Source organism: Balaenoptera acutorostrata, chromosome 18 (assembly GCF_949987535.1).
Source record: "Balaenoptera acutorostrata chromosome 18, mBalAcu1.1, whole genome shotgun sequence".
Taxonomy (NCBI): domain Eukaryota; kingdom Metazoa; phylum Chordata; class Mammalia; order Artiodactyla; family Balaenopteridae; genus Balaenoptera; species Balaenoptera acutorostrata.
This window is the reverse complement of record NC_080081.1, coordinates 17576412-17648500: the sequence shown is the minus strand read 5'-3', so window position 1 is coordinate 17648500 and position 72089 is coordinate 17576412.

The following is a 72089-nucleotide window of genomic DNA, read 5'->3' as shown; positions in this document are numbered from 1 at the left end:
TGGACCTGAGGCTCCTTCTCATCTTTCAGTCTATGGTCAACTATCACCTTCTCTGAGAAATCACCTGACTTTATCTAAAGAGGTCAGCCACCCCTCATTAACATGACACCCTATTATTTTCCATTAGAGAACTGATCCCAATCCAAAGATGTCACATTGTGTGTTTGTTTATTATGTATTTGTATATCGTGTGTCTCTTATCACTCAAGTATTATCTCCATGAGGAATCTTACTGGTGCTGTATTCCACTATACTCCTGGCATCTAGAACTGACTCTACTAATAAGAGACATCCAAATAAAAATTTCTCCCATTGACAGGTTGACTTATGAGTCATTGATATGCTCCTTATTAATTAGTAACACTTCTTTACTGTTAAGGTAATGATTTCCCCACAGCATTCTGAGGTTCTAATTTATGACCTGTAGTTCAAAACTGTGTGTGATCTAATTAACTCTGATATTACTCTTGTTTCTATCATGAGTGATAGACTGATGTGAATGAATGAGTAAATCAGTAAAACAATTAATGAGACAATGAGTAAAGTCAGAATCTTAGGAAGATAATTGCTCCTTTTAAAACTGATATCAAGAAGGAAGACCATCACCTGCGTAGCCCTTTATACCAAAGACATAGATTCTATCCTGGCCTGATCAATTTTAATTTCTAATTCATGGTGGCCATTGGTATAATCTTTGCAGGTAAACTCCAGTTACAAAAGGATTCAAAGAAGCTCTTTCTGATAATCTGCAGTCACATCTCCATCTCAGAAATAGAGTAATGGTCACAGACTCAAAATGAGATGGAAAACAGTGAATCTGAACCAGGTCCTATCCCATTAATTCCATACTAAAATTGAGACACCGTAGAGGTGGCTGATTTATGGATGATAAGTAAATTTGGTAGGCTATATAAATTTATTTCATTTTTTAAGTGCTTAATATCCAGGGGGAACCAACAAATACTGACTGTCTTCTGTGATAAAATAACTTACTGTCAACTGTCATGTCAACATCTCATCAAAGGAAATTAAAGAGAGTTCAATACTGCTGCGTAATTCTAAAGCTAGGTAATAAAACCCTTCTAGAATTGGATTCTCATTGCCACATATGTGACTACCTCTGTAAAAAATAAATACATGACCATTACTGTAAGTCCCCTACATACGAATGAGTTCTGTTCCGAGAGTGCATTTTTAAGTCCAATTTGTTTATAGGTCCAACAAAGTTAGCCTAGGTACCCAACTAACAATCGGCTGTATAGTACTGTACTGTAATAGGTTTATAATATTTTTCACACAAATAATACATAAACAAACATAAAACATTTTAAATCTTACAGTACAGTACCTTGAAAAGTACAGTAGTACAGTACAACAGCTGGCATACAGGGGCTGGCATCGAGTGAAGAGGGAAGAAGAGTTACTGACTGGAGGAGGGAGAGGAGGTGGGAGATGGTAGAGCTGAAGGATCGTCAGCAATAGGAGACGGAGGGCAAGCTGCAATGTCACTCAAGCCTGACATTGATGGCACAGGTTCTGGTTCCTTGCTGGATTCAATTCTATCTACCCACTTGAAAAAACGATCCAGTGATGTCTGGGTAGTAGCTCTTTTTTTCTCATCATAGATGACACGGTAGCACTGGATTGCATTCTGAATGGCTGCTGCAACCTTCGTGTACCGTCCTACGTTCGGATCCTGTGCAACAAAGAAAATCCCCTTGCCATTTCCTGTGTCATGAATCTCTTTGGTTCTTCAGTTACTTCTTCCTTTTGTTGCTCCACTCTCTCCATTATTTTCACTTTTGTTTCCATCGTTATCGCTTGGTGCTTCTTAGCAGTACCAGCTACATCACTGCTGCTTTTACGCTTGCTTCTGGACATCCTGGGCTTCAAATAAAGATACTGTACTACTGTACTCTATACAGTACTGTACAGTGAAATACACAAAGGCTCAACCACTTGTAGAGGATGCATGCACCTGACAATGTATGCCAGACCCGTGAACTAACTTTCGTGATTGGACATGCAAATGCATGTCCGCGTCTTTGAAAGTTCCCAACTTGAAGGTTCATATGTAGGGGACTTAATGTATTGTCAGAGAACCAGAAACAGCATTTGAAAAGTGCATTGTTCTGTTTCTCTGCAGAGATCTGTGCATTTTGCTCCAGAAAACCAGCAGCTTCTAGCCTGTAGTTCACTCAACATAGAAGGTATATAAAATATTTGGAGATTTAATTCATTAATTCTAATATCACTGTCCCTTTAATTTGAAAGCAAAAGTAACATACTAAATTAATCAATAGATTTCTCATTCAACTCCAAAATACATATGTCTGCAGTGTCAGAAAATGGTTAATTCTCTGTATTTGAAATAAAATACAATAGTGAAAAATAGCTTCTTTTATAAAAATTTAAAGTTGGCTTCATAATTGTTTGAAATGAAATATTGTCTACTTTCAGTTAGAAGCCTATAATTTCAAAGGAGAACATTTATCATTATTATTTTTACAATTCCTATTTTTCGCTATTTTATAGGTCAATATTAAAAGCAGAAGAATATAACACTACTAAGGAAATAGTAGTATTGGATCTGTCCTGGAAGTCTCTATACACCCAAGAGATTTTTACTCATTTGTACTGAATGGGCGGATTACATCAGTCAAAGAACGACTGAAGTTTTATATGGAAATTCAGGCAGAAATTTTGATACATTCTGCAGCAATTTCAACATAGTTGGGTGTTTTTTAAGCCACAGAATTCCCTCTAGGCTAGTATATATAAATTTGTGTCTCAGGAATTCCTTTGAGAAAAATAGGTATAGGTAAAAGCCTGCATTTTTTTTTTTTTTTTTTACAAAACTTGAGAGCAAACAGAATTACTTGGATCTTGTCAGTACGTCAAGCTGTAAAACACCTGCTTTTGCCTAAGTCTCTGTTCGATGTATTCTCATGGAGAATATGAAGCACAGTTGTAATTATAATTTTGGCCAAATTTTATTTTGATTATACAATAACATAGCCAAAAAGAATGAATGGCTACATTTTTCAGTCTGCAGAGGGAAGACTTTGTTACTCTGAATCCATTCTATTTTTTTTCTTTTATATTTCACTTTTCTCAAGTGCCAAATAAAATTTTGCTCACATGTTTCCTTTTAAAACATGAGTTCAGAAGACAACTCAAGAAAAAAAAAAGCAACCTCAATTGAAGTTTTATTAGCTTCTATGAACCCTAAAATATTGTGCTCTTCCTTTCTGTGATTAAGTGACACTTGCTGTCACACAAAAGAATGGTAATTATATTAGCCTTAATCATAAACACGTGCTAATAAATAATTGTATTAATCAGAATTTTGGTTGTAAATGCACGAAATCCAACTCAAACCTACTTCAGCAAAAAGGGGGATTATTTGGCTCACATAAACTGTGAAAGACCCCCAATAAGAGGAACCAAAGAATTAAAATAGTGGGATTTTTCTCTCTACCTCTCTCTCTCTCTCTTTTTTTTTTTTTTTCTTGCTGTGTGCCAGCCATATTATCTCAGTCTGTGCTCCTACAAGGCTAAAATCATGATTTCTGACATTGAGTGCTTGTATCCTCATAGCTTTCCAAAGAGAAAGGAAAACAAAATTCTAATATTCAATTACATATTAAAAAACCCTGGGGGAAAGTTTCTAATTGGTCTGTATTGGGTCACATGCCCACAACTAGACTAATCATATCTTATCCCAGGAATGTGATACTGTATTTGGACTAGCCTTGGTCAGGTGGCATCATGAAATCAATAGCTGTAGCTATGGAGTTGGGAGTCATGTTAAAAAGATGCTGGTTCCTAGTCTGACCTCATGGTTAGAGCAAGAGAAGAAGTGTTTTCAAAGTGAAGGATACAGGACACATTTTCCCAGAGGAAATGAGAGGAGTACAGGGAGGGCAATATGCTCATGTGCACATGCACACGCTCACACACACACAAATAGACACACCACAAATACACACACACACGTAAGAGGTAAACCTCTCATCTCCTATTCGTTCATCTTCCCTCTCATCAAGCATGTACTGAACATCATGTATGAAATCTAGTGAAATCTAATGCTAATGAGTTGACAGGCTTTGGGTTATTCATGATCTTTATTCTTCAGAAATTTGAGATGCCATTATTTATGCCTTTTGCTGTCAAAGAGAAGACATTAATGTTATAGACTACGATGTAAAATTTAACAACAGAAAAGGATGAATCAGATGGTTGGGAGTGGTATTTTATCAGTTCTAAGTCACATTTCTGACACCTGATTAAATCTTATAATTGATGGAGTCTTAAGTTGCTACTGGCCAAGTGGCAGCCATGGAACATTGTCTCTTCAGCTGAATGATGTGCATGGTGGATACTACATGTATCAAGTTCAACTGTCATATGCAATATCTTCAAAAGAATTACACAATGATTCAGTATTAAAACACAAAAAAAATGTGTTTGCAGAAAGTCACTGAAACAGAGCAGTGATGCACGTATTTGTAAACATTTAGAATTAGAAGAAATAATTCAATTTCATGTTTTTCTTTTAGAGCAGAAACCAAGTACTTTAGGGAACCTAAGAAGGAGGATTCCCACAGATAGATGAAGCTATGCTTTGCTTTATTACCGATTCAAGTACAATGCAACTGTAGTTAGGAAAGATTGCTAGGTGCCTTGAAATAAATGAAAGGAATCTAAGAACATGAGTCTTGAATGATGAAATTATGTAGAATTGTAATTATGATATCATGTCAGATTTTATTTAGCAGGGAATTTTCCTTTACAGTACATAAAATAATAGTGCACCTTATAATTTATGGTGTATTTGATATCAATGAGATACTATAATAAAAGAAATTGATTTTACTTTATGGAAGTCATTTTGGCAACATTATGGAGTAGCAGGATTTTTATACTAGTAATCAGATTACCTATATTCTAATTTTCATTCGATCACCAACTAAGTTTTCTCTCTAGGAGATGTTAAATTAACACTTAGGACCTCATATAAACTATAGAGTAAAGATTTTGAACTAGATTATAGCAAACTTCAGTTTCAAACGTAATTCTAGATGGAATGAAAAATGTGAAAAGGAATTCCTTGTTTCTTTATCTTAATAATGATGGTTTGGAAATACTGTGACTCTGGCTTGGCAGATGTATAATTTGCAGAGGCCTGGGTGATATTTTTATTTTCAGTGCAGTAATAATTTATCTAAATCACATACATAATGTTCCCACTTGAAATGTGTCTAGCATTCATAACATGCCATGTTTCTTTCACTTTCATAGTGTTTTGTATTTTGCTTAGTGGTTATAGCTTCAGACAGATCAGTGAAGCACTAAGTAGTAGAAAATGCTAATGGACAGCTAATCAAGTAAGTGGGTATCAGATAGTCAATTACTACAGAGTTCAATTATATTTCAAAAATATGTGAAGCATTATCATTTTGCTGCAGTGTTTTTATACCAAATGTTCTAACAAGGACAGAAAAATGATTGCACACTAGCACACTTGGGAATATAGTCATTAAAAATCTAAGATTTTCTAATAAGGTGGTAATCTCCTTTCTTAGACGCCACAGGCAGTACTGCTGCTTGTATGTTGAAGATTTAGTGCAGCATTTGTAAAACTCAAGTAACTAACATTTTATTCTATTGGCTTCTTAGGGTCTGGGAATCGAAAATTGACTTGAGTTGTTACAGTTTTTTCCCCTCTTCAAGAGTGACAGAAACTAAATCATCTCAGTCAAATTATTTTTGCTGAAACTATTCCAGAAAAACAAATAGACAAAGGGATTCCATTGTCTCCCATGATAGCATTTTCTGAGGCATGTTTTTAAAAATTTATTGTTTTATGCCAACCTTTCAAAAGAGACCTTGTGCCTTTCACTTCTTAATTTATAGGAAAAAAAGTCCCAAAATGGTAGAACTAGCAACTGATATGATCCATTTTTTTTTAATTTTAGAAATGAAGAAAGTAAACTATAAACTGGCTAAATAAAGTGCTCAATCTCATAGGACTAGCTGTTGACAAATTAGATTTGGAACCCAGATCCTTTAATTTTAGTTGAATAATTTGTTTATATTTGAATTACTTTCCTTTTACTTTAAAACAAAAAATAAGCTCCAGCAATTGATTTTACATTTATTTTGTTATCTAGTCTTTTGATCCTTCAGTTCTGATGTCTCAGTATTGAATCCTGGAAAGACTGTTTCAAGACATCCACCGGTACAAAAGATTAATACTAATTTATTCATCAACAGTGAAGATTCTACCACCAGGTCTGTGTTTTCTGTTTATCTGTTCTATATATAATTTTGATCTCAGAAATAGACTCCATTATCTGAGTAATGTTTAGGTCAATCAAATGATAGGAATTGGACAGTCTCAAAGAAATGTTGTACACTGTATATGGGCTTTGGTTTTTGCAGTGGTTATTACTACTTTAATTTATTAAGTGGTTCTGAAAAAATGTACAGTCATCCCTCAGAAGCTGCAGAGGACTGGTTACAGGATCCCCACTGATACCAAAATCTGCCGATGCTCAAGTTCCTTATATAAAATAGCAGAGTACAGTTGGGCGCCCCTATTCAGGTTACACATGGTTGAATTCAATCTGTGTTTGGTTGAATCTGCAGATGTGGGATAATCCAGCCATACAGAAGGCCAACTGTATTGAATGTTGTTCAACTTGATTGGCTCAAAATAATTTGGTAATAGAATTTTTTTCCATATCAACTATTAACATATTGCAAAACTCTGGTGTACAGCATAATATATTTTAGGAAATACCATTTAGGTGTGTAAAAATCTGATAAACTACTCCATCTCAAATAACATAACAATTCATAACTGTTATGTTCCATAGTGTTCCTCTTTCCACCAAAAAGAAAATAATAGTTTATAGGTAATTTTTAAATATAACAGGATTTGGAATCACAGACACCTGGTTTTCAAATCTGTAGCTATATTTTAAGAGATGTGTTACTTTAATTTTTTCACCTGTAATATGAAATAATCAATACACCATAGACTTTCCCCTACAGATATAATGGAGTAGCTCACAGAAGACCCATACTTCTGCTGAAGAAGAACTCGAAATGTCAAATTAAAAGCAATCAAAAGACATTGGAGGATTGTCAAGCCCTTTGGGTTTAGAGATTACCTCCCAGGAATCAGGACCAAAGTCCAGATCTCTCTTTAGGCGAGGTCACATTCTTTACTGCCCAGGGCACACACACTTTTGGCCAAGGCTTTCTTAGAGTAAAACAATCATATTTGTCTGGGCTTCTACATTTGGTCAAGCATTTATGTGGCAAACACAGCAATAGTATTATATGAATATGCTTAACATTTGGATGAGACAGTGTGGGATAAGGTTAGGTTTAAAAAAAACATCTAATCTATCTTGTAATGCCATTACATACATTTTCATACTTTTCCCTTGGTTCACCTCTATTTGTACCTTATGATAAACTTGTGCAAAACTGTTTAGCATAGAAATTAGCTGATGATTAGTTAAATCCATTGTTTTCCTCAATTGAGTCATTTTCCATTGGTATTACATCCTAAGGAGGCTTTTACTCAATTTTTACCCAATATATTTGTCTATTAATATTAATATTATAACCTTACCCAAAATGCCCATTGCATTGGTTAAAGCAATCCAGAAAAACAGAACCCGTGGGATATATATGAAATTTAGTGCAGAATTGGCTCATGAGCTACAGAGGCCAAGAAGCCCCTGATCTGCTCTCTGCAAGCTGGAGAACCAAGAAAGCTGGTGGTGCAATTCAGTCTGAGTCTGAAGGCCTGAGAACCTGAGAATTGACGGTGTAAGTCTGAGTCCAAAGGCTTGAGAATCAGGGGTCTGATTATGTAAGTCCTGGTCTGAGCCTGAAGACCTGAGAACCATGAGCACTGATGTTTGAGGGCAGGAGAAGATGGACGTCCCTGGCTCAAGTAAAGGGAGCAAATTCACCCTTCCTCTGCCTTTTTGCTCTATTCAGGCTCTCAGTGAATTGGTTGATGCCCTCCTGCATTGGGAAAGGTTATTTTCTTTACTCAGTCTATGGATTCAAATGCTCATCTCTTCCTCCAGAAACACCCACCCAGACAGGCCTAGAAATAATGTTTTATCAGCTCTCCAGGCAGCCCTTAGCCCTGTCAAGCTGACACATTGCTACTTCCTATACCCAGAGTTGCAGCCCTGATTATGCAACCACTGGATTAGGTGAGAGAAAAGAAATTTGAGGGCATGTGGGGAAAAAAGAAAAAGAAAAAAATATAGTAGTACCACCATGGGAAGAATAACATAGTCATACCATCATTCTCCCCACCTCTGCTTCCTGAAATCTTCCATAAGAGTAAGGGCAGCTATCTAGTGGGAACAATCCTTTGGCTACCCTCATGCTGAGCGTGAACACACACTCATGAAGGCAGGAAAGGCACCCCTTACTGCTTTCATCTCCTTCCATTTTAGACAACCAAGGCTTCAATAGCCAAATCCAATTCCCTGTGAAACCATTACTCTGAGGCTGGTATCTCTCTGCTTATTGTTATACATTATGGGCTATAAAGTGTGTTCCTCTGAGGAATTGCACCTTGGCCATTCAAGTCGGTGGAATATCTTCTGTTCTGGTACTTTTATAGTACTCGGAACACTTGTGTCTACCACTGGGTATGCCCAGTCAAGAATAAGTGTCCATTCCTCTTAGGACCCAAGTGTAGCCTCCAGGGGCAATTGGCATCAGTCCGACTTGCCAGCTGTGTGCAGAGCTTCCTCCTGGGCAAATCGGCCCCGTAGCCATCTGCAATCCCTGCCTCTCTTGCTGGCAGACAGAACAGTGTTCTGGCATTTTATGCTTCAGAGGCTGCAAGAGGAATATGTCTAGATTTAGCCCATCTCTGCATTGCTGCAGCCCCCTAGCATCCACTCATTCATGGACCCAGGTGGCCGCCCCAAGTGAATGCACCAAGAGGTCCATTGCTGGTTTCATTCGCCTTCTGATTCTGGAAAGAGATACTTCTGATGGGCACTGACCTGTCCTACTTTCGCATGTCCCCTTAAGTTCCCAGAGTGATTTCTTTAGGGCTGTGTCCCATATGAGTATCCATTTAGAAGGCTAGTTTTCCTTGGCCCTTCTGCCTGACCATATGAGCAGGCCATTGGCCACTGCCCATGAGTGAGTAACAACCCAAATATAGGGGCAAACAACATACAATTCAGCCCACTGAGTTGATTTTTTACCTTCGTCAGAGTGGTGGTGGCCTTCCAAATACGGTGCAGGCCATTCGTCTAATTGCCATCTATAGACCAAATAGCTCTGTTCTCCAGAAACTCCCTAAATATACAGATATTATAGAGTTAAAAATGAAAAGGATAGAAAAAAGATAAAATATGCAAAAACTGAAGAAAACTCTATAACTCTACTAATATCAGATAAATGGACTTCAGAGCACTAAAAAATAGAGGGATATTTCATAAAGCTAAAAGGGTCTATCTAGCACAAATATATAACATTTTTGTGTTTGCAAAAATTGACACAACTGAAATAATACACAAATTCACAGTCCTAGTGGAAGATGTACACATAACTTTTTAATAAGTGAAAGAAAAAGCAGATAAAAGGCAGTAAGGATGCAGAAGACATTAACAATGTAATTTGCAGATCCACTCTAAATGACATAGAGAACACTGCCTCCAGTAATAGGACACTGAGCCCAACAATGACAGAGAGCACATTCTTTTCAAGTGCACATAGGATATATATCAAATTCATAATATGCTGAGCCATAAAAAATAACGCAGAGTATATTCTCTGACCACAGTGGAAAACAGCCACAAATTAACTAAAATCATATAATCGGAGACAGAGTAACGTTAACACCTCCAGGGCAACCCTGAAATCTAGGTTAATATACAAAGAAACTACCAATATATCTTTTATTATGAACCCATTCCTCTTACCTATTCCACATAAATTATATCACATGTCCCAATTAATCTAGATATAAGAAATGAAGAAATATGTTAGTTAAACTTTTTAATTATCAATTATTTCTGAATGCCTTGAATTTAAATAAATGTTTGGAACAGTCTTGGGCCACATCCACTCATAGTAAGATTTTAATTTCATGAATTGTTCTTTTACTAAAGAGAATGTTGAGAATGTTCACCATAAAATACCAAAATTTTAGAACTGGGAAGAATTTTCAGGCCAGATTATAAGTGGGAAGATAGTGTCACCTAGTTGAAAGAACAGTCATTTAAGCAATTAAGGTAAAGTTCAAGTTTTGCCTCTGCTCTGTGACGCTAGGTGTAAGGTTTAAATATGTTGAATTTCAGTTTTCTGTATAAAATGGTTATAATAGGTTTTTGCCTATGTACAAGAATATAAGAAATTGGAACTAACATCTGCTGGCCTCCTAATGACTGCTGGTAATAAGCTTGACCCCAAATCTGTGAGTGTTTAATAGCAGTTTATACTCCTAACAACCTTTTGACACAGTAGGTATATAGATAAAATGCATGTGAGAATTCTGCATTAACTGTAAAAATTAATGCCTGGCTATCTCATGTAAACAAAATTATGTATGCATTCTCCTCCACCATATGTGAGATGGTTAACAGATCAGTATTGCCACAATGAGAACCTATTTTTTTTTTTTTCTTTATGTACAATAGAGATTCAAAGTTTCAGTTTTGCATCATGGTAATTGTTAAGCTTTGTTTCTTTTTTCATAATGGATTCTGATTTCCTACTGAGTAATTCAAAATATTTAGGTGCCTCAATAGGCATTTTAAAAAGTGCTTTAGGAAAAGTTTGACAATCCTCCATTGAGATTTGGGGTTCAGTTCTCATTTGCTCCTTAGCATGGCTGAAAAGAGTTAACTCTTCCTACTGTGAGTAAAATCTGATTGAATAACTTTCTTACTAGACCGCCGTTTTATCGACAGCTATCTGTTATTTTCAGTCAAATTAATGGACCTCTCCAGTTTCTAATAATAGTAATAATAATTACTGATAACAGTGCTCCATAATCTTTTAAAATATACAGGTCATGATGTAGAGAGTTAATATATTACTTATACAAAATAAGATCTATTAGAACAATATATATGATATATAAAAGAGAGTGTTCTGATTGCAAGGTGGGTTCTTAGTCTCAAAAGTAAGGCAAACCTCTGGCAGGAGCAAAGGATCTGCATCACGTTAAAATAAGCTTGAATTATTTGTCCTAATATAGCAAGGTGCTGTCTCAAGTCAGAAATGAAAATGACCTAGAAGTAGGTGTCGAGATGGCATGGCTTTGAGAAGAGGCCCATGAAGTAAAGAAATCAGGCAGACTTCAACATTAATCCAGTCTTTCTTTCAGATTTCAGTGCATCCTAACTTGTATCATAGACTTTTGTATTTTACAGAGTCACCAAGTCATTGGCTTCATAAGCTGAGTTTTAAATGACCACTCCTTAAATATCAAGCTGTTTTATCTTCTACTGGTTATCCCAGAGTAGTGTTTAGAGCTTGGGGAAGCAGGTTCTCAAATGTATAATACATAGATGAATAAAATAAAAGTGGAAGAGCGTTGGAAGGCATCTGACTCTTGCCATATGCAAAGTAGAAGGTATTGGAAGAAAAAGAAATCCACTGAATTCAGGTAGTTAATTCTTGATCATGGGTAATCTGAGGAGGAAAAAAAATAACAATGGATATTTTGCATGTTTCTGAAAAGCCAGTTACGTTAAAAGAGTTATTTTGTTGTCAATTTCCTATCCAGAATCCATCCATTTTGCTCTTCCTTGTTCCTGACACTTTCCGTATTTAGGTGTCTCAATAGGCATTTAAAAAAGTGCTTTAGGAAATTTCTGATAATTCTCTATTGAGATTTGGTGTTCAGTTCTCATTGCTGAAAAGAGTTAATTGTGGGTCGGGGGAAGTTGATCCTGCCCTCAGCAATAAGGGTGGCTCCTGAAATTCAGGCTAACCTTGGCTCTCCCATCCCTTTTCCTAGTGATTGGTTCAAAAACCCAGGCTTTAGCCAAGCAGTTTGTGGCTTTTTTTCTGAAGACTGAGACTGGTTAAGACAGAGGTTCTCCAAGTACGGCCCAGCAGCACTGGCATCCCCTGGGGACTTGTTAGAAAGGAAAATTTTTAGGCTCCAGCTGAGACCTATTGGTTCAGAAACTTGATGGGAGGGACCAAACAATCTGTGTTTTAATAAGCCCTCCAGGTGATTCTGATACACACTCAAGTTTGAAAAGTAATGTGTAAAGATGAGCTCCTGAATCAGGTAGCCTCAATCTGATCCAAAGAAGCAGCTTTTGTTCCATGGATATGAGAGATTTTCTCTAACTCCCTTTGATTTAAATAGGACACTAAACTACCCCAACTGCTGCTGGCAGCCTTTTTGACAGCATGAGTGAATTCAGTTTGTTGGCAGAACAGTGAAGGGAAAGCTGAGTAAAACATTTAAAAACAGTGCTTCAACTTGGATAGTGCAGGATTCCCAGTCTGGCAAGAATGGCCCATTTCCTTTGTCTTTAAACCAGTTTAGTTCAACTTTTCTGAAATTACAGAACATCCTAAATGATTCAAAGAACCAGAACATATACAATATTAATGAAATGACTTGTTTATTCAACAGATAGATCTATAGAATCAACTCCTATGTGCCAACCATAGTTCTAGGCACTGGAGATATAAAACTAAATAGTGACTTAAAAAGAAAAAAGATCCTAATAGAATTTACATCCTAGTTGAGGGAAACAGTCAAAAAATAATTAAGAAAAATATAGTTAGGCATGTTTGGCATGTAGCAAGTGCTAGAGATGAGAGCATGTGTGGGTAACAATTTTTTTCAGAATATGGCCAGGAAATGCCTCCTGAGAAGATGCCATGCAATTATGTGGGAGGATCTGAGTCCAAAAGTGAGAACAGCTGGTGCAGGAGGCCTCAGTGTCCTTACTTGTGGCTACACAAAGCAATGCAAACAGAGGTGAAAGAGTTTGCCCAGGGCTGCAGAGCTGTTAGCTGATGGGACCATGATTTGACTGAGGGCTGTCTGCCTCTAATGTGTGAGCATTTCCCATTATGCTCTATTTCCCGCAGGGATATGTTACACCATTTCACAAACAATCTTCTATTGCTAGGCGTAATGAGTGAATACAGCAAAATCCATGCACAGCTTTACTGGATTTCACTGGGACACTTCCATTCTTTAAAACAGTCCTTTAAAGAAGCACAATATCTTTAAAAGGGAGAATTTTACATCTTCTTGTTACATTACAATGAAATTGCCTACTACATGGACCTACCATCTGGGTGGGGGACGGTGTTGGACCCAAAGAAATAATGAATTTTCTTTTGCTTATATTAGAGCTTATATTCAGCTTGTTTGGATGTTGTTTAGTTGTTAAAACTTTGGAACACTCCAGATCAGTAGGTGTCTCCTGCCTTAAGCTCTGCTAATGTCCTCTGGGGACGCAAGCAACCCTAGTGCCTCCTTTAGGACCTTATTCTGGTCCTGGACCTAAAAACTGTGCCTGGCATGGCAGGGGACCTCAGGACCCTGAGCTTTTGTCAGGGTTCATTCTAATTGGATAATACCTTCACTGGCCTAGTTGTTAAACATTCTGTACTTCGTCCCCGTACTGTATCACTCCTAGGCTCAACCACCAAAATCACTTGGCAAGGAATCCAGCCAATCAATGATGGATGGAAGGGGAGTGAAAGAGGTTTATCTCAGTTGTAGCCCAGCTACCACCGAGGGGAATAATCTTGACAAGAATCTGATTGTTACAGACCACAGTTCTGCTGTCCTCTGCAGCAGCCCAAAGGTGAGGGAGAGATTTCTCTCTGAGCTCAAAGCTCAGGCTTCTCAGACAAATGATGGAATAGTTATGTTGATGACTGCCTTGAATAATAGATGTGTCCCTTAGTTAACAGATGTTCCCTGCAGTTGCTAAATATAAATTGTACATTTTCAATGTGTTTTTCTTTGTATCAAACATATATACAACAAAATTCCCATCTTCCTGGAGCTTACAAATCAGTTTTTTTAATGGAAAACTCAGGAAGACAGATTTTATTTCATATAATAATTTTCAGTGAAAAGAAGGACAGTCTAGCTATAGGGGGGAAAAATGCCTTGGAACAGAAAAATTTTATGTTTGTTGTCTATGGAACACTTACCTGTGAGAATCTGTCAAAAAATGAGGTCTAATCTTGCTTGACAACAATCTTTGTCCAGTGAATAATTCCTTTTGAGGAACTTAAAACCCTGCCTTTGGCCCTGAAATGACTCTATAATCTGGCAGAGCCATTATGTAAACCAACATTTAGAAAGCAGAGGGTGTTATAACTCCTTCCATCAAAAAATTAATAATCTGTGGCATTCCAAAATCACAACAAAAATGTTATGTCAGTTCTCCCAATAACGATAATAAAGAGCCCCTTTATGGTCTTCAGAATAAAAAAGCCCAACTCTCAAATAGTTCAGGTCAGTTGAATTCCATTTGATAATCTTTTTCTGCTGTCCTGATTCCATTAGACAGATCTAAGTGTATCTCAAGGTAAAGCTGGAAGACTCAAGTGCTTTATAAAGGAAAATACTGTAGGATTCTCATGTAGACAGAGCTTTCTAATCCTCTATTGCGGTTGGAACTTTCCATGACAGACACAAAAACAATTTACTTTCATTATACATAACATTTTATTGATACAGCTTATTATAATCTGTTTATTCTCTTCTTTATAAAAGCCTAAAATGGGCTCCGTATTGCTATGATCACAGATAAAAAGATCATACATGATGAAAGGAGTGTAACTTTTTCTTGCTTGCAGTAGTTAGGAACGGTATTGAGTCTGCCCAGCTGCTTTGTATCTTGTGAAAATCAAGGGCTGCTCTAGCATTAACACTTTCTATCTTGCCTTGCTTTCTGTTTTTAGTGCTTATTCAGTATTTCTGGTTTATTCAATTTTGGTGGTTTGTTACAAATTACTTGAAAGTTTAAAAAGTACGTGGTACTCATCCATATTTTTGCATAGCACTGAAGATAATCAATAGCACTTTTGTTTTTTAACACAATTCACTGATCTTTATAAACATCACTGAAGTGTCCATTTAAGAGCCTTATCGTGTTAAAAATCCAGTTTCACCCTTCTGAACATTAGATTCTTGGCCCCTAAAACTCACCCTGATTTAGGTTGGTAGTTGGCTATTAACTCTTTCAAGCCTTCAGACGCTTCAATCTGCGTTGAGTATCATCACCTGAGAACGTCCCTTAGAATTCATGCAACTCTATGGGTCAAATTGGTTCTACTGGAGGCCAAACCTGGGAGGTTCTTATTCCTCTGTCACATTTCTTTCCTAACAACCCTATGGTAGGCAGATTAAAGGTGCTCCACAGATGTCTACCCCTTCATCCCTGGAACTGTGAATATGTTAGGATACACAGGGAAGGAGATTTAGGTTGGCAGGTGGAGTTAATATTGCTAATTAGCTGACCTTGTGATGGGGCCTGTAGCCCGGATTGTCCAGGTGGAGCCAATGTAATCACAGGGGTCTATATAGAGTGAAAGAGGAAGGCGGGGAGTGAGAGTGTGGCAGAAGCAGAGTGGTAGCGAGGTGGTCAAGACTAGGTCGGCTCTTGCTGGTTTTGAAGATGGAAGAGGAAAGTCAAGGAAATGGATTCTCCTCCAGAGCCTCCAGAGGGAAGAATGCCCTGTCTACACCTGATCTGCCTGGAAAAACAGTAAGACTCTTTGCAAATTTCTGACATTTAAAACTATAAAGTTCTAAATTCATATTGTTTTAATCTATTTTTTTAAAACCTAAAAGGGGGATTTGCTTAACTGAGTGATAAAGTGTTCTTTTTAGTAGAAGTGATTACATCCATGTGATAAACAGGGAAATGGGAGTCTACGAAGTTAAATTAAAAAGAAAAAGACTTGTGAAGGCACATTGTGATTTAAGTGTATCTAACAAATCGTTTTCTATCAAGGTTTGGAATATTTTTTCCATCTCTTTGTACAGCTTGAACAAGTTTACTTCCATTAAAAATCTTAAAATGCTTTTTTTTAACTTTTAATTTGAGAGAATGTAATTACTGTAACAATTCAATGGAATAATTAAGGCAATTTTAATACATCAATATTTGCTACTTGGCAAAGGAATCGGGGTGGGGGGGAAGGAAAATAACTCATGTGGTTTTTCTTTAATGGATTTGGGTTCCTTTTCAATCTGATATTCGAGAAGGGGTGATGAACTGGTGAAGTTCTATGTCTGTAGAGGGGGAGAGTGAGGTCGGGGGAAGGCCTGCTCCCACTCGCCCACCAAACAAAATGGTCGTAGTTGTTTGGGGAAGCGAGCATCTCAAGGTAATGGATTCTTTGAACCATTTGGAAGCTTCACTTAAAGGTGGCCTCAGCTGTTGCTGTTTCAGTGTTGTCCTGGGCCTCTTAGAGTATCTCCTAGGAGTTGGTTACAGCATAGTAGCTTTCCTTAAGAGTCATGTAAGGGATGGGTGGTGGCACTACCCATGGGATTTCGTGCTCGTTAGCGGTGCGCGTCTTCTCTCCCGCTGGACCCTGGTCGGAGAGGATGGCAGAGGACGCGGTTTGAGGGGACTTTGGTCACCCCTCCTCCATCTAGGCTTTGTTGTGAAGACTTACAGGACAGCGCACGGTAAGTGGGCTGGGTATGGGGTCACAGCGCTTGGAGCCTCTGGGAGGAACAGCATTGAAACAATTTACTACTAGGCTCAAGCCTCCTAAGCACAAGTTCTAAGAAGGTGTAGCCTCAAGAAATTTCAGAGGGGAACATTGTTATTGAGAAACAAGCAGTTCCTGCAGACCAGTGTCCTTTAGCCTAGCTCCTCACAATTATTTTCTACTCTAACTGGTGAAAACTTGTTTCTTCCTCACACTGTCTAGCATAAAAACATACTAAAGTGCAAAACAAGTGATCATACAATGATACTGAAAGGAACAACAAATGACAATGAAAACTAATACTTATAGAGCAGCTACTTTATGCCAGGCCCTGAGTACTATTACTGCTTTTTTTCTTTTTTCTCTTTTTTTTCCCCCACAAACAAGGAGACTGAAACTCAGGTTACTTGACTCGCCCTCAGTCACACAGCTGGTAAGTGGGAGGGGCTGGGATGCTGAACACAAACTACTTTCCCTAACCGTAGGGATGGTTTAGTGCTTCAGGTAATTAAGATCACCTTAAGTTTCCTCAGCTGGACTAAATTTCAAACAGGTTTCTTCCTGACTAGAGGTCTCCGGGCTCCTTTTTCTTACAGCATTTACTTTACAAAACTTGCAATTGTAAATGCTCTCTGGCCCTTTGAGATGTAAAATTTCTCCTGCCTCTTGAGAGGATTACAAACCAAGACTATGGGAGCCATCCCTTTGAAAGGCTTTCATCAAGAGAGAGAGAGGGTTCCCGTCTCCCAGAGTCTCTATGGGAGAGTAGGAGCCTAATTTAAGGCAAGTGCCAACTAGCTAACACTGACGGCCTGGTCAGTTGATTAACCTCTCTCTCCCCTATGTCCACCCTCCAGTTCTCTTCCTTTAGCTCACTCACTTCAATGCTTAGGAACTCTGTGACCTATTGTTCTAGTGTAGTTGAGTTCGATCTCTCTCCTATATTGCAATAGTCTTGATAAAGTCTTTCTTGCCTATTTAACTTCATCCAATGAAGCTTTTGACAGATTTTCCTCAATTGTTCCCTTTTTCAGCCATGAAGAGTGGGTTCTTGGTAACTTCAAATTCCGCATGCTAGGTGATGTCACTTAGATTCAAAGGAAGGCATACTTCCTGTTGTACACTCAGGAGCACAAGCTTTTATGCACTAGTTCCTTCAATGTAGGTTATGGACTAGCTTACATAGCATTCTGCATTCAGCAGCCAAATCCTTCTCCCACTAATCAAATAGGTTACATATATTCTAAAAACAATGCAACATATAAAACACAATGTCTTATTTTATCTTCCAACAATTCAACGACACCAGTAATACTTTTACCCTCATTTTTTTTGCACACACAAACTGAGGTGTCCGGAAATTAAGAAGTTCAAGTTTTGGAGTTAGGACTTAATTTATCTTTAAATGAATTAAGTGAGATGAATCCTAGTTCTACTTAAGATTGGTGTGCCTTTTGCCAACTTGTTTCTCCCTTTCTTTCTGGGTCTGGTCATAAGCTGGAGATGGTCACATGATGTTAGTGTAGGTAACATTTCCAGAGGTCTCAGTAACTCTGCAATTTTTTATGGTTTTTCCCTTTCATTCTGTGATGAGCTCTTTAAGGATGGAGATCCACAAATGTGCTCCAGAGAACTTTCACCCCATCATTTACCGACTTCCCACGCCAGCTTCATTGCTGATCTCCTTTTATCATCATCTTTCCCTTAGGCCAGTCCATACAATTCTGGTTAACTACAAAAGAAAAAAGAAAAATTGGTGCTATATTAGAATACTCAAGTTTCTCTAATAAAAACTAGCAAAATTTTGAAATCCAGCTTTCCTGAAATTGTAGCTCAAGCCCTGTTGTGTGTGATTCACAGACAACAGCTGAAACCACTTCATCTACAAGTTAATGGATAAAATTAGCATGTTAAAGAGTTGGAGGGCTTAATTAGAAAGGCAATCCTTGGGCAAAAAGCCTCTCAGGAACACTAAAGCAGTTTGTTGATTTTGTTTGTAAAAGGTTTGGGGACGGAACGTGGAAACAGGTTTGCAAAGTCAATTTCTAAGTCCATAATGAAACTATAACATCCTCAGGCTTGCTTTAAAGGAGGTATGTTCATAGTAAACATATGATCTTCTACCTTCCGTGACTGTTGATTTTCATCCTCCCAATGTTCCTGCAAGAAATGGTCTGTTTATTTCCCTGTGCTTTATCATGTCTTCTCACACAGTGTTGGGGATGGGTTTTGGCACCCCAGAGCAACCATCCTGAATGGAGAGGTGGCTCTATTTGGCTGGCAGCTGCTTCCCCTACCCCAGCCATGATACTCGCTGCACCAGAGGCAGTGTTTCTCACCCTTGAGAGGTTTTGTTTCTTCCGGCGTTCACCTCTGTACTTTTGACCAGTATGCCTTAAAATACCACTATTTCTGGATTCCAATTATATGCATTTTTGCATTGCCTTGCTGCTATAAAGACTTAGGTCTCTTACCTTACCATGTACATATGGCCTCTCTCCATATCACCCCCTATTACTGTATAACACTTAGGGTTAAATTAATATTTATATATTTATGACTAAATACTGTTTTAATGTAGTGTTCTGTGTAAATACTGGCTTTTCATTTTCGTTTTCCTCATTCATTCAACAAATATATACTGAGCATCCCACCCTCTTGTGTAGCCATTCCTCCAGGTACTAGAGATCTAACAGTTAGGTGGGTGTGTTTGGGGAAATAACTACCCTAAGGGAGCTAATGTTATAGAGGAAGCAGCAGAGCAAAGTGTTTAAGAGCAGAGACTCTGAAACCAGCCCACTTGTATTAAAATACTGTTTTGGATACTCAGCAACTCTGTGATCTGAGCATGTTACCTGGCGTCTCCATGAGTCCACTTCCTCATCCATAAGTTGGGAATAAAATCTACTTATAAGTGTGTAATGAAGATTAAATGATTTAATAAAACTTCGGGGGAGTGTATATATTTTTTTAGAAAGTGCAGGGTGCTATGGGGGGAGGGGTTGGAATCAAACCATGAAAGAAATAGGGAAGGCAAGTTTGGAGACTTTTTTTTAAATACGAGGTCAAAAATTGTTTTTCTATACCACAAATACCCTTGAAGCCTTCATAACCTACTAAGATACTAATTTGAGGGTGGTTTATTTCATTCTTTGAATCTTCGTTGTTTCCCATTAATTCCTTTTAAAAAATTTTTACTTTGTATGGATTTCTCTCTTAAATGACCTTTTGTTGATCTAAAACAGACTGTTTTCTCTCCAGCAAAAATGGGTTAATTCAGGATCAGCAAAGAATTGTAATTCAGGGTCTGCAACCATGGTAAGCCAAGGGCAAGTCCCCGGCAACAAGGAGAGAGGAAAGCTCTTGTAAAGAGAGAAAGGAAGTTGGGAGGGCTAGAGGAAACTGTCTACTGGAGGAATTGAGACTTCAAGGTATAGTGGCTTTTCATTGGCTGAGCTCTTGCCAGGAAAGAAGAGGAAGTCTTTCTTCCTGTTGGGCTCAGCTATCTCACAGGGCATGAGAGCTCCCTGTTCTGGCCTTCTGACTATTTTAACTGAGATTTCTAAACAGAATAATAAGTAATAAACATTAATTTTTTTATAACTTCCATGTCTAACACACTTATTCATATTTATAAATAGGACACTAAAAATTTGACTAGAATCTGTCTACCTGGGCACAATTCTTGATTGTCAAAACTATGATCCTCTTTGGAGGCTCCTTGTTACTTTTTGTAGGCCTTTTTAAGGGGCATGTCAGGGGCTTGTCAGAATTTCACTGGGGAGAAATACTCCCATTGCCTCTGGTTGGCAAGGGGTGTACCTCAGTTGGTAGCCTTCCTCCTTCAATCTGTGTATGTAGGAAAGGTCTAGCCTTCTACTCAAGCAGAAGAGGGGCCACATGGCTAATGGCTTGAGGGAGGAGACTGAGGGGCCTGTCTACACAATGGACCCACTGAAGGCACCAGTTTGAGATCCTATCTGCTTCTGTCCCTCATCCTCTTCAGAGTTCCTTGGTGAAGCCGATTTTGAACACTTGTAAGCTTCTGCAGTGCCTTTTATTTATCGATTTATGGATGTAGCAACTGAGGTTCATTTAAAAAAAAAAAAAAAATTGAAGTCCCATGACAAATAAGTGTTAACACTGGTACCACTTTCCAGGACTATCTCAGCATAAAAGCCATACTGTAACCATCCTCTACACTGCTTGGTAGTGTAACCTGCCTGCTCCAACTCCAGTAATAGTAATAGAAATGATAGCTAACAATACAGGTGGCACTTATGTTAAGTAGTATTGTACACACGTCATATGTTAATTCATTCTCAAGACAATCACAGGGCATTGATTCTAGTATTAGCATCAATTTATCAATGTGGAAACAAAGCAGCAAGAGTGCAAATAACTTAGTTAACAATTATCACTGGTAAGTGGCTGGTAATATTTGGCAAAGCAAGGATTTAAGCCTTGGTAGTCTGGCTTAGAAGATTTGCTATTTAATAAACTACTGTTCTACTACATCCATCATAGCTGAGAACTTTATTTTATGATTGCCCCAGGGTGTAATGCTATTTAATTTCTCAGGCCTAGTCTGTTTTGGCCAGTCAGACTGAGCTTTTTCTGAGATGCACTGTACTTTCATGCAACTCAACATTTTGTCCTATGTACAGTTAAGGTGTTCATTCTAAGAAGCATTGTTTTAAAGATGAATAAAACAAGGTCATTCCCTGATCAGCAATCATAGTATTAGGTCTCCCACTTTAGGCTCTGATAGATTCCCTGAGATAGACTCATGGAACTGTAGGGACGGAAGCAGAAACTTGATCCTATGTCTACCCACACCCTCCTGCACTGGGGCCACAATCCCCTCTCTGAGCTCTGCTAACTTCAATGTCATTACCACTGGGGTGGGCACTTGGCAGGAGTCCGGGGGCCAGTTCGGTACCAAAGTTACATCCACACATGATGCCTTAGAATGAAGCCTCTTCCGATCACTGCTATATCACAGTGTCTGTGCTTTCCTGCCATTGATTTTTTTCTTCCTATTATTGTCAACAATCTCTCTGTATTAGGTTCATCCTTTCTGTGCAGCAACTTTTCCTCCAGTGTTAACTGTCTCAGCTAGATTCCAGCACACAGGATCTATCTCTTGACACCACTCTGGAGCTCCTATACGCTTGCTAAAGAGCTGTATCATATTAAGCTCACTACAGAAAAATACACATTCACATTTCTGCACAATGAACTTTTTACTGTCTTACTAGCTTCATCCAGCTATAGCTTAAACAGCAGTTAAGCAGAAGCATTTTATGAATTGTGTGGTATTTGAGAGTTGCCAATAAAGGAGTTGGGTCGCTGACCTTTAGCTGGTCAGCACCAGCTAAAGGTGCTGGTGGGAACCTTTCTTACCTCCCTTTGTTTTCTAGAAGCTAATCTGTGCAGTGAAGTGGCACTTTGTATTGCGGCAAAGCGCACCTATCTTCCTGTAGTCTCTCCAATCAATAGTATAATCTCTCAGCACCACTGCCACTGTGTGAAAGGGTAAGAAAAGCCCTCATAAGGCCCAGGCTATCATCATCTCTGAGCTCACTGGGTTAGGAGGGAAAGATGGGACGCAGAAATAGCACCAAATAACTGGTTATAAACTATGCCTTAAAATATTTTTCACAATTGAATGATAGTACTATTTGATGCATTTGAAATTGTCTAAATAGATGTGCACATGAACTGAGACTTGATAGAAATAGAGAAGTTTAATTACAGTAAATTAAGAGAAGAAAACACTGAAACAGAAATAACAGATGGTCAAAGAAGAAAATGCTAATTCAAAGCTATTAGATTAAGGAAAACCTAAGAAATGAAGCTAGTTTTCAGGCACAAAACAATTTCATTCCTTTCACTGTTCTTTTGCTTTGACATCCTTAAAATTTGTTAAGAATGTTTTCTTGTCCTGTATTTTTCTAGATACTCCCATATTCTCTTACATAGTTTTATTTCATTTAGAGAATATGTCCCAATTTCAGAACGTTTCATGTTGAGTTTCCCAAATACAATTCTTAGTTTCAAATAGTAGTATTGATAGCTAGTTTAAAACTATTTCAAATATTAAAAACTTAGCATATTTATAGAAAAATAGCATTCAACAAAAACAGAATAATATTCTGCCCGACAGCATCAGTATGCAGCAGGCGTTGGGCTGCAGAATATATTTTCATACTTCATGCAAAATTGTTTTAGGCTTATTAAAATATTTTGAGGTAGTTTGCAGATTTATTGTGAGGACTGTAAGTCCTGAGTGTAACTTTCTCTAGCCACATTCTCTCCTTGTTTGTATAACTTTTACAGGATATTTAACCATTAGAATTTGTTGTGGAAGCTGAAAGAAACGACTGTTTGGTGTTCAGATAAATGGCACAAATACAAGAGTTTACACCTGACCTCAAAGCCATTCTGTTTTATGAAAGTTGGACTTAGGGAACTTGAAAGGCTGCTTCCTCTGGTTTTGATACATGGAAATAATCATCACGTTAGTTACACCTCCTAATTGTAACCAAACTTAGGTCTGCTCTATTTTGGAGATAAAGTAAATTTGATTTAATATCAAGGGTCAAATTTTCCTTAGTTGTACTCTTTCATTAGCAACAGCAGAAGAACCTTACCCTTTAGAGAGTGTTAAAGGTCTGTATCAGCAGGACAATAGCTATAATTAGCTATTTAGGGAATTATGTTTTTATACACTAAAGTTTCCTTCATTCACCATTTTTTTTGCCAAAAGACACAGTGCTTCTGCAAGTTGAGATCTTATTTCTTTAGTCACAGTGATAGAAGGTATAAATCTGGAGTTGTCAGCATATTTCATAAAAAGATGAAATGTCATTGACATATTTTTCAATGTGGATACTTTACTCCATATAATTATGACTCTGGGTGTTAAAAAATGGGTTGAAAGGAAAAGTTTGGAAAACTAGTTTATATACTTAACAAAAGCTAGCTTGTTGTTGACAGCACAAATTGCAGCTCATGAAAGATCAAACTTTTAAGCAGCAAAAAAAACTTCTTTTGTCAATGTTTTGTGAAGGGCATTTCAGCTTCGGCCTGGCCTTACTGCTGTGAAATATTCTGCCTAAAACTTGCAGGTGAACTCTCTAAGAGTATGAGAAGAAATAAACAAATGAGCAAAACTGAAATGTGTTCGTGAAGCAATTCATGGCACGTTGAAAAAAAATAAGCATCCAGCACACACACATCCACAGTTTTTATCAAACCCAGTGTGTACAACATTATGAAAATTGTTTTTAGATTTGAAACAGAAAACAATGCAAAAATAGGATAACTTGTAACTAAAAAAAAAAGAAATCTAAACTCTAAAAGAGCTTTTTGTACTATAGAAGAACTAATGAAAGAAAACTTTACCGAATGTGCTAGTCACACCGTCAGAATAGTACTATCAGTAATCTTGTTGTTGACCTGGAACTCTCACGTTTTCTCAGAAGAATGCAGAGTAATAAATGAAACTTTAGGAAATTCCACTGTGGCAGAGCAGGAAGTCTTCTTGTTGTTTCAAAGTGTATCAAAATTATCTCAATGACAAGATTGAATGCTTCAGAAAACATTTTTAGACTTAATTCTCAAGACCTTTCACAAACTGTGTTCTGTAGTTAATAATCATGCAGAAGAGAACTAACATAGCTGGCCTGAGACTGCTTTCCTTAGAAAGGCCTGCTTGCCTTGGCTGGTTTATGGTAACTGGGATTTCAAGAGGGTTCTTGCCATTCTCAGAACAGATTAAAGTGACTCAGTTGCCTAATTACCTGTATAAACACTGGTTTATGCTGAATACCTGCTCTACTTCTGGAAGTCTAGAAGTTGGGTGTTAGGCAGAGTTGCCTCTGTGACTGACCCCCCCGAAAAAACCTTGGATTCAGGTCAGGTGAGCTTCCGTGTGGAAAACATTTCATACATGATGTCACAATTCTGTTGCTGGAGGATTTGAGTACATTCTGTATGGCTCTACTAAGAAGACTCTGGAAGATTGTCTGGTTTCCTGCTGATTTTGGCGCATTTGCCTTTGCCCTTTTCCCTTTTCTGAACTAAATTTTTATTTATTTGCTATAATAAGTTCTAGATATGAGAAGGACTGAGTCCTGTGAGTTGTCCTAGCAAATGACCAAACCGGGGGTAATCTTAGGAACCCCCAACTTAGTAATGGTCTTAGAAAGTAGTTTTGTCAATCACACTTTACAACTTCTATACCTGTTCCTTAGCCCCCGACCACCTCTCACTCCATCACCTACTGAGTGCTGGGCTCAGTGCTGGGCATAGATGACACTCCTCCCCAAAATTATTCCTGACTTTCTCACTGTTCCCTGAATGGAAATGACTCTGGAATATTCCGACTATAACTATCAATTTTACTTTGTTTAACTTACGGCATGAATTTTACTTTGATTCACTTAAAGCATTAATCAAACTACTTCATGATATGTCCACATCTCCTCTCCTATCTGATTTTAAGGTATTTGAACATGGAGACTTAACTTTTCTTATGTCACCCTTAGCTGCTTATACTCTGTGTGAATCATGTCTTTGACGTCAATGAATGTATTTGTACCATATTAAGTGATTTTTTTTTTTTTTTTTTTTTTTTTTACAAGAGAATGTCATTGAAGTAGCTATTACTTCACAACTTGCATCTGATCTCAGGATCTATGCAAAGACTGGAATTTAGAATATGAGGGGAAGTCAAAGTAAAATGCAGCTCTTGAATTTTAAACAATGTAGTGATCTGTAAATGATTAGTGGAGTCTAATAACTTTGATTAATTGACCTGGAATAAAAATGCTTGAACTTCTGCCAGCTGCTTTCTGGATACATATAAGAGGGAATCAAAATTACTCAAGAGAATTAAATTATTAAGTATATGTACATACATACAAAATAACATAGAAACTAGTCTTGTCAGAACAATTTCTAGAAAAAAAACCAAACTAATGCCAATCTCAAATTCTTCCCCAAAATGTCTTCATAAACCCTTTCCCAAGGGCTCAATGTCATGTTTTCTTTGTTTTTGTTTAAAATTCCTCTTTAAAGACTCTAATTGCTAACTACGGGGCAATAGCTACAAGCTAAAAACCCCCTGGATAGAATTTCAAAAGTAAAAAATTTGAAAGCCATTATTTAAGTGTATTTCTTAACTTTTGATATAATAGAATTGTCAAAAGAGTTTATAAGAGAAGAGCAATTAATATTCTGGAGATCTAGCCCTTCTGATGTTAAACTTTCAGAGATTCTTGTTTGTTCAGTTATTCACTTAATATGAATTTACAATTGAGATTTGAGATTATTTTGACACTTCTGAATAATTATGGCAGATTAATCAGACATAATATTTTCCCTTCTTTAAAGCATCTAAAAATGACATCAAGGTGTCAACCAAGAAGTGAACTGAGACAGTAGGGAGAAAAGATACAGAACCTACAAAGGACTAAGAGTGGTTATTGAGTAACAATGGGAATGTCATATTAGAGAGAGAGACCAAGTGCGCTCAGTTGGGGGAACCCCAAGAAAGGCCCTGAACTTGGATCCATTAAAGCTGTAAGCAATGAAAATTATTGAAAGTCAATAATACATGGAGATGTTAGAAATCCAGGTCCCTTCTTCATCCTTGAGTAACCAGGAAAATTACCAACTTTCATTTCTCTTCCTTCTGGACCTTTTTTGAAACAGACTAGGAATTTGTTCTGTGTGGAGGAAAAAATTGATTATGGAGACTCTGGATATGGAAAAACTAGGCTAAGGGGAGGATCAAAGCAAATCTCCCCTGTGGTAGAGTGGATTAATATCTGTAAATTGAACACTGCACTGTCCTCTAGGTCCCTTCTCTTTTCTTTCCATTCACCTGAGATCAGCCTCAGAAAAACACCCCAGACATAAGATTAGGTGATTATTCCCCCAGAGAATCTAGATGGCCCCAGAGGATAGCCCTTCAAGAGCGACAGGAGATAATCATTCAAAGAAAACTTTGCCTCACCCAGTGACCCTTCAGTGAAGCCTACCTATCTATACTCTCATAAAGGGCTTGTCATCCACTTTTATAGCTCCCTTTCTTAAAGAGTCAAAGGTCAACAGGTACTTGAGGAAGATTTTCAATGTAAAAAAATATAAATCAAAAGACAGGAAAAAGATTTGGAAAAAATCTTACAGTAGGGGAAGTAGAAAAAAATGGTAAAAGGAAAAAGATACTAGAGGTATTATGTAATATGTTCAGAGATTCCTCCAAAGACACATAATACTATAAAATATAACTAAATATAAATTAAATTATAGTTAAAAATAAGGTATTACAATATTTAAAAATACTACAAATTAAGCAATCAATGCAAGGATAAGGTCAAGTTATATAAAATTAGGAGGGCTTATATATACCAGTTAGGAGTTGTAAAAAATGTTAAATAAGAAACTACAGGGAAAGAAATGATTTGGAAATGTTAAAAATCCCCCAGAAGTGAAGTATGTGAGAATTTATTTTGAAGAGCCTATCCACTCAGTACTTTCAAAAGTTTGAAGAAAAATGATCTTCAGTCAGAAATACATAGCTGCTTAATTTACCAATAAAGGAGAGAATAATATATACATTTTAGGCATAAACCATCACCGTTCTTGTGCAGTTTCTTGAACTTAGTGGAGGATATTCATCAGAAAGGGAACTAAATAAAGAGAAACAACCTGGAGTTTCATAATTGGAAAAGCGCCAGGCAGAGTGCCAGGATGATGGCAGTGTAGCATCCCTGAGGGTAGCAGTGCAAATAGAGCAACAAGATGAAACCAGCACAGGGATGGTAGCCAGGGAGAATAACAAAGGTCTACCTAACCATTTAATGATTATTTGGAAGATATTGATAGATTTGAAAGATTTGCTTAAGTACTTAGAAAAAAAAAACAGTGATGTATTTGTGTTTGTCTCAAGAACAATATGTATATACATATTAAGACAGCAAACTAAAAATAATAGCAAAATAGAAACTTGCAGAAGAAAGCGCAAGTAATTACAGTATATTATGTGGCTCAGGAGTGAGCAGTGTTTACATACTCTTGAAAATGTAGACTCCATCCATCAATTTATCCAAAAATTGTGATAACTCTAGAAGTACTTCTGGGGGGAAGGGGAATGTTAAAGATGGGAGTTTGAGAAATTAAATCCTTACCTCCTATAGCAGGAAGTCATCATCAGTACCTGAGATTGATAATTCAAGTAATAGCAGTGTAACGATATGTATTTGGGTATGAAGCTGAATTCCTGACGAAAGAACTAAACTACCTAAAAGTTTTCTCTGGAGAACAGGAGTGAGGAAATGAGATTCAAAGAATAGGACTGGGAATTGCTTTTCTTAAAATCATAAGTCATTGATTAAATTATATGAATCAGTCATAACTTAAAATTAAAATTCTCTATTGAGGAAAGGTAATATTTCATTTTTAAACTATTGTAGAAAAGTGTACTAATACATTTTTAATTGGCTTATTAATTGGGAAGTAGAACAAAACTATTAGTCTCTTACTAAATCCTTTTCTATGATTGAATTTGTGCTAGATTGGATCTACTCTGTGATTATATTTCATACCCTTAATAAAATCTCAATTGTGAATAAAGTACATAGTTTTTAAGTTGAGCATCTAAGAAAGAAAACTAAATGAAGGTTATTGTTGTGGAAGTTTCTTCATTATGGTAACATCAATGTGGTCTTTTATTTTTTAACATCTTTATTGGAGTATAATTGCATTTACAATGGTGTGTTCGCTTCTGCTTTATAACAGAATAAATCAGCTATACATATACACATATCCCCATATCTCCTCCCTCCTGCCTCTCCCTCCCACCCTCCCTATCCCACCCCTCTAGGTGGTCGCAAAGCACCGAGCTGATCTCCCTGTGCTATGAGGCTGCTTCCCACTAGCTATCTGTTTTACATTTGGTAGTATATATAAGTGCATGCCACTCTCTCACTTCGTCCCAGCTTACCCTTCCCCCTCTCCGTGTCCTCAAGTCTATTCCCTACGTCTGCATCTTTGAGTTTGGCCATATATTTGACTTCTTGTGTATAATTCGGCAGCAACCATGCTTGATTATTTTTTGAGCTTCCAAAAGTTACTCTAACTTTTCAGAGACTTACAAGAGTGAACATATGACAAAATATTATGCCGTAGTATTAAAGATATTTCAAAGAATTATCTTGGTTGCTCTGAACTCTTGTGTGTTCCAATGGCAGGTTGATATAGGTGCCATTTGGCATTGTTTTATAGTCTTTTATCTCCCAAAGTACTTTAAATACAAAATTGTATTAGGATGGGATTTATTTAAATCTTATTTAATTACTAGCTTTCATATGCTGCCATCTTTTAAGATTGAGAATTATTAAAGGAAACTTTTCTAAAGTAAACTTTCTTAATATTTGTGTAAGGTAAAATTAAAATCTTATTAGTATTCTTTAGATCATCACACCCGGAGAAGATATGGTCTAATGTGAAAAATCTAAAGTAAAGAGACGACCACTTTGTAAATAAGTATTGGATTAATATTTGCCTAACTCATTATAAAGTGAAAAGTTCAAAATAAATCTTCATATAATGGCTTTTTAAGATATTGCTACCTTAGTAGCAGTACATTTTCATACTTAAACTGGAGCTATAATGCAATTTGGGATTTCTAAAGATAACGTGGTCAAATTGTATTTAATAACTCTCACCACCAATGTGTGTTTAGAAGAGAATATCAGTGTAATGTGAACAAATATTAACTTAAATATTCAGTAACACTGAAACAACTCAGTTATTGTATGATTTGTTCATTGTATGTTTTGATATCAACATATCCTTAACTTTATCTGTTTTAATATTGAGATTTCTAGTATCTGTGGCTTTCTCATTCTCAGTATATTAATAACAAAAGTAACAAATAATGTGCTTATTAATGATCCACTAAGTCAATTACCTTTCTATGACTGTAGCAAACTAGAGAGATTGCATGAAAATGGGTATAAATAACAATCAGAATAGACTTAAAATTTTATATTGAAGCAAGCTGCCAATTATCCCTTTACTTTAGGGCAAGGACTGTTTTAATTAGCCTGTTTTTCAGGGTCTGGTACAATGATTGACTTGCAGTAAATTCTCAAATTACACTGATTAGTGAAAAGAAATATGAAGTGAATTTTCTATAAAATTAGAAAGTCATAATCAGTGACCATATAATTCACCATGCTTTTCCAGTTTCATAAATAAAGTCCTCAATATGAGATGTCCTTAGAAAATACAGGATGGATGGAGTCGTAGCAAGGTGTCATGGGGAAACAAAGGCCCTTTATAATGGGATAGCCAAGGATTGGAGTTTGTTTCTATAATTTTGGATCAGTTAAATATCCTCTTCAAATAATAGTTTCTTTAAAAGTAAATATGGTAATATTAGTACCTAACTTGTAAGACTTTTCTGAGGCTAAGAGGTAAAATATGTAAAGGATTCAAGAATGGTGTATGGTTGCCATTGTAATTGGGAATCTAGTTTGAATTATAAACAACTTAATATGTTTTTATTTGTCTTAAAGGAAGTTAACTCATAATAACAATCATGGAGTAAAGCAATTTTCACTCTTCCATGCTTCTCCCCAGTGCATTTTACCTCTTTTGCTGGCAAAGAAAATTCCAAGGGTAAAATAATCGTTTATTTGGCTATTAAGTGTTTCTTCCAGAGCTCCCTATTCAATCTAGTCAACAAAAATGCTAATTAGTCCTAATTGTTTGGAGAACACCGGTCGGTCCATTAATAGATGCAGAGATCCCTAAAGCATCCGCCACAAAATAGGATATTTTAAATCCCCCTGAGATGAATTTAACTTTATCATTAAGAGAGAAAAAGGATTTAAAATTAAGCTAGCCTTAATCTACAATTTTTAACTACCTGTGGAAGTATATAGATCCAGATATATCTACTTCTAGAGATTGCTTAATAAGAAAAATATAAATGCTAGATAGAAATTCCCTAAGAGTGAACTCCTTGTTCTTGATGGGATGAATGAAACTTCACATAATACCTTATGGTTGTAAATTATTCTGATAGACTGATGCAGCAGTTAGTTTTGTTTACCTTTGATAATTTTCCTAATGGTAGAAAGAGAACTAAATTATGCTTTTCATCTAGTCTGATATGTTGCAGTGGTTGTATTGCCATGTCCATACAGGCAAATTTTCCAAAAACACATGTATGAAACTAACAGAATGTGTGTGTGTCGACTGAAAATCTTCACAACCTAAAAGTTGAGAGTTAGTTTTATTCTGCGGAAAGTTTTAGGACTTCAAGCCCAGAAGGCAGCATCTCAAGTAATCCTGAGAGAACTGCTCCGAGGAGATGAGGGGGGAGCCAGGATATATAGAGTTTTGCAACAAAAGGCAGGTAGTCTGAACTTCAAAAGATTATTGTTAAAGAAAACAAGATATCTCAAGTGAAGGAATTTAGTGCTTTTCTATATATGGGAAGATGCAAGAGTCTGGGCTCACTGAAATCATTCCTTTGATGTGCACCTCAGCTATCTGGGGCCAGTATCCTGTGTTTGCACATCCTGAGTTTCCTCTGAGCTCATTGTGGGGAGTGGCTGCAGTCTGATGGCTGCTAGATGGCAGGCGTTCTTTCCTTCCAGAATTCCCTCAAGGCTAACCAGCTCACCATTGGCAGTAGCTGCAATCACTGATGACTGTGACATCCTTTGTTTACCAATAGGGCCGGCAATATTCCATTTCTCAGTGTATGTGGATTAGTACTAATAGTTAAGTTCTATTCAGTAAGTCAAATTCAAACAATTTTATTTGAGTTTAGAGACAGGCTACCAGGAATATTGCAAGGTTATTTTCATGGCCCATTTCTTCTAAAATCATATAACATTTCTACATATTTAAGTTGAGTAAAGGAATATCAAATGTTCAACTAAAGTTGACTGGGGTCAGCAATATTTCTCATTTGTCTGGCAAATAGAATCTATCACCATTCACTAATGGGAACTCGTGAATACAGTAGACCCATTTTACACTCTTCCTTGACAGAATTTCTTGTTTTGAAAGCTATAGTGTACATTTCTAAAAGAAGGCCTTAAAATGACTAGGAAGTTATCAGACTTATAGAATTTATCATGGATTTATAGCCTGAAATATATTAAAGACTTTAGGTATAAAAATATTTCTGGGGTAGAAGTTTTCTATCGTCAGTGGCTTTTATCTAAGCTCTCCTCCTATTAAGTACAATTCGTAGGATGGTCCTTTGCTGATCTAAACAGACCATATTAAATGTGTAATTGAAGCAGTTATCAAAACTTCTACATTTTTTTTTCAACCTTTCAGGCAAGAGTATTGAAGTCATTTTCAAGAAAATCTTCAACTTAACCTGGAGAACTTCTTAGTATATATGAATGATGCTCTTTCAGAAATTGCTTGAAATACATTGAGCATTTCGATCATATCTAAATGTCAGCCACTCTTTTGTAGCTTCCATGCAATCTTTTGGTCTGTCCTTAGATTATTGCTTTATTGCCACTATAGCTACAAAATGCTCTTACACTTGGTCATCATCTCATTTCAGGGTAAACAAAGAACAATGCCTATGGTACCATATCAGAAAGGGATTTTTAAATGGTGAATCTGCCTTAAAGCAACCAATTTAGGTACAAAATCAGATGTGGAGGAGGAGTTGAAAGTCATTGCTGTCACCAAGTACCAGATTCTACTGTATAAAGCAAATTTTGTGGCCATTAAAGAGACATTGGTATCTTACTACAGTTTTGAGCAATTCACACTGAACGAGTAAGCAAATGAATCATTGGTGTGTTGACATAACAGTGCAAACACTTGTTCATCTGATGAGGTTGAATTTGGACAATTTACAAATTGGCAGGGAATCTAGTCTGTGTTTTTAAATTGAGGCAAGTATACAAAAAACAGTATCAACAATTTTGGGCCATACAACCCGGTAGAAAGATATAAATAAATCTGGGAAAGTCAGGGAGCAAAGACAGGGGAATATTAAAATTTTAAGTACCTAAGGAAGTCTTTAACTGTAATTTATAATTTTAGAGGGGGTTAGCCTTCTATTTGCATTAACTCAACCAAAAAATGTTGGTTGGGGACAAAAAATGGTAAAATATCTTCTCTTTTTAGGTTTCATACTCTTAAATAAAGGTCACCATTTTATTTACTCCAAGGTTTGTTTCTATTAGTTTCTTGATCCAGAAATGTTGCCTTTTAGTACATAGTTAAAATAGGAAAATTTTTATTCTGCCCGAGCACCCTTGGATTGGCTGTAGTACGCTGTTGGCTCCCCAATGTATATTTTATTGAAAGCGACTCCTGATCATTAGGACTATTTTCTACACCCAAATTTTTCAGTTATTTAAATATTAAATACCACTTCACTTATTTGACTGCCTACATGAAAATTGTATATTTATGAAATATGTCTTCCTCAAATTTTTTTACCCATATTCTACATACATCACACTTCTACCCATTCTTTCTGTGGTTTTTAGCTAAGTTGAATTTTGTACATTTAAACAGACTGCTGTTTGATTAATTGCAGTGGCACAAATCTTTTTTTTCTATCAAAAATTGATGGGCTGATTAACTTAGTAAATTGAGAGGAACATCTTACACAACTAGGAAGGAAAATTTAATAGTGATCCTAATTGAAATCTCCAATTCAACCCAGATAGTATGATATCGTTTAATTTATTACCAGTGACTTTCCTATGTTGCTGCTGTTCAAAAATTACTGTTTTCTTCTTTTATTATCATTTTGTTTATTGCTTTATTATTATTTCTGTTTGCTTCTTATTATAGTTGACATAACAGTGATAGCCATTGGCATTTTTAGTTGTACCAAAGCTAAAGATTTTCTTGAAACTGGTTTAAAAAAATGGAAAAATTTCTTTTGAGACACTTGTTTATTATAAGTTAGACCTCTTTTTTCCTCATCATTCAGATGGAAAAACTTTTTTTTCTTCCTCTATAATAGAAGTCTAACCCTTATCTGACCTCTTATAAAATAAGACAGTATTGATGTTTTATGTTATAATATTATAAGAAAGCACTAATTTAATAGGATTTACTTAAAATGTTCCATTTTTGGAACAATGTTTAATGAGAATTTCTTAACGTTTATACTGTACTTAAATATAATTAACTTAGATAATATAATTTAGGAATTTCAAAAAAACAGACTTAATGATGAAAGGACTTCTACAGATCCAATCTGAAATTGGATAAGGAGAAGAAATATTAAAGAATAATTTAATACTAATACAGTATTTCACAGTGACAAACCTATGTAAATCTATATAATAACTTAATTTGTATACCTCTGTCTATAAAATATAATATCATGACATAGGTATTAGATATACCAATAGAAACATATTGGAGGAAAGTGTTGGACAGAGATGAAATTGTGGGACTGAAACTGAATTTACCTCACCTTGAATTAACCTTTCAATATCACTGTTTGAGTAATTGAATGCTATTTTAATATGAATAAGAATTATTTCATAGATTTAAATCAATTGTTTCTACTTAGATTCTTTTTAAAATCATTCTTTTAATGTTCTTTGAGGCTTAGTTAAAACTCAATGGAAAATGTCTAAGTGCATATAATTACAACTAAATTAACAAACTATGGACATGTATCTTGTTTCAAGTTTAAGTTAGTGATATCAAGTGTTTACAGTGATCTTAGTACAAAGTTCCCAGTGGTAAAACCAAATTACCTAGGATGTTCAGCAAGTCTCTCTGTTCCTCACATGCAAGTATTTTTTCTTGATTACTTCTACTTACTGTCTTTTCCTCCACGATGTCTCAAGTTACTGACCTTGTCCTTTCTTTGTGGTTGTCATCTCATGCATCTTCTTATATATTTGGAATTAAATAAACATCTTAGTTTATGATTTCAGTACATTTGCTGCTCTGATTCCTCATGGTAGTATTCATGGAAACATACCTCTTATCTGGAGGGATTAACCTGGGGGAACTGGCATGCTCTGAAGACTCATCCTGAACATTTAATGAGCTCAGATGACATTGCTGCACACCTTAGTCTTTGCCTTGTCTTTTTGTTAATAACAGTTCTACACAAATGAAGGCCTTGTTTCTTCAACTTCATTGGCATTAATAAATTCATGATCGTATGACTGTCTAAGTATGTGTGTTGTACACACCTGTATTTACTTTTGAGTATATTTTAAAACACCATTAACTTTTGTAAGATCTTCTAGAGTTCATATACAATCTATTTAAACTATAAAGTTCAATGGTTTTTGGTATATACAGGGTTGTATAACTGTTACCATGATCAATTTTAAAACAGTGTTATCACCCCCAAAAGAAACCACACACCCACAGTCATCTATCCCCAGCTCTAGGCAACAGCTAATTAACTTTTCTGTCTGTATAGATTTGCCTATTCTGGACATTTCTTATAAATGGAATCATATCATATGTGGTTTTTATGATTGACTTCTTTCACTTAACATAATGTTCTTAAAGTTCATCCATGTGGTAGCATGTTTTAGATACATCATGCATAACACTTAGTCATAAGATCATGTATTGTTACTTCACTTTTATGGCCAAATAATATCCCGTTGTATGGATATAACACCTTGTTTATCCATTCACAAGCTGATGGACATCTGGGTTGATTCTATCTTACCTTTTATGAATAATGCTCTTATGAATATTCATGTACAATTTTTGTATGAACAAGTTTCTTTTTTCTTAGGTATATAACTAAGAATAGAATTCTAGGTTATATGATAACTTTTTGAAGTACTCCCATCCTGTTTTCCAAAGCACCTACACTGTTTTACACTCGTATGAGCAGTATGTGAAGATTCCACCTTATCCAAATTGTTATCAATACCTTTCTGTTTTTTTTTATTATAGCCATCCTAGTGAGTGTGAAGTGATCTCATGTGGTTTTGATGGGTATTTCTCTGATGACCAATGTTCTTGTTTGAAGAAATGTTTTCTCAGATTCTTTGCCATTTTAAATTGGGTTATCTGCTTTTCTTATTGAGTTTTAAGAGTTCTTAAATATTCTAAATGTAACTCCATTATTAGATATAGGATTAGCAAAAGTTCTCTCACGTTGTATAGGTTCTTTTCATTTTCTTGATGTTTTTGAAGCACAAGTCTTTTATTTTCATGTCCACTTTGCTTTTGTCTATCTTTTGCTTTTGTTGCTTGTGTTTACAGTGTCATACTAAAGAAATCATTAAGACTAACAGCTATGTTTTCTTCTAAGGGTTTTATTGTTTTAACTCTTACATTTAGGTCTTTGATTCATTTTGAGTAAATTTTTGCATATTGTATAAGGTAGGGATTCAATTTCATTCTTTTTGCATATGGATATTCAGTTGTCACTGCACCATTTGTTTTAAAGAATCTTGAATTTATCCTTACAACTGTTGAATTGATCATAAATGTGAGATTTTATTTATGGATTTACAAGTCTATTCCATTGACATTTATGTCTAGTACCACACTATACTGATTATTGTAGCTTTTTAATTTTGAAATGGGGAAGTATGAGTCTTCCAATTTTGTTCTTTCAAGATTGTTTTGGCTTTTCTGAGTCCCTTGAATGTGCATATATAATTTTTAGGATCACCTTGGTAAATTTTGCAAAGAAACTAGTTAACATTTTGATAGGGATTTGTTGAATCTGTATATTAACTTGGGAAATATTGTCATTAACAATATTGTCATCTGATTCATAAACACGAATGTCTTTCCATTTACTTAGGTCCATAATTTCGTTGAACAATCTTTGTAGTAAAACAACACTTTTTGACAGAAGATTACTCAGTGAAATATCTACACCATTAAAAACCTTCATCACACCAATGACAGGGCACCTGCTTGACATAGTGCCTCAGTGATACAGCAAAACCCTGTGCTTATAAAAATGCAAATATTGTGGTACTGATAGTGTATATTATAGTTATTTGATATCAAATTTATTCATAAGATGTGATATAAAAAGCATATCTATAACGAGACTGAAAAACCTCAATCCTTTCTCTGCTCTTGTGATGTTTGGAGATCTTTTACTTCCAATGTCCTGGGTTTTTGTTTTTTTAATTCCAGTTATTTCTATAAACACAAGTATTTATTGGTATAATTGTCCCTAGTTTCATGTAGTACACTGACACTGAAGCCATTAGCCAATCTTTAACTTTAACACTGACCTTGAAAATAGAATTTATTTCTACTCTTCAAAGTTAAAGTAAGCTTGAATTCCCCGCCCCCCAAATTCCTATCTGATTTAAACGTAATCCTGGTTTCTCTCCCCATTTTCCAAGTATCAATATTTATCAATTGTGTTTAACACAGTATATTAGCTGTTGGGCTACCATAACATACCATACACAGGGTGGCTTAAACAACAGATATTCTCAATTCTGCAGGCTGGAATACCAAGATCCAGGTGCTAACAAGGCTGGATTCTTCTAAGGTCTCTCTCTTTGCCTTGAGGTCTGCAGTTTCCTCACTATGTCCTCACAGGAACTTCTCACTGGGCATACGCTTCCCTGGTGCATTTCTTCCTATAAGGACACCAGTCCTATTGGATTAGGATACCACTCTATGACTTCATTTAACCTTAGTTATTTCCTTAAAGGCCCCATCTCCAAATACAGTCACAGTGGGGATTAGGTCTTCAACATATGTATTGGGGGTGTATAAGTCAGTTTATAACTCATGGTATATTAGGAATCAAATATTCTTCCACTGTCCAGAAAATGTTCTCCTTTTATCCAATAGCAGCCTTCAAATTTTCTTTCAGGAACCACCTTCTCTCAGCCCATGCATTACAGATAAGAATGATCTTATTCCTGTTTCTTAGGATGGGAATGAGCCACATTCAAGCATTTTATTCTTCTAGCCAAAGTGATTGTTTTAGGGGCAAGCTAGTGACACAAGCCAGACAAATATCCTGGGATTATTGCTGAACAAAGGTGAAAGAGGAATTCTTTATCCATTTAGCTGAGCTTAAGGTTGGTAAAAACCTGTAGCTATTCTTAGCCATGTTATCCTGATATGAAATGAGCTTGCCTGAAAAAAAAAAAAAAAAAAAAGCCAATAAAGAAAATGGCAATGCTCTGATATGGAAAGACTCCTGGTTTTATCTGAACATCCAGATCTAGCCAGACCTGAACCTCAACTACCCCTGGACTTTTCAGCTGCATAAGTCAACAAATTACCTTTTTGTTAGTCAGTTTAAATTTGCAAAGAAAATATCTCTATCATTTGCAAAGAAAATAATTCTGGAAGACAGAGTTGAAGTCCTTAAAACTGTGAAAAAGTGAACTAGAGACAGAAATAAATTTAAAAGGCTTAGAAGAAAACTTCTTAGAAGAAATCCTCTTTATAAACACTAATCAGGCATGAGGATTAGATGGAATACCTATAGCTAGAGAGAGAAAATACTTATTTTCTTTAAATATACTCTTAAATCCATACAATTAAGTTAGTATGTCTTTGCCAAGAACCAAGTATATTACATTATTCTTTAGAGAATTCCCTATCACTCCCTATCATTCAGGAGTAACCTTAAATAAAATAGACATTTGGTATGAGAAACCACTTAAGAGTGTTTCTACCAAATCTGATGCTATCCCAGAATTATTGGTGTAGGAACCAATAAAAGGAAATAAAACTTTTGGGGACAAGAAATCTGTATGTCAAGAAGTGAGTTATTGAAGACATAGGCTTTCCATGGAAAAGATGATAGAAGTTAATCAGAGAGAAGGTCAAAGAATGGAGAGAACTAGAGCCACTTGGAGATAGATTTCAGCAAAATTGAGATACAATGTTTTGTTTGAAAAGCTTGGAGAATAAACTTTATAATAAAAAATTGGACAACGGCAGTCTCAGATTTCAGAATTGAAACATTTCACAGTAATGGTATATAGTTCAGGGAATAGAAAAGGAATACATTGTTGAAGTGCATTTTGAGTAAAAAATGGATGACTACAGGTCCTCTTGGGAACATGGTCTGAAAATAGTGCATTCTGTTTTTGAGTGTCTCTGACTACAGCGATATTACTGAAAGCCTTGAAATGTGTCATTTTACGTTCTGAAAAAAAAGTCAGTTTTGAAGTTGTCACTTGTCTTTTGGACAGACATCTATTTCTTTGAAGTTGCTGTACTATTCTCATCTAAAAGTAGGGAAGTGTTAATCACATTACGAAAAAAAATAAGGAAGCTCTCTGAGTTTTAGTATAGAATTTTCTGCCACTTATTTACTAGCTTCTGAAGAAACAATTTCATCTTGGCAACTAATACTTTTTGAACTCAAATACTCTAACAACACAAGCTATTACAGCCAAGGAAAGAGTAGAAAAATCAGAAGTCCGCTCAGCTCATCAAGCCTTCCTGCCACCACTTGAAATCTGTCCAGCTTTCTTCAAGACCACATCTAATTGATTTTAAAGGACTGAAGTATCAACCTCTACCTCACCTTGCAGACCATTTCTAACACATCTCTCTGAATGGACATGCTCACAATTTGATTCTCAATTTAATTTGCTGTTTTGTTTTATTCCAGCTTTTTAATAGTCCTTTCTTAATAGCTATAGCATGATTTTCTTAATTCTTCCTAATTAACTTCCTTAATTTTTAAGGCACTCTTAGAAAACGATCTCATGTTTGAAATAATGTAAAAATACTTCTTGAAGTTTATCAAAAAAGTTATCCCAAATCTGTATCTAGTCCCGCTTAACCTGCTATTGATTTCTATCAGGGATATGTCCAACTATTTAGGAAATTCATTAGTACTTACGCTTCATACCTATGAGAGGAACCATGTGGCATGCGCAAAGATTGATCACATGCCCATAAGCCCTTAGGCTACAGCAAGTACCCCCAGACATTGGACATTTATTAAAGAGTTTTTATCTTTACATGATAACCTGCTATCTCCATGTCTTTGTATATATTCAAGAGTCTTTAAGATGTATAAAGTCTTTAGGATTCTATACGTTCGAGTTAATTACTCATTTTTATACAGTTCAGTATTCACCCCAAAGTTAATCAAATACTTAACAATTGAATGTATTATATATTCAGTATTTATTGTATATCAGTATATTCAATATATTTATTGTATATAAGTATCAATATATTGAATCTTCAGTCCAGACTTTCTCCTGATTTTCTCAATTATTTACAGTTAAACCAAACTTAACTTTCCCTTAGCTGCTCTGTTTTTTTTTTTTTTTTTTAATTTTATAGCTACTTTATTTATTTATTTATTTTTATTTTTGGCTGTGTTGGGTCTTCGGTTCGTGCGAGGGCTTTCTCTGGTTACGGCAAGTGGGGGCCACTCTTCATCGCGGTGCGCGGGCCTTTCACTATCGCGGCCCCTCCCGTTGCGGAGCACAGGCTCCAGACGCGCAGGCTCAGTAGTTGTGGCTCACGGGCCCAGCTGCTCCGTGGCATGTGGGATCTTCCCAGACCAGGGCTCGAACCCGTGTCCCCTGCATTAGCAGGCAGATTCTCAACCACTGCGCCACCAGGGAAGCCCAGCTGCTCTGTTTTTAAGCCTTACTTTAGGAGTGATCCTTTCTACAAAACTATATTTATCTTAGCTTTAATGTGACCTGCTATTGCAACAAATTTCACCTTAATTTCTGTTGCAAATCTCAAAACATTCTCAGTCATTGTGCAGCCATGTATTTTGAGCCAAAGTTGCATTTTGTGCTTTACCACCTGTTTCCCTTTTGTATTAAGGTTTAATATTTGTCAGATGATTCAGTTGCGAATCCACCTTGGGAATAGAGAAGCTTCTTCCCACTGAAATTTAAGTGATGTGTAGGAAATCGATCTCCAAGATGTGGATTAAAGAGAAGCCAGAGTAAAAAACAGCCAGACTACTTACGAGCCTATCGCAATAGTTTAGGAAAGAAATTAGGGTCCCTTGAACTAGATTGCTGTCAACGGAAATGGGCAAAAGTTAATGGATCTAGGACCCACCTTAGGAGCTGATACCTTAGAATGAATAGAATGGATACAGCTAGGGAAGAGGGTTTGAGGCATCAATGTTGAGTTCGTGTTTTTAGTTTGACTAGTTTTATGGATGGTAAGCTCGTTTGAGGTATGGAGAAGTCTGGTAGATTTGTGTGATAGGAAAAGAGAATTTATAGATTGATTTTGACTAAGGTAAATTTTAGTTATCTTAGTCATCTTGGTGGAGTAGGAAGTAAGATTCAGGAGTATGGAGTTAATGGAAGTCAGGATTACAGGTATAAATTGGACAATCTATAAATAATTTTAAAAACTTTGAGAGTAGATCTCTGTGCTTAGTAAAAGACTATAAAGAGAGTACCCAGCATCTGGCTATTTTTGGTCCCTAAAATTTGGGGTAGTCCAATGAGAAGCATCCATCAAAGAGAACTGAGAAAATGGTGAGAGGGATAAGAAAACCCCTAAATTATAGAGTAAGAAAGTAAAAAATATATTTCAAAAAGAATCTACAAATTATCTGTGTAGAATAAAGCATAGAGGGTCAAGGAAGGTTAAGATAGAAGAATACACTTTGGGTTGGGCAATGTGTCAGGCAGATGGTGGAGTTACTAACATTCCTAAGAGCTGACTGTTAAACTTTATAGTTTCTTATTTGAACTTCAGGACCTAGTATATCACTACTTATTGACCAAAAGGTTAGTAAAAGAATTTGTATAGATGTTCATTCAAAGTATGCACAGTGCGTTCTTCTGAGTACCCCAATATTGATTTCATTTTGAATCAGACCATCAAAAGACTGAAATCATTCTGATTTTCAGAATAGTGAATTTTGCTGAACTGCATTTTGACTTGACATTTGCCCTGCATTAGGAAATATGTGGAGAAACAGCTCAATGAAATGTCATAAATGTTACCCAATTATCAGTTAACATAGGCCAGTTCTTTGATATTTAAATAAAACAGACTAGAGTCCATATTCCACAATCTATGGGAACGCCATGCATTTCCTAAGATTTCAACAAATTCCTAGCAACTTAAATTGTATGCTCTATTCTGGCTTCAAGATCTTTTTCTTATTGGCTTGCTTTCCTATTTGCACTCCTTAGATTATTTTGTAAAATAGGGAACACTGTTATTCAGCTTTTTGTTTTTCATTGTTTGGACTCCTAAACCACTCACAATGCATTTTTACACATAAGATTTTCCTGTAAAGCTGGGATGTCACTGTATAGTTATAAAAACAACTTAAATTGCATACTTTCATTCAGCTTAAGTCTGCTCAGTTCCTCTCCTAGGTATTCAGGAAGCACCTATCTAGAAAGACAATCATCCTTCAAAAACTCTGAGCTACTCCCACCTGATGGTCTCTGAAGTCACTGTCATCTTTTTGGAATATCATCTCTCCAGATGTATACATGGTTCACCCTCATTTCACTGAGTTCTCTGCTAAAAGATAGGCTGTCCATGGCTACCATATGTGAAATAGCTTCCTTGGCCCACCTGATCTATTTTTGTTTGTAGTGTTTATCCACACTTGACATACTTACTTCTGTATCTGTTTCCCTAGTCTCTCAAGAATAAGCTCAGAGGAGGCACTTTATCTGTTTCATTCACTATTATATTCCTAACACTCAGGGTGTGGCCTGGTCTGTCTGTGGTAGGTGCCAAATATGATGCTGGAGTGAGTGAATGAGTAAACGAGTCTGAATCTGTTTCTTCATAAAGTAGAGCACCTGCTTAAGTCGCATGAATATTTTCAGTCAATGATACAAATGTTTTCTGTGCTTTGCTGTCAGGTTTGATATAGATATATATTTAGTGTCTTAATATTGCATACATAACCTAAAACATATTTGACTATGATATACTTGCTATAAAAATAACTTATTAGTACTACTTCAAATCTATGAAGTTAGTAGACCCTAGCCTCACTAAAGTTGCTTTGAGGATGTGTAGTCAGGATCTTTTTTTTTTTTTATTATTATTATCATACTTTTCAATTATTTTAACATCTTTGGGTGGAATATCTTTTTTTTTTGGTTGGGTTCTAATATATTTTTGGTGATTGTCTAACTGGGCATTTGTTTTTGAACATTCTTATGAAAACAATGGGCCCTCTATTGTACAATTTCTTGAGTACAAAGGTGAGAAATATGCCTCATTTGTAGTATAGTAAAGTAGTCATAAAAATAATTGCATTACCTGTGATTACCCCACCAATTCTGAAATACTAAGTTGAGTGTAAGAGGTAAGAATTGGTAATAAAAATGCCTTTTCCTTTTGAGTGGCAAGAACTATTTGGTACTGTACATTACTCCACACATCCCCAGGTCCTATCTGGGAAAAGTGAAGTTTAAAAGGCATCATTCATTTTAAACTTGAGGACTTTGTATCTGACTTATTACCTTCACTTGCTACTGGCTAAAGAGCCCTGAAGCATTTTGTTCTCTATAACATCAATAACAAGTGACTATTTATTGAATTCATTCATTAGGATAATGGTCCAAATATGTGGTAGTCAGAGGGAGAATCTTAGTTGCTTGTTCTTGTCTGTTACTTGTTAGGAAGACAGGTGTAAAGATGTCGCTGTGTCATTTGCCCATGAACCACATCCCTAATCTTGACCAACCATCCTGCCAGTGTTATTGCCACTGTGGAGACTTGGAGGGAGGTGAAAGAACTCACCACAGTTTCTTAATATTTCCTGCAAAAGCTGGTGTTGGAAGGTCAGCCTTTCATATGTGAAAACAATCTGCTTAACTAATAATCCAGAGGTGAACATAGAAACAGGATAGAGTTCAGTCTTTGAATTCTGGTCTCTGGCTATGAAAACATGTTTTACTTTTAAATGTATCAATTTTTCTCTTAGTTTATTATGGTTGGACACAGTGTAATGTTTCTCAACGTTTTAGCACTGGTTTTCAACATTGATTTTTAAATTAGTTCATCTTCATTTATAAGAGATTCGGTACACTAACTCTAATCTTTTCATTAACCACTGGAGATTTTTGTCTAAGTGTCTGTGGTAAAATCCATATTCAGTGATGCTGATGTGATGTGAAAATTTCTTTCAATTTTTTTGCCATGCTGGATTGTGATTCTCCCACAAGGGCAATGTTTGCCTTGTGTGGGATTATTAAAGACCAGCAGTATACTTAGATATGCGTAAGACGTCATATAAAAATAAACAATTAAAATATATCATTTAAGTCATATACTGTGACTTAATTTTGCTTTATCATAAATCTAATAATTCTGAAAAGAAAACAGAGACCACTCTTTTCCAGAGCTGCTGTTAATAACACATCGAATACTTGCAGCTTCTAAACCACTTGCATGAATATGTATGCCTATAAAACCTTATTTGTTCTTCCTGAGAACCCCATGAAGAAGGTATTATTTGATGGCCATTATGAAGAAATTAAGATTTAGATTAGTTAAATATCTGAGTAGTCACTTAATAGCTGAAATGTGACTCATGTCACCATATACTACATTTGGTAACACTAACATATAATTCTTTAATACTACTTAAGTTGCTGTTAATATTGACTCAGATATTTTAAGCAAGTGTAAATTATATTTCAATAGTAAAGAAAATACTTTAATAGTATTTAATACAATGTAGTCTATGAAACATTATACACTACTCCTTATGTATATTGTAATGTGCATAATACATAGGGGATACTTAAGATGAAGTAAGCCATGTAAGTCAAATAAGTTGGTGAGTGATTATTTGTGAAATATACTGCTGTTCTTATTCAGAAAGTCACTTTGTGTTCTACCTTGGCTATAACTACAGTATAACAGAATACTAGTCTCTTTTTTATGAGGATCTCTTAACAACCATTTGAACATTTACTGTTAATTATTTGGTGGGAAAATAGAGTGTTTATAATTTGGAAGCAGTATTTATCCATTTTCTTTTACCTGAATTGTTTGGTATACGTATTATCCTTTGATAGGTACTATGAGGATGGAGTTACATAATCTTATTAACACATTTATAATCTAAATGCACTGACAAGACCTATAAGTGTGTTAAATAACACTGAAAGAGAAAAGGTGGGTTATCAGGATGTCTGGGACTCAGATAATAGGCAAACTGCCAGGCTGAGTCAAATCATCTAGGCTACTTCAGCAAGCTCACAAGGCGTGATACTGACATGAAGAGGACCTAATCCTGTAGATACTACAGGATGCCTTGAGAGGTTAGTGGGACAGGAAATAAAGGAGTGATTATAGAAAAACATTAGATTTTCAGACCCATAGTCTGGGGGATTTGGGAGGGCTGGCTAGGAGTATTTAGGAAAGCACATGGTGTGCAGCAAGTTAAGCTTGGTGTCTTGCCAATCGGCCAACAAACAACATGTGGATGTTCAGACACGGGAAGGAAATCAGATACTAAACAGTAAGAACCTAAGCACAGGAGCTAAAATTTAGGGCTCCGAATTGCATAAGCTGCTTTCCAATCCTGTTTTCACCATAACTCAACAGCCTGACCTTGAATAAGTTAATTTAAACTCCCTAGTCTCAGTTTTTTCTTCATCTGTAAAATGGTGCTAATACTACCTTCCACATAGGGTTGTGGTAGGATTAAATGAGAAAATGTATGTAAAGAGTTCAGTAAAAACTTGTAATAAAAATAAATGGGGTTTCCCTGGTGGTCCAGTGGTTATGACTCCATGCTTCCACTGCTGGGGGTCCGGGTTCAATCCCTGGTCGGGGAACTAAGATCCTGCAAGCTGCGCAGCATGGCCAAAAAACAAACAAACAAAACAATGGTTTTCATGTTCACCAGGAGGCTTGGAGAGAAGGCTAGGGTCCTAATCTGCAAAGGGCACAAAGTGTAGTGGCTGAAGACAGGCAATGAGATGGGGATTCTAGTAGGAAAATTCTTGTTTTACTGCTGCTAAGGATGTTTCTCTCACGCCAAACGATGGAAGGCTGCCTGATCCAGCCTTTCACCCATTGAAGAACTATGGCAAAGTTCCTAAAGTTTTAAGTTTCATGAGATGGCTAAATTCTGATAAAAAAATGCTTGTTTTAAACCAGTGTTACAGAGACCAGTACAAAGGTGTATGAATAACAGAAGGGTATCTGTTCAGTATCCGTCAACCCACAAAGACATGCTCCTTAAATTTATTTCTGTGTGTTCCTCTTGTGTAATAATACCCTATTTGGTCCCTATGAGCAGAAGTCAGAGCTGGCTGAGAATTTTTGTGTGTTTATCCTGATAGTTTTTTTTACTTTTTCTATAGATTAGTATTGAGGATTTGGCCAGATGGAGCCTGTTTGAATACATAGTAGGAGAACATTAAAAAAAAATCCAGGCAGGTATAGTGATGTGACAAATACAATGTTTTAGGATATTTAAGGTAGTGACAGAATGTGAAATGACCATATGTAGAGAGTACAGAGCAAAGCAAGCAATTCAGGAATCCATGGTGGTTATTTTAATTGTTTTGTCAACATGTTATTCAACTTGAACAAATTATCTAAGCTATAGAAATTACATTCATAGTAGAACTTTTCATAGTGGAAATGTTATCCATTTAACTCCCTTAGATTCAAATACAATAACTCTCCTAGTAGCAGTGATACATGATATACATGGTTTGGTTAACAAAATCATATTTTATATAATTGCATACTTTAAATGAGAGCAATAACTAACTTACAAATATGTAGTAATAAAGGTCAATGGATAAAAAATTCTTCTGCATCCCCTTAACCGCAGGCCTAATCCTTACTAACATGACAAAAACTTGCACCTCTGTCAATTCTTTATCAAATTTCACCATCAATCAACCTATATCTAATATTAACCATATCCTTACTTTCTATTCTAGTCGGAGGTTGAGGTGGGTTAAACCAAACACAGCTCCGAAAAATCATGGCCTACTCATCAATCGCCCACATGGGATGAATAACAACCATCCTACTGTATAATCCAACCATAACTCTTCTAAATCTATTGATCTACATCATAACAGCCCTCACTATATTTATACTATTTATTCAAAACTCAACTACCACCACACTATCATTATCACAGACATGAAACAAAACACCTATTATCACAACCCTCACCATACTCACTCTACTCTCAATAAGAGGGCTTCCACCACTATCAGGATTCATGCCTAAGTGAATGATTATTCAAGAATTAACAAAAAATAATATTCTTTTTCTACCAACATTCATAGCCATCACAACATTACTCAACCTGTATTTCTACATATGGATCACCTACTCCACAGCACTAACTTTATTCCCCTCTATAAACATGAAAATAAAATGACAATTTGACTCCACAAAACAAATAACCCTCTACCAACTATAATCATAATATCCACAATACTTCTACCTCTCACACCAGTACTGTCAATCCTACAGTAGGAATTTAGGTTAGACCAGACCAAGGGCCTTCAAAGCCCTAAGCAAGTACAATTTACTTAATTCCTGCCCAATAAGGACCGCAAGACTATATCTTACATCAATTGAATGCAAATCAAACACTTTAAGCTAAATCCTCACTAGATTGGAGGGATACATTTCCCACGAATTTTTAGTTAACAGCTAAATACCCTAGTCAACTGGCTTCAATCTACTTCTCCCACCGTGAGAAAATAAAGGCGGGAGAAGTCTGGGTAGGGTTGAAGCTGCTTCCTTGAATTTGCAATTCAAAATGATCATTCACCACGGGACTTGGCAAAAAGAGGGCTCAACATCTGTCTTTAGATTTACAATCTAATGCCTGCTCGGCCATTTTACCTATGTTCATGTATCGCTGATTATTTTCAACCAACCGCAAAGACATCGGCACCTTATACCTACTATTTGGCGCCTGAGCAGGAATAGTAGACACTGGCCTAAGCTTATTAATTCGTGCTGAACTAGGCCAGCCTGGCACACTGCTTGGAGACGACCAAATCTACAACGTACTAGTAAGAGCCCACGCGTTTGTAATAATCTTTTTTATAGTCATACCCATTATAATTGGCGGACTTGGAAACTGACTAGTGCCCCTAATAATTGGAGCACCCGATATAGCCTTTCCCCGTATAAACAACATAAGTTTTTGGCTACTCCCTCCTTCCTTCCTATTACTACTAACATCGTCAATAGTTGAAGCCGGCACAGGCACAAGCTTAACTGTATATCCTCCCTTAGCCGGAAACCTAGCACATGCAGGAGCTTCAGCTGACCTCACCATCTTCTCTCTACACCTAGCCAGCATAGTCTCAATTCTCGGAGCCATTAATTTTATCACCACTATTATCAACATAAAACCACCTGCCATAACCCAATACCAAACACCACTTTTCGTGTGATCAGTCCTAGTTACAGCAGTATTACTTCTATTGTCCTTACCTGTCCTAGCAGCCGGGATTACCATACTGCTAACCGATCGAAATTTAAAGTACAACTTTCTTTGACCCTGCAGGAGGAGGAGACCCAATCCTATATCAACATTTATTTTGATTCTTTGGACATCCCCAAATATACATTTTAATCCTACCTGGGTATGGGATAATTTCACACATTGTAACTTACTACTCGGGGAAAAAAAGAACCTTTTGGATATATAGGTATGGTCTGAGCTATGGTATCAATCGATTTCCTAGGTTTTATCGTATGAGCTCACCATATATTCACGGTGGGCATGGACATTGACACGTGGGCATACTTTACATCAGCCACTATAATTATTGCTATCCCTACAGGAGTAAAATTGTTTAGTTGGCTGGCAACACTTCATGGAGGCAATATTAAATGATCACCAGCCCTAATGTGAGCCTTAGGTTTCATCTTCCTTTTCACAGTGGGCAGTCTAACCTGTATTGTCCTAGCCAATTTGTCATTAGACATGTTCTTCATGATACCTACTATGTAGTCACACACTTCCACTACGTACTCTCAATGGGGGCTGTTTTTGCCATTATAGAGGGTTTTGTACACTGATTTTTACTATTCTCAAGATATACACTTAACATGAGCAAAAATTCACTTTATGATTATATTCGTGGGTGTCAACCTAACCTTCTTCCCACAACATTTCCTAGCCTTATCTGGCATACCTCGACGATACTCTGACTACCCAGACGCCTACACAACATGGAATACTATTTCATCAATAGGTTCATTCATCTCATTAACAGCAGTCATATTAATAGTCTTCATTATCTGGGAAGCATTCACATCCAAACGAGAAGTATTAGCAGTAGACCTTACTACCACAAACCTCGAGTGACTAAACGGATGCCCTCCACCATATCACACATTTGAAGAACCGGCCTACGTTAATCTAAAGTGATCAAGAAAGGAAGGAATCGAACCCTCTTCCGTCCTCTTGGGGATGCATTCATTTGTATGAATATGTATTTTTCTTCTGGCAAACGATGATCAGATTATAAATTATAGAGTAACCTCAAGCACTTAATTTACAGGAATTCACTGATATGCTCAGCCAATGAAATTGAGAGAGAAAACAGTTTAACACCCGTGCATATGTGTGTGTATGCAGCAGAAGTACAGCGTTTTATGTGTACATCTGCGTACTTGTGTTCATAGGTTTGGTTTTAGGCAGTTTCACTCATAATGCAGGCAACTACCATATGTCCATTTTCATATTAGCCTTCAAATAAATGAAGATAAGTTTGAAAGAAACTCCCATTAATGAAACTTAAAATGGTGCTCACAGATGACAGCTGTCACCAAATGTGCATAAAGGTCCTCAAGAGGACAATGCCCTTTACACCATGTGTCCTGGGCAGACTACACATACACCTCACCCTCTGTGTCCATAGAGAGGCAGTGTATTCAAAGACTCTGGCACAGCATCACTCCAAGTTGTAGGCAATGGTATGGAGAGGTTCATCAAAATAGCTCAGGTGACACTCACTGCTGTTGTTTTCTCTACTTTAACATTATCACTTTTGATACATGAAAATGACCACACCTTACCATTGTTTGTCACAAAAAATAACTATAGATGAAATACATAAAATCTATTAGAAGAATGCATGTGCGTATGAGTATTGGATGACTGATATAACTGGATTTTTGGACTTTTCTAGATCCTGCTAAGTGAGGATGGAATGTAAAGTAATAAAAAAACTAAAGCCTGATTAGATTTATGATGGCATAAGGCAGGTCATCTTCATTATTTGGAGATTTTCATGTATGAAAATAAATCTGTTCCCCAAAATGGGCTTTAGATTAGAAATCCAAGTTAAAATGACTTAAATCCATAAAATATGGTAATGCTTTAAAATATGTAAGCTATATTCAGGATTCTCCTTAGTCCCTTACTTTCTTTGTAATTCATGTGCTATACGCTTAAATATTTTGATAATGCCACATAACATCAGTTAAACTACAGTCCCTCCTAAAGCTCCAGCAAATAGGATGCAAAGCTAGGAAGGCAGTTAAGGATGGTACTGATGAAGTGACAAAGTGTAAATCAATAGGCTGGATGTATAGGAAGTGGTGTATCAAACAGCAGAGTGTCTGAAATGGAACTCTTAGAGGTTAGCAAATTATTGGGGATGGTACTGTCAATGTGTTAGGCCAAGGTTTGCTATTGGGAAAATAATGTGACGGAGGTGGCTTGTATTTGCTTCCATGCTTGTGTTCAGGGCATTCCTTCTGGTTCATTTTTCCTTTTTCTTTTCTACCTGCTGATTTCTTATCCTTCAAGACCCAGCTGAAGTATTACTTCTTCTTTCCCTAATGCCAACACAGATTCTCTTCACCACCTCATTGCCATCATAGCTTTCTCCAGACACCTACCATAAACACTCACAGTGGGTTATATGTGTTTGTGTCCGTGTCTCCTGAGGAAGAGTGAGTAACTTTATAACACACAATCGATTTCATGTCTGAGAGCTCTGTAAGTATTTGATGTTGTGCTTGGATTCTAGTGTATTAGGCATTTTTAAAGTAGAGAATATAACATACATATAGATGTATTATTGTAGATATTAGGATATTTAGATGTTATTGATTTGCTGAATTCATTAGATTACCTATAAATTCAAATGGAATTAGGATGCTTATAACTTAAGCAGATTGAGTTCATGGATATTTAATATAAATTAAATACTTTTCTTGTAACTTGGAAGATATTCCATCAATGACCAATGTAGTTAAAATTTAAAGATATATTATCATAATAATATCAGTGACCATGCATGTAAATGGCAATTATGAAATCCAGGAAAAATATAAGCATGATTGGGAACTTTAAATTCTTCATTTATAAAATCAAACCAATTATCATGTTTATTTTTCCAACAAGCAAATAATACCAGTAGTTCCAATTTATGTATTTATACATGCTTGATTCATCAAAGAAAATAATTGGAAAAAAAGGAGCAGAACAGAGCTGCAGTTGAATATTTGTGATTTGTCTTTTGCCATCAATTTTAAAAGCAGTCACAGTGACATCTTCCTCCATTTTTTTCCCAATGAAATGATATAATAATTTTTATAAGTCTCAAGGAAAGACCATGTAAAGTAGAAATTTAGAAATACACTGAATTCTTCATCAACTAGGATTAGGTTAATCTGTATCCAAAAGAAAACCCCAAATAACAGAAGGTTAAAGAAGACTGAAATTTCCCTCTCTCACATAAAACAAGTGGAAGGTAAACAACTGAGAGTTGTTAGGGTGTCTCCTGGTTATGAGGGACCACAATTCTTCAATTTTTCTGTTCCACTGTTCTTAGTATATGACTAAATGTGCAGGTTCCAAGATCCCCACAGGAACTCCTACAGGATAATACCACGTCCACATTCCACATAGTGGGAAGGTGAATAAAAGGTCTCCTTCCAACACAGTAAGTTTTCTTTAAACAGCCTTTGACCTCTCATGCTTCTACTTACATCTAATTGGCCCAAAAACTCACATGACCAAACTCAGCTGTATAAAGAGCTGGTCAATATAACCTCAGATAAAATCAACTTTGCATTACCAAGTAATAAGTTCATGGATGGCAAGTAGAAGTCTGTACCATTGAGTCCTATTATAGATAACTACCTCCTTTTCCATGGGAGAATTTAGTTAGACCAAGTTTGCAGGAATAAAAATTGCTTATCAGGACAGATCATAAGTAAAAGATAATTCTGAACCCTCAAAATGATGATATCATATGGGCAATACTACAATCAACTAATTAAACTTAGCAAAGAAGAGCAGTAGGGAAAAAACATAAGCAAAGTCAGAGGAAGCTGTTAATAATTATATCTAATTTATATACCTTTGTGTATATATGATTAGAAGTTCACTTAATCACTGTATTATATAAATCAAAGTTTTAAAATCAACTATGATATTTAAGAAACTAAAAAGTGTATAAGAGGAATACTTTAAGGAAGTAGAAATAGTCTAGAAAAGAATATCAAAAGGTATAACATAGCTGCATTTACTTTAAGAGCTTTCTTTTGGAATAGGACTTGAATTGTCCTACGTGACCCAAGGTGTAGAATGAGAACCATTGGGCAGAACTTATGTTCATTAATTCACTCACTCATTTGTTTACTTAATGAGCACCTACTATGTCTCAGGCAGTGTTTTGTGTACTGTAGTTATAACTGTGATTAAGCCAGACAAGTTCCTTGCACTCATAGAACTTGTATTCTAGTGAAAGTAGACACCAAGCAAGTAAACACACAAATTTCAGACACTACAGTGAAGAAAATGAAGTAGGCTTGTGGAAGACAGCACCTCAAGCATAAGTGAGCTACTAATACAGAGCAAACAGTCTTCCAAGATACCAGGACTCAGACTGAATCAGAATCTCTAAAGCATGCCCAACCTTCCCACTTACTTGTATGTCTTTCTACACCCTAGTCCCCAAAGCCATCATCTGTCACAAGGGCTGCGGCAGTACTCAAAATGATCTTTTTTAAAAAACATTAAACAGATTTTGTCCCTTTCCTCCTCAAAATGTTCTAGTGATTCCATTTTGGGATTAGAGTAGACTCCAAATGATTTAGCAAGGCCTATGAGGCTGTTTGTAATGGGTTTCTGCAAAACTTTCTGACTTTCTCATACTGAATTCCATGATCATCTCTATTCTTGGGCTATATGAACCTTCTTTCTGTATCTAGAATACTTCAAGCTCTTTCTTTCTTCAGGACATTTGCATTTTCTGTTTCCTCAGCCTGGAATGCTTTGTTCCTAATCTTTTCATAGTCCTAAAAGGAATGAGGTTCAAACTCCTGGAAATTTGAAGTAAAGGCAGGAAGAGACATTGGGATTATTGGATGCACTGAGAGGTAGTGTTTTCAGAGACTTTTCTACTCCACATCTTCAGGAACTCTTTTATTGACTATTTTAGACTAAGTTGTCATGTAGTCACTCTGTTACACTATCACTTTTTAATAGCACACATCAGTAACTGAAATTATCTAATGTATTCATATCTTCATTTACTAATGTTTGTTTCCCTACTCCATTAGAATATAAATCTCTTGAGGGAAAATAACTGACTTGGAAACAACAATTTGCTTATTTCCTAGAATATTGCTTGCATATGGTAGGCACTCAAGAAATATATTTGATGAATAAGTGACTTCTAGGTTTTCAGAATATAACTTAAAAATGTTTGGGTACTAGATAAAATAAGGTGTATTTCTTCTGTCTTTTAAAACAATAGCTTGGACTTTGGAAAATTTACTTTGTTTATATCTAACAAGATATAAAGTTTGTTTTCTTATTATGTTTACAATTTGACTTGTCTCTCCTTAATGGGATGCAAGCCTGCTGTGACAAGAAATTTAATCTGTTTGGGTTACTGATATGTCTCCAGGGTCTGGAACAATGCAGTCACATGGAAGTTGATCAATTATTGAATGAATAAATTATTCTGTGAATATGCACATTTATGAATGTGAATTTATATAATAGAGTCCAAAATTGGGAGAAAGACCCATAATATATCCTAAGAATTTTTTTTTTTGACATACTTAAGATCAGGTTCTATCCTCCATCAAGAGGTTAACCTCTTCTGTGAGGTATCTTTGTCTCCTTGATATAATCTAAGACTTCTTGGTACCACTTTCTGGTGAAAATAGTTTTGCAATAAGAACTGATGATTCTACTCTGAAAATGGTTCAGTTATGAAGTGAGCAATTGCTTTATCAAAAAAAAAAAACAACCTGTGACTCATTGTTGATGGCCTTATGATGTCTGGGCAGAAGTTGCCATGTTTGCTTCACACCTACCTTTCAATACTCACCAGTTAGGTGGTAAATACCATTTGCATTTTGATTTCCTTGATAGCATAACTTCTTCTCCTTTGGAATATCCAGTGGTGTGCAGGAGCTGGCTCTTAGGAATTCCCAGGAGCCAGCTATGCACACTTCTTCCCAAGTTTGCATTCAATGACCTCAGGTTGGTAGCCTGAAATTAGTGATGGTAGGAGTAGTTACAACCACGAAATCTTCAAATGCTACAAATCAAAGCTTTTTTGGTCTCATTTACCAGCCCACCACTGTATGCCTGTGTAGATTCTGTCCTTCATGGCAGCTGCTTTTACTGTTCCTCTGGACCATTCTTGGAGGGTAGCATGGAGCCTGGAAAAGACTGTGGACTTTAGGATCCTATCCCACTGCCTTTCTCCCTACATGACCATGGGAACAAGCTAGCTTCTCTGAACCACATTTATAAAATGCATTTTTGTAGAGAGAATGGAAGGAAGTAATATATACAATATCCTAGCACAGTGCCTGGCACATAAAAGACCCTGAAAGGCAATATCTGTTTCCTTTTAAATGGTGTGGTACTGGGAGGGGCAGAATAAAGCCAGACTTTGATGAAGCTCCTCTGTAAGAGTACAGCAAACTGTGCTTAAACTACAGCTTCTTAAGTGAGCACTCATAGCCCCAATTAGGAGTATTTGTTCTGGCTCATCTTAAATCATGTGAGATCCTAAGGAACCTGGTCCCCAACTATAGCACAGTGTTATCCAATAATGCAGAGCAAGGGTAAATGTAGTTAGAAGCAAAAAGAACATCAAACATCCTAATGTAATTATCTCAAACTGAGTTTATGCAGTCAAAAGGTAAAATAATCTCTCCAATGTGGTTATCTCCATTAGTGTTATGTCTTATCTGAAGAGAGAAAATACCTGAGAATGGGTGGAATTTTAGTAACTTGAAACATTAGCCAACCATTGATTTGAGGTAGCACTCAAGTCTGGGAAAGTATTAATGATATGGCTGGACTCTCTGACAGTACGGTTTGTAGTTTTTTTTTGAAGGAGAATAGAAAAGGAGTAAGACCTGTGCTTTTGAAGATGATGTTACTTTTATTTGTAAAGCAAGGAGATTGATATTTGAATACACTATAGCTATTTCTAGTTAATTGAAGGTAATTACATTATAAAAATGCAAATATGTGTGAGAAAGAAGGTCCCTATGCGTTGCAATGAGATTTTTATTACATGTCTATCAACGTATTAAAAATGGATTTCACACCATTAATATAAAATCAGAAGAAACATTTAGTCTTATTTCTGCTTTTTTACTTTTGATGCTGCAAAATGATTGGTCTGTTCTAGGTGTTAGAATGTAATGGAAAATTACATATATAGGCAAGTATTTATACATATAGACCTATATGTGTGTGTGTGTGTATGTATATTTCCACTATTTCTTAGATAAATATTACTGTTCTATAAAGTTTTTCTGGATTATACTTCCTCTGCTAGAGGTTACCGTAAAGTTATACAATGTACCTAAGATGCTATTACAAGATGGAAAGTAGGGTTTGGTAATGTAGCTAATAACAATGATCAAAAATTTTAAAGAAACATTGCTGTTAATACACTACTGAGTTGATTGACATTCCTAAAAAAAAAAAAAAATTACAAATGCTATCTTCTTTGAGCCTAATTCTTTGAGTCAATCAAGTTTCAGTGCTCTCCTAAGAGCTGCAAACACAAGTAAGACACATTCCATTAGCTAAAGGATCTGAAATATATGATGGGCATACAAAATACGTACGTGGAAGCTAAAATAGAAGCATGACGTGATAAAGAGAAGGGGGGCGGTGTGGAAATGCTGCGGATGTTCAGAGAGCAAAGTGGTTTCCTTCTGGCAGAAGAAATCCACAGTGATACTTTATGTGGGCCTTTTAAGATAGGAGTATTTGATCAGTTTCTAAGAAAGGAAGATTTTCCCAGTATAGGAGAAATTGTGAGTAAAGCAAATGAATAGAGAAAATCAGGTACAATTGTATTCATCTACTTGGACTGAAATGAAGGGAGTAGCAAGGAGAATAATGAAAGGTAAGTCTTGAGGGATGGTTACAGTTTAGACCGTTGGAAACTGGAAATTATTAGTGACAATGAAAAGTCACTAAAGGGTTTGGAACTTGGAAAAAACATGAGAGCTCTAAGAAAGGTTATTTTATTGCAGGTACACTGGGGTGAGTTAGGATTTTGGGAAATCTATTTAGGGCTCTATGGCTGGAAATAATGGGACATAAAAATAGAAATAAAAGGCATTAGAGATAGAATGGAATTAAATTAACAGTCATTCAGGTAAGAAAGAAGTCACCTGTATTTAGTGGAGACCAAGTGCACTGAAGCTAAGATAGCATTCTGGATGACCAACACATCATGTTGCAAAGCAAATTTCTTCATGTGTGCAGTACAAGTAATGCAGAAGTTGTGAGATTAAATGAAAGGATGTACATGAAATAGACTTGTTAATTATACTGCTCTAAGAAAATGAATAACATTGTTATTTTATTAAATTTTGTAACATCGCTAGAAAAATGTTCATGTTAACAGAATTACAAAAATCAAAAGATTCGGGGGAAATTAATGAGTTTAATGTTAGAAAGATCAAAATGAAGATATTGTACCATTTAGGGTCCCAACAGGAAAAACATTAGGATAGTGAAAGTAGGGTTTGTTTACAAAATGGTTAACTATAAGGATGTCAACAGGGTGTAAGGGAACTTCAAAAGATACTGTACTATAAGAACCCAGAGCAAGTAGCAGCCCAACTGATTCTACCCGAGGCTGAATGGATGAGGAGAGGAAGAGATAGAAAGAGTTCTGCATTGCTAAATGGTCTTGCAAGCAGTCAAGGGCCACAGGCAGACCAGTGCAACCTCACAGGGAAAGAACCAGAAGGCAAAATTAGATGACTCTCTTCTCCCTTCCTTTGGTATCCAACTGGGATTCCCCATTGGCAAATCTAACTGGAAGCCAAAGAAGCATGAGAACCAATGAAGGTAATCCATACACGTCAGCGTCTTGGGACAGGCAGCAGGATGGAGAATAAACCCACACAAAGGGAGATACTCAGCACAGATGCCAATAGGGAGATCTAATAGACAGATAGAAATGTGAGACCTTAGACAGAATTTTTGACTTAGTAATTGTTGATAGTACTGACAATTGAATAATCAGACTCTATTCTTTAGTTAATACCCCAGGCTTACTCAAAAAATAATGGAAGCTTCTTTGAAAAACCTTTTGGGAAATGACAGGTTTCTGCATTTAATGAAGTTTGTATAGGCTCACATAAAGTAATTTTGGAACAAGTTGCACACTCTTATTCATTTGTCCAGAAAAGGAAATAACTTGTGTGGACAAAGGGGAATGAACTGATTTTTATATTTTATTCTCTGGGGTACCTCCTAAGGAAAAGAACATATTGGTAAAACAGCTGTGAAAGCAGACCAAAAAAACCTCTGTACTTCATTAGAATGGGGCATAAAAGAGCTAAGCATACTTTCTGTCTGAACATCAAAAGAAAGAGTTGTGATTCTTCTTAATTGAAACAACCATGGCTTCTAAATCAGTGAACTTGCACGGAAGAACACCTAACCTAAAAATGTGTAAATTCCTTCAGGTTCTAGGTGGGGATAAATTTGTCTTCTACAGATTTATACATCTGGACATATAAGCTTAAAAAATAAAACATTATTTTAATGCTGAATATCCTTCAGTACTCAAAAATACAAACTTAAAATTTTAATAAGGATATGTAAACTTAAAAGATCATGATATTCAGGCCTCATCTAAAGGAACAAAAAATAGTTGCTTGGGCAGATATTTTCTTTTTGCTACTGCTGCTAGTCTGGATTTCTCCATTAGATCTCTTAGTAGATTTTGGAATATTAGCATAGAGATATATTTCAACAGTAACACAGCTGGGTCCCTTGGCTTTGAGGCATTTGGAACTTTCACAATATTTGGTTTCTATCAATATTGTCATTTTCCTTCTCCATTTATTACCTCTTTATGTTGTCTCTAGTTCTATTCCAAGGATTTCTCACAGCCTTGCTAACCTCAAACAGGAGTACACAATGTTTTAAGAAGGAACAATTCTATATAAGTTTCTGGCATACCCTTATGGGGTCTCTTCAAAATCATCTAGGTTGAGAATCGATAGGACTTAATATTCTGAATCAATGATTCTCTAAACAGGTCAAACAACATTGATGAAATGAATGTATATTTTACTTTTTTAATATGCCATAATTTCCTTACCTGTAATTTTTATATATTCTTGAAAAAGGCTTAATTTATTTGTAGAACTTGTTGGCTTGAAATGTAGATAAATATATAGCCATTTTTGTGGTATAGCTCCTGGCACATGGTAGTCACTCAAAGATCGTATATTCTACTGAATGTCATATGTCCATACACGTGTCTAATTCATTGCAAATATCACATTATTATCTTGAATGTTCATAAGGTCTCTGTCTGCTAGACATACTTTTATATAACAGAAAAGAAAATGAAAACTAGGTTAAGTTACATAGCCAAATACCCCAATGATTCCAGAACTTTTAAATTCAGCATATTATCAGGGGTTATCTAGAGGTCTCAATATTTGAGAGAGTCTCTGACACTTTCTGTAGCTCTGGGTGAATTTTAGCTCCATCATTTACTTTACAACGTTTTTCTCATCTCTTAGTCATGATTTTCAAGCTACTGTTTAACTCTGCACTTACAAAGTGTAACATGTACCTAATTTTAATCCATTGTTTATTGAAAAGAAAAGATTTACTATTAAAACAGTTGCCTCGCTCATTATGAATTCCTGCCAGTTAAAATCAATCCTCTAATTGATAGTTCCTGGGGCAAAATTGTTCTATTACCTTCTGTTAAAAAACATATCTCTGCATTATTTCCCCTCATCATGTAAAACACATAGAATTAAATTTGCTTTATTTGATCTTCTATACTACTAAATTTTCATTTAAAAATCATACTAGAAAACAGTTGCTGAATATCCATGAAAAAGTAAAAACACACAGCAGTAAACTTGCTCAGCTGGGACTAGATATTCCACTTTAGGTAAGTCCTTGAAAAGATTCAAAACAAAGCCAAAAAGAATTATTTGAAGTAGAAAAAAATCTACCAGGGAGTATCTGGTAGTAGTTTGAGTTGTGGAGTGCATGAGCCTAAATGAACTTGACTTTTAATATTTAAGTAATTACCCAGAAGTAAGAAGAGGTTTTATTTAAATGGTGTAATAAAATGAAAGGTAATCTGTTTTGGGGTTTGTTTTATGTCACCAATTTATCATAAAATTGCCTTACTAAGTCGTGAGTTGCTCATCAAATCTTCGTTAAAATATACAAGAAATTATAGATCTGAAAAGGAAAAAATAATGGGAAATAAATCACTTTCTGATAACTAAATGCCTAGGATTCTTTTCATCGAAACTTTTTGGTAAGATACAATTTCACTTATTTATAGGGAGATTCCAGGGCAACCAATAAAAAATAGGGCTGTGTCCCTTAGGAGTTCAAGAACAATGCTAATTCTAGTGTTTTAAGTCAAATCTACCAGGCACTTTCTAACGTGTGCAGAAATGCATCCTAAAACTTCATCCTCAATGGACTTGGATATATCACAACTATAATACCTTCTATAATTACTATTATTTGGGAGTAGCCTTTGAGACTTAACAACATTGGATTCCAATGATTAAAGTTGTTAAAGTATGTATAGTTTTCCGATCAGTGCCTTGATATCAATGAAGAAAGAGAATCTGAAGGCTTTTTCAGTTATAACTTGGGAAGAGGTAAGACATATTTAGGATTTATTTTCATAATACAGCTCCAAATATATTGGATTGGGAAGTAAATTGAATCCAGAATATTAATTCTATCTTAAACCATATTAATGCTGACTGGTAGACTCCTAAAACTTCATACTGAACAGACACACATGAAATCAACTCTGTGATGCCCTGGTGACTAACACTGAGATTCTATTTTTTGCCAGTGAATTTGGTGAAGATTGAAGAGCTTTGTGAGGTAGAGTGAGGCTTGCATTTTCATATACCACTCAAGGGGTGTATAAATTTACAATCCTGTTTAAGATAATTTTCACAGTATGTGCCCAGCAAGGGTGTTTACAGAATACAACTTGGGTATATAGGACACGTGACAGTTCTATCTAAATCTGAATTCAATTTTCTTCCAAGCTCCCATTTCTGCTGTTGGTAGGAACCAATTTATAATTGTCACTTCAAGTTCCCTCATTTACTTGAGGTTTATAAGTTGTTTTCTTTAGAGTAAACATTTAATCACAATCAGTTTTCTCCCCTGCCCTTTTCTTCATATCTGGGTGGCCTCTAAAGGCAAGTAGAAGCTTCATGTAACATTTTGCACAAACCAGATGAAAGGAATATATGAGGCTTAATTTTTGCCTCCACTGTCCATTTAACAAGTATTTTTTGGAGGAATTTTCTCCCCTACCCACAGCTGAAAGCTCCAAGAGTATTATTTTCTTCTTGTTGGAGGATAATAAAACTCAAGTTAAGTGGAAAACAGACTCTGTCCAGTGCTTAGAATAGTCTGCCCTGTTTTTTTCCCTTCTTCTTTGCCTAATACTTGGACTCAAGTTTCTCATCTTACTAACAATTGGTACCTCGTATGAGATTGGAACAAGAAAGAGACAGAATTTGAAAAAGAATAGATACATATGTACATATATATAACTGAATCACTTTGCTGTATACCTGAAACTACACAACACTGTTAATCAACTCTACTGCAACATAAAATAAAAAGTTAAAACAAAGAGATGCCAGTGATGAATGTTCTTACCTGAATTATCCTAAAATGACTGAGCCTGGCAGGTTCTTAGAGCTTGAGTTTTTCCTCTTAAAAGGAACTTGTGGTCTCAACAGATTTTTCAGTCTTGGGGCCCTCCCTTGGCTTGGGCAAAGCATTCCTCACTGGCTTGGTGATTTACTGCCTCTGCACCTCTGCTTCAGAAATTCAACAGTGTCTCAGGTCACATCACCCCTCTCAGTGGCCCATTTGGGGAGGCTCCCATGTAATTCTCATGCTCGCTTTCACTTGTGGGACCCAAATCTTTTGGATGGGAGATGGTTATGCCATCCTAGACTCAAACTCTGGAAAACAAGCCAAATCCATTGCAACAGCAACTGCCCTCTGGGATGCAGCCAGAGCAAATAACCTGCTTATTCCTCTCCCTCTAGATTTCCATACATGAATCAATCTTATCTACCTACTAAGGCTAGAATTCATGTCAAGTTTTTTTTTTTTGGAATACCCAGTTGAAGTCTAACTGAAATTAGGAATAAGAGCTAGCTCTTAGCCACTCTTGTACATTGGTGGGTAGGAGGGTGCAGCTCTCCCCAGAAACTCTCGTCAGAGACTCTCCCAAATCTCAACAATTCAATGTGGATGAGTTTTCTAAATTACTTCTAAGCCCCTTCTTGGAAACTGTGCAATGTGGCTTATCTAACTCTCTTGGGAATGTAGTATCTACTCTCTTCATTCCGAAGTTGAAAATGAGACAGGAAGAATCCTGTTTTAACCCTCTGTAACACTAATGTACTGTTATTACTGCACATTACTGCACTGTTTTACGTGCTGTTTGTTCTCTAAGTCTTCAGTAGGCCCTGCTCATCCAAGCAAGTCTCTGGGAGCACCCTCTGCACAGGCCTGGGCTCCTTTCCTGACATTCTGTGCCACTACATCCTGAACCAGAGCCTCTGCTGTTTTGCCATTCCTCTTGCCTTGTCTCCAACTCCCCACTGAATTTCCAAGTCTAAAAACATCTGCACATAAGCCATAGGAAATTAGTGGGTTGGGTTGGGCCACTTTAGGAAACCATGATTTAGTTCCTTTTTCTTTTTCTTCCCATCTGTTTATAGCATTCTTATGTTTTCTTGGTAGAAGATCTATTACATAACATCCATCTTCATTCCTACCTTATTACTTGATTTAATTAATATGAGACTTCAAAACCAGCTTTCTTGAGATTAGATGTTCTTTGCTTAAAGACATTTATATTTATTTGAATTAAAAGCTAAACGTTTAATCCTTAGAACTTAAATTTCAGTTGTCAAAGTAGTTGAAATAACAAAAATTACTGGGAACTCTCAAGTTTCCAAAACTGATCTCAATTCTTATGTAATATCATTTGTGTAACAAAATGACCATCAGGATATTACAGCAACATGGTTAAACACCTTCATATTTAAAATGTAAAAGTAATTAAATGATTTATTAAAATAACAATTCTATGGTATATTATTAAATGAAAAAATAGGTGAGTGGCTAATGAATACCAGTTATCTTTCTGTCAAATAATTATTTTCTTTTTTCTTGTTTAGTCTTCTATTTTCTAATTTTGTTAACATCATAGAAAATGAGAATGAAAAATGATTTAGAATCATGTAATCTTTCCAATCAGTATCTCACATACTGCATAGGTAATTGAAAGCTTAACTGCTTTAGAGGCCAAACTCTGCAAAAAAAAAAAAAAAAAAGAAAAAAAAATTCCTACATTGTAATAAGGAATTTAGTATTATATAGTAAATATTGACATTGGTTAGTCATTGGTAAGGTGAATGGGTCATTGTCTCTAAATATATTAAAAACATTTTCACCTAAATGGGACAAAAAAAATCTCTGCAGAGTATACATTACTCATCTAAATGAGAAGGATATAAAACTGATGATTTCTACTAGCTTTAAAGAATTGATTAAGGGAGATAATGTTTAATTACCCCTAATTATATCAGTGAGCAGAATGATGTACAGGTCAATGGAAAAACTTGACTACTTTCATATTAAAAAGACATTAATTCATGACATTAAGCATTTGATAATAAAGTACTTTATGTAAATATTGAAAAAGACTCATTAAATTTTAATAAAGGTTTGGACAATGAAAGGAAGCTGATATTTAACTTTCACCCCTTTGTAGAATTCTATTCCCCAGAAATAATGGAAAATGCCTCATCAGATAAAAAAGTAAAATTCCCCAGTCTTCCTCAGAAAAGCTGTCATATGCTCCTTTGAAAAATACAACTTGGATATTCATTTCATTTAGCAAGTCAAATAACATTATTCGAACATAAAACTGTGTCCTGTGGCTTTCCATTGGTGACTATAAATGTCTAATATGTATGAAATCATTGTGCAGAAAGACACTTTGGAACTTAACACACCCATATTTATGTAAGACTAAATGATTTCCAGAGGAAAAAATCAAACTTTTCTAATACAGTATTTTTCAGTGTATACGTTGCTCAAATATTGGCTTCTTTCTGAAGCTATTTAACTTAACATTTAGTAAATTTCTGTAAAAGCAAAGGGAAATGTTAATGCAACTTAATGAAAGTATAGAATTACCAATTTTAAATAGGAAATGGGAAGAGATTATGGAAGGCAATTCTAAATGAATAAATGATATATCAGTGATTGCCAATAAGCTAATAAAGAAACATAAGAACATCTATGGACGTTTGAGAAATGGTTGTAATACTTTACAATGTTGTCTGTATGTGTACATTTTTTTAATTAAAAAAAACTTTTTCACCCCACAATTAGCAAATGGGTTCCATATTAGTTCAACTGGAAGTTTTCTTCCTATAGTTGCCTTTCCGTACATCTACTTTTAATCAAAAGAGAAAACGTAATTTAAAAGACAAAACTTATTCACTGGTGAAAGAAAACCAAAGGAGTAAGGCAATCAAAGACAGTATTTTTATCATCCCTTTTGTAGGATATAGTAAAGTTACTGATTCAGATGGGGAATTTGGAAGGGAAATAATAATGGTTAGATGGAAAATCCCTCTAACCAGTCAAATGCAATTGTGAACACATTAAAAAAGGAAAACAGCATATGATCAAATATTACATAAAACATAAGACAACATAGTGTGTATATCAAGTAAAATTGTATGTGCGTGTGCAAGCACACATCCTCATGAGACATTTATTGTTGTAGTGTTGTAAATGGTGTGAGATGTGTGTGTGTGTATATATATATATATATATATATATATATATACACACAAATAAAAATACCTCGAGGCTTTACTGTATGTACAGTATTTGTAGTCAGGTATTTCCTTTCCCAAATTTACAGTTTTAATACAATAAACATAACAAGGAGTAAGGAAAGAAAAATGCTTGCCTATTTTTCAGGGGAGGAGAAGCAGAACTTCCCTGCCCTTTTTCCTTCCACTGCCTTTTTTTCTTTAGGTTCTTCTGCTGCCATGGAGCTTGGAGCTGCTTTATAACATTTGATTTATATTTGGTTTCTAGTGTTTCACAAGTGCATTAGAACTAGAACTGGAGCCCAGAATCTTATTAGTGGAGATACCCTGCAGTGAAATGTCAACACGGGGCATTTGTGTTTTACTTTTATTGCTTTAATAGATACTGCATTTTGTGACAGCATGATCTATTTGAATAATGTGACATTTGGGGGAAGTTTTAAAATAGATTTTTATTCAATTGATATTAATGTTGGGTTAAGACCTGATGTAATAAAGAAAATAGATGTGTCATTCTCTATCCGTCTTTTAGAGTGAAGGAGTTTGGGCCAGGAGGCCAACAAAGTTGGAAAGGAGCTTCCTATTAGCATTAATGCCATGTGTTTTACCTCATCTATTTTTCAAAGCATACTTAATATGATCATTTGAACAGAATGACTGGCAGATAACAGTCAAATACAGCTTAGGCAGTAGCAAGTCATAGATTGAGATAAAAACACCTTAGTGGGAAGGAACCTAGGGTCCATTACCTTACAAATGATCACAATGTGTATTTCATTCAAACATGTTTCACACGGTGTACAACCTTAAGTTAATGGAATAATGTAAATATGCTTTCTACAAAGCCTTAGGGGAAAAAATGGGCTAAACAGAGAATTACTAACTGTGACTAACTGTGGGTTAGCTGCATAGAAGCCAAGGAGAATAGGGTAAAAATTAAGAATGCGATCCCAGAGACTGAGAAGCTAAGCAGAGTTTTAAACTTCTTCATGGTTGTGAGGGACACAAATTAGACACAGATTTAGGATCGGTAGAGTGTTATACCCTGGAAGTAATAATCTGCATTATCCAGAGAGACCTGCTTTCATAAAGAACCATTTTACTTAATGACAGGTTGGATGAGGGTCAATTGCCCGACCCTGACTGTGGCAGACACACTCTAAGCTGCCTTGCTGGTGCTTATGTTTCTGTGTAATCTTCTCCCTTTGAAGGTAGACAGAACCTGTGACTTGCTTCAAACAAACAAAATAGTGACAGTGATGCGATATCACCCCTATGACTATGCTGTGTTACATCAGAATCCATCTTGACAGACCCCCACCCCAGAGCATCTCCGCACTGGCTTCAGGGAGGAAGTGAGCATGTTGGTTAGAAATTGCAGGTGGCCTTTAAGAGTTGGGCACAGTGCCTAGGCTCACCACGTCCTTGAGATGCCCTGTTGCCTTCCTCAGTTTTCCCCCATACACCTGAAGATAACCCACGGTTCTGTGATTGCTGTTGGTTTTCCCTATCTCATTTCCAGTTTGTCTTTTGGAGGAGAATACCTTCACACCTAATTATCTAATTTTTTTGTAAGTGTTTCTGTGGTTCTTTGGGTTTGCTCTTGAGCATGGCTGTACACACACACACACACTGCAACCAAACATACAGAAGACCACAAAATAATGTCAATAAATTCTCAAGGATAGGACATATTATATGAATATGGCATAAATAAGGTAGAAATTGGTAACAAAAAGTAAGTAGGAAAAATATTTATCTTTTAATTATATAAGTTCCCATTATATACGTTAACTTATATAATTATCCTGTAGGTTAAATGAGAAATCAAAGAAAATTAAACAATATTTTGAATTGAATGACAATAAGAACATGTGGGACACAGCTATAGCTGTGCTCAGGGGAAAATGTGTAGCTTTAAATGCATACACTAATGAAGAAGAAAGGTTAGGAATCAATCTGCACCTAGAAAAGCTTTAAAATACCTGCAAATTAAATGCAAAAAAGCAAGTAAAATAATAAAAGCAGAAATTTATAAAACAGAATTACGTTCAATTGAAAGAGAAAATAATTGCTTCTTTGTGGAAAGAATAAAATTGAGCCCCTGACAAGAACTAATGAGAGAGACAGAAGGTACAAATTACTAATATCATGAACAAAAAATGAGACATTGTATATTTTATAATATTTGTCCATAAGTGAACTGCATGACTCCATTTTTTGCCAATAGATTTGAAAACTTTGAAATTAACAAATGCCTAGAAAAATTCAACATAGCAAACTTAGAATAGTATAACTGAATAGTCTACATTCTGTTATCGAAATTGAATTGGTAATTAAAAAAAAAAAATCCCCACAGAGAAGACTACAGACTCAGCAGCTTCAATAATGAAGTCTTCCAAATACTTATGGAAGAAGTAACACTGAGGACAATTCTTCAAGGAGATAGGATAAAAAAGGAAAATTTCCAACTTAAAAAATAAGAACAGCATAAACTTGACACTAGAAGTTAACATGTTACATAATAGTTAAAATTCAAAAATATCCTACTGAAATCAGGAAAAAACCAAGGCAGACCACCATGTCTTCCTTGATCTAGTGTCAGCTACATAGTTATGGACAGTTTCAAATTTTGCTCACTTTTCTGTATGAATATGATATTTCAATTTTAAAAGTTAAAAATATGGTTCATGTCACTTTCAGCCTTAAAAACCCTGTGCCTAGCAATATTTCTGTCCTTAAGACTGAATTAGTCGGCAAATTATGTGGGTGAGGTGAAAAAACCAAATGTTTGGACTTTCCTCTCATATTTTAGATACCACATTTAAATCCCTTTAACTCTTAGAAGTAACTGATAGTTGTATAAGCTAATGAGGGATAACTTTCCCCAAAACAGTTGGGGACTACCATGCACAAAATATCTTTGGGTATGTGTCTTTTTCCAATCTTGCTAGCAGAAAGCACGTACTTTTAACATCAGTGTATGAACACTTGGAACATACTGCTTTTAGAAAAAATTACTCTATTTTCATATTTTTCTATCAAATCTGTTCATGATATCAGCATTATCTACTGTCTATAATAATGGTGCAGACATAATTTAGTTTGTTATTCATTTCATCTAAGGCTACTGAAGAGGTGTTAGATTACCAAACCAATGCAATTTGTCAAGATCCTATTGCTAAGTTACTCTTAGAGTAAATGGTCTCTGATAAGGGTGGGGTGGAGAACAAAGGAATATTTTGATTGAATTGATGTTGCCTCATTTCCACCTCAAGACAATTCTATCAGCGGTTAACCCATGGGAAGAAATTTTTAGGTTTGCTCTATTTGGTGGGTATTTGAATGGTAATAGAAATTCTATTTCCAGAAAATGATTTCTCTTTGGCAGTGAACCAATCTGTTATCTGTGTTTCTTACTTGTAATTCCTCAGAAAGTATATAAAGTTCAGTGCCTTTTATACTTGTTATAACTCCTTTAATAGAGACCCAACATTTTCACATAATCCAGATCTATTTGTCCCTCAGTGGTTACTGAATATTTATCCATTTCCCGTTTGCTTATTAATTTTAGTTCTTAGTTCCAAAACACATCCATATGTTCTGATAATGCACTTGCACACATACAAACCAGGGTAAAAAAGACATCCAATTCTGGAGACGTGATTATTTTGAAACAAATATGCCTTAACAGAGGATTTGTTCCACTTAGGGTTGTATTTTAATAGGTTGCTGAACATTTTGCTAGTAGATGTTAACATTACACTTACCCAAACTTATGCATGTAGGAACCACCCATCCTTTGTAGACTGCTTTTAGATAAATAGCAAAAATAAGTTGAGACTAATGACTGTTTTAAATCTTTTTGGTTGGGGAAATATGCTTCTTACAGTAAAAAAGAAATGTTAAGAAATTTTATTTGATACACATGTTTATTCAATCATTCTTCTCATTCGCCCAGTGCTTTCAGTAATAGACATGGTAACGAGTATCTATATAAACAAGAGACTAGATTTTCATCTCTCCCTTTTCAATCTAGATATTAGCCCTACTAAGAGTAATACTAAAAGTCAGTTTACCAAAAGATAGCACTAATTAACAAAAAGAATGCAGGAAATTCCTTATGTTGAAACTATAGATGTTTCATATTGCTGTAAACAGTTACAACAAATTGGTCAACTAGAATTATTGAGTAACTGGTACCTCATTAAATTTAACAATCATTTCTGAGAATCTATAATTTGGACACAGGAAAACCTGTCAAAAATTGCCCATTTTAAGCTTTTAAGTGCCTTCGAAAGTTTTACAAAAATAACAAATATCAGCGATCACAGGGCAGAGGTAAATCCTGTATATGTACCACCTATCAGATATGTATTTACTGATATGTATTTACACTGTATTTATTTGATATGTATTTACATATACAATAAAGATATGTATTTACCCTGTATTCTCGCACAGCACAAAATTTCTGATACCTCCCAACTTGTGTTTTCAACACAAGGAAAGTTTTTCTTCAAGACTAGTAGGTCTCAGGCTCTTGTGTTTGTTCAAATTATCTCTGGGCTTGAGAAATATACAAGCTGTGCTCTCTGAAGTAGTCTACGTCTGAAACAAGAATATCAGAAATAAACTAGTAGATTCTATGGGCTGAATGATGAGAAACAGTGTACTTGTCCAGTTATCATTCTGCTAAATATAACTGGAAATTATTTTATTACTACCTATTTGAAAATTACACTTAAGGTTAATTTTTCCAATATCTTACCTTACAATTTACAAAAGTATCTTTTCCTATTAATCACACTGGTAAAATTATATTTTTTCCTCATTAATTTATCGAGGCTCCTTTGGCAAAAATCATTTGAATTATACATCAGTGAGTCTCTTCCATTGATTTATACATCCTTTCTTGATTACCACACTCCTGACTGTAGCTTTATAGAAAGTCTGAAATCAGGAAGTATGAGTCCACCAACTTTGGTCTTCTGGGTTTTCTTTCACCCAGATTTTGGATGTGGCTAGGTACTTTGCACTTTCATGTAACTCCTAGAATTATCTCAATTTTTACAGAAAGAAAGCTTTCTAGAATGTGAATTGCACTAATTCTATAGACCAATTTGGGGAGAAATCTTAACAACATTGACGCTTACATTCCACGAACATAGTATATCTTTCCTTTTATTTCAATCTTCTAAAAAATATTTGGCAGGTTTTTTTTCTTTGTAGCTCTCAATTTACAGCATTTTTATGCCTTTTTTTGTTTTGGTAACTTTGTTCAAAATGGCTCCCAATTGTAGTGCTGAAAACTGCCCACTGTTCCTATGTACGAGAAGGCTCTGATACACCTTATGGTGAAAAATGTGTGTGTTTGATAAGCTTTATTCAAGCTTGAGTTATAGTGCTGTTGGCTATGAGTTCAATGTTAATGAATCAATCTAGTAAATACAATGTCTATAAACAGAAACATATACACAACAAGGTTATATAATAATCATTTGATGAGAATGTTGTGAACAAAGGTTCACAGGAACCTGATTCTGTATTTCCCCTACAAGCAGTGGTTCAATACCTGCTAATTCAGTGTTTTCTGTGACTTAATAGACCACAACTACCTTGAATAACAGAATTCAATTGTAGGCTAATACGCATGAAGAATTTGATATTCATTCATTAGTGGTGAACATATTTATGAAGAACTTATCAGGTGCTATCAACTCTGACCAACAGGAATCCAGCAGAGAAGCATAGCCCTGGCCACATCCTTAATTTTTTCAGATGTGGTCTAACAAAGGTTACTCTAAAAGGCCTTAATTTTAAGACATAATGATAATACACTCATGTCTTCACATAACAGTAACATGAAAAAATAACTAAAAAATAGGATCATTTTCAGACAAGATAAAAAAAAAAAACTAATCCTTAAGGATCTGTGCATGAAGATCTAGGCAATGACAGTGTAATGCCCAGGGTAGTCATTGTAAAATTGGGTTGCTAATACTTCATTACAACAGAAATTGTTGTGTATACTCCAATTACCTCTATTTTAAGAAAACATGCATAATATAATAAACTTATCTACAATTTTGTAAAGTAACTTTTATGGTTGAGATGAATTATTTTTTGTCAGATAGCTTCATGGGAACATAATGCCCTAGTGGCCAAAAACAAACTCATAAATTCTGTTTTCAACTATAATTTACTCTGAATATGACCATATAGTCATTAAATATTTATTCAACTTAGTTCCATTTCAAAATTAAAAATGTAATTTTATGTCCTTCACTGAGAAGGACACTGAATAATAGCTGTATTTTCTTTGGCTTAGCTGGAACAATATGCTTAAGGTTCTTTGTCAACTTTAAGAAATAAGTATGAAAACAACACCCTTGTGAAACGATTTATTTTCTTAAACAATTCAATAAAACTTTTTACATCGTTTGTTATATGTCTCTAAAACAAATGATTACCTTCATTATGAAGCATAGTTACAGTAAATTGCTATCTACTCTGAGCACCATTGAAAATAAAACCATAAACTGCCCTCCTGCATTCAAATGACCTGGTTTACTTGCTTTTTTTGAAAGCTAGGTTATGTTGATATTTCACTGAGCTGCATATTAGCTTCAACTAGGGTCACTAATTCGTGACTTCAACCTGTCCTTTTTTGTCAATGTGTATATAGACTTTGCATGCTTTTTAAAAATGAGGGGATTTTGCCTGCTATTAAGAATAATATGTTAAAGCTCTGATTTAATCAGACTTAGAATAACATTGCCCTGAGAGTAAGGTCCAAAATTTTAGCAAGACTTTTGAAGCTTTTTATACTTAAAATGCTTCTCATCATTCTGGACTCTTACCTTCCTGCTCCCCATTTTCTGTAATCTTCCTGTCACAATGAATTGTCATTCTATTACTCTATTTCACAACTGTATCTTTATCTCCACAATTTTTTCTTTTTTTATATCCATGTGTAGTATACCCTAATATCAGGCAATATAATACTCCTTGATATCTTTTCCTCGGAGAGGGAGAATAGGTTTCCTTTTTTATGTGCTTTTGTAGCACTCAATATTTTGCCCATCGCAGCACTTACTTCATTCTATTACATTTGACAACCAATTTATTTTTTTGCCACATTAAACTGGTAGTTTTGTGAGATCAAACACCATTTTCAGTTTTTTTCCACTTGGCACAGTGCATGATATATATTCAATATCTTTTATTTTCTTGTTAAATGAAATAGTGAAAAATACTCTAAATGTGGATATTGGGTGTCATGTCACATAGCTGAGAACCAGAATTAAAGTCAGTGGAAGATAAAAGTGGAAGTATGCTTAATGCCAAGCTTTACTCAGTTCAGTTATTCTAGGTCTAGCTCAACTTTTAACATATACAGTTGTCTTGTGATTTCTTTTGAAGATAATGTAGTAAAGTATAAGATTCTCTCGTTCTGTATATTCATAATGGAATAGAATTGTATGCATGTTATTATCCTATGATATTATTAAAAGCCCTGAACAAGAATGTATCTAAAGTTGCAAGTTATCTCAAACACTGGAAGTAGGACGAAAGGTGTGAGGAAAATTAAATGTGCAATTATGATCATATGAGGGCTTGTATACACTATTTTTAAAGGCATTTAAATGGTACAGGTAGAAAATCACTACAGTAGAGATATATACAGAAATTTCAAATTATAAGAGGCAAAGAAGGCAATTTCAGTGTAAACCTGGTTAATACAGGTGGGAAAAGCAAGATAATTAGAAAGTCAACAAAAAAACAATATATTGTTAATAGGAACATTAGAAGATTTAGGAAGAAGACCAAATATACTAATTATATAAACCAACGTAATTGGTTTATATAATTGATATAGAGTTTATATAATTGTATTATAGAGTGGTATCTATAATACATCTTCAAGAAAAAATGTATAATAATATGGGCATAAAGCCTTTTTTGTAAAGAAAAAAGCTTGTGAGTGT